The sequence below is a fragment of the Haemaphysalis longicornis genome, unplaced genomic scaffold (genome assembly GCF_048455015.1).
Source record: "Haemaphysalis longicornis isolate Haplotype H1 unplaced genomic scaffold, Haemaphysalis longicornis Haplotype H1 scaffold_1, whole genome shotgun sequence".
In the NCBI taxonomy this organism is placed as follows: Eukaryota; Metazoa; Arthropoda; class Arachnida; order Ixodida; family Ixodidae; genus Haemaphysalis; species Haemaphysalis longicornis.
In genome coordinates, this window is record NW_027526203.1 from 313,944,763 (window position 1) to 314,006,306 (window position 61,544).

General features: G+C 49.6%; 2 protein-coding genes across 4 annotated transcripts; one reads left to right on the forward strand and one right to left on the reverse strand.

The window, feature by feature from the left end:
- Window positions 1-35,106: 35,106 nt before the first annotated feature.
- Window positions 35,107-42,898, reverse strand: LOC144150315 (sterol carrier protein 2-like). The gene is made up of 2 exons (XM_077682143.1): window positions 42,678-42,898; window positions 35,107-36,401 (listed from the first exon to the last, which is right to left on the reverse strand). Exon 2 carries the CDS (start codon window positions 36,388-36,390, stop codon window positions 35,173-35,175), a length of 1,218 nt encoding a protein of 405 aa, XP_077538269.1. The 5' UTR covers window positions 36,391-36,401; window positions 42,678-42,898; the 3' UTR covers window positions 35,107-35,172.
- A 589-nt stretch (window positions 42,899-43,487) lies between these two features.
- On the forward strand, window positions 43,488-59,440 carry LOC144150347 (pseudouridylate synthase TRUB2, mitochondrial). Of its 3 annotated transcripts, none has more exons than XM_077682146.1 (7): window positions 43,488-43,636; window positions 45,429-45,545; window positions 45,625-45,705; window positions 49,016-49,159; window positions 50,848-50,920; window positions 53,216-53,352; window positions 58,715-59,440. In XM_077682146.1, the coding sequence occupies exons 2-7, from the start codon at window positions 45,440-45,442 to the stop codon at window positions 58,999-59,001; spliced, it is 828 nt and encodes a 275-aa protein (XP_077538272.1). In that variant the 5' UTR covers window positions 43,488-43,636; window positions 45,429-45,439; the 3' UTR covers window positions 59,002-59,440. The 3 variants fall into 3 exon arrangements, with proteins under 3 accessions (XP_077538272.1, XP_077538273.1, XP_077538271.1); XM_077682147.1 differs by lacking the exon at window positions 58,715-59,440 and adding an exon at window positions 56,730-56,912 and having other exon boundaries at window positions 43,491-43,786; XM_077682145.1 differs by having other exon boundaries at window positions 43,492-43,786.
- Window positions 59,441-61,544: the final 2,104 nt, after the last annotated feature.

The following is a 61,544-nucleotide window of genomic DNA, read 5'->3' on the forward strand; positions in this document are numbered from 1 at the left end:
TTGGGAGACGTTACGAACGAATGTTAGGTCTGGGGTGGTATCCCGGTGTTACAACCGGGCGGGGGCACCCGATCCGTTCTCCGTGGCCTCCGACATACGAGTGGTAGCGTGTATGATGCGAGCGGCCAGCCGCTGTTGCAGCCGTGAAGAAGTCCAGAAGCAGTAGGCTAACGTAACTGTTTACTTCATAGCGAGAGGTGAGCCGAAGCCAAAAAAAACATACAATGCCCCGACGGGCGAGGTTACAATACAGGACTCGAGCAGAGCGACCGCATGGATTCGCTGCTCAGACAGGAATGAATTTCAGCGTTTGAGCTGCTTTTATTTATACCCAAAAGCAGCAACCGTCAAAACGCCAAGTAGCAACACGCCACGAACGTCACAGACACACACAACGCTCTTTCCACAGTTCGTGAGTCATCGATGGCCTCGTTGCACGTGGAGTCTGAGAGAGGGGAGAGAGTGTCCTTCAAACATGCTGAGACATGGCTCGCCGGGCATGTCGAGGCGTGACTCACCGACGTGCTGGCACCTGACGGCTGGGCGCACGTCCGAGAAGAATCCCTGGGCGCGCCGCCGAATGTTGATCGCGCCGATAGCGAGGCGTCCGAGCCGGGCATGTAGAGACACGAAAGTATGATTCACCGACACGCGGGCGCCTGACGGCCGTGGTGGCTGACGTGGTGGCTGACGGCTGTGGCACGTGGTGGCTGACGGCTGTGGCGCACGTGGTGGCTTCGCACGTGGTGGCTGATGCGGGAAAATACGGCGGCGTTGGCCGATTCGTAACAGCTTCTCCGCCGGGGGTCCGAGATCCCGATGGATAAGGGTCTTGAACCGTTGTCCGGAGGGATGCTTTCGAAGTGAAGTGCTCAGCAGACGCTCGACTCCAGGCCTGGGCTGTACGACACCGTGCTGGAGCTTCACAGGGCCGATCCCTGGACGAGTAGTGGCTCCCCAAGAACGTCTCTGGTTTGGTCAGGCAAGCAACAGAACAACACAGGAAGACACAACCGCATCGCCGGCAAGTGCGAAGACAAATCCATACTGAAGATCTACCAGGCTTTTAGTTGCGATAAAATACGCTCATAACTATCTACTCTAGTTATATTTTAGCCCAGCAGTACTTTAGACAAGTGCACAAACTTGAAAGGTGACATTTCGCGTGATTGGAAATGTCCCACACAAAAAAAAACGTAATCGTAAAGGGCGAAACCTGCTTCAGGAAAAACAAAGAAATTGAGAAAGTCAGGCGTCTACAGGCCACTTCTCGCGCCGAGAGCTGCGATTTGAGCTCTCGTCAATGCCCTCAGCTTTTCCCCTTCTGTACCGCACTTTAGATGCAGCCGTTCTCTCAACGCTGCTGTGACCGCGTGAAATGACACCGGTCGCCTTGTTCGACACAGGTCGAGCGAGCGGGATTTTCCCCCGTTCATACGTTAGGCGCGCACTCCTTGGAGGCGGCGTTACCTCGGCGCGATGCGAGCTCACGGCTTTGCCCCTCGGCGTGCCCGCACTGAAACACGCGCCGCAAATACCCGCGGAAGTTTTTGCTATCTCCTCGTTGCTCACCTTTTCGCGAACGCGTTTACGTTCACTTCGCTAGGCTGGTCGGCTCCCGACTTCGGCTCAGCCACAGGCGACACCGGAACCTCAACTAGCTCAGCCGATGGTGGCCTATCGTCGGGAGCATCAGCTGGGAGTGAAACGGGCACGACGAGCTCTTTAGACACCTGAATCTCTACGAGCTCGGCTGGCCGTTGCTCGAGGTCAGCTACCTGAGCTGGTGGCAGGACGGAATCGGCTTGCCCAGTGGCGAGATCGTCATGACTCCCAACTGAACCCTGCAAATCGTTTGCTGCCTCCACTGCAGGATTTCCCGCCACGTCGCTCGTTTCTGCACTACCGTCCGAAGGAACAACCTCCGTTTCAGCGGACTCGTATTGCCTTTCGGTAGCCTCATGGTTTACGCATTCCTGCGAAACGTCGCTATGTCGCGAAATGTTCACGTTAAAGTCGGTAGCCGTTCCCAAGGCCTCCCGCGAATTTGAACCGTCCGAACACTCCGCCGAGATCTCCAAAACAAACGCCGACACATTATCGCACTCAGTGGACACGCACTGCCCTCTGCTGCCTCTGCCGACAGTCTGAGCTAATGCGCCGTCGTTATCTCTCTCAGCAACCTTGCCGCGCTGCTGGGCCGCAACCATCGCCTCCGACTCGCGCTCCCGAGCGTCTGCTACTGGCAGCGCTGGCACGGTGCTTTCCTCGACAACGAGGTCTTTTTCTAGAGAGAGAGAGAACAGACTTTATTGTCATCCCTTTTAAGGCGAATGTACCGTGCGGAAAAGTCCGGTATCTTCGTCCCATTAGACGGCGGTCAGGAACCCGTGGTCCCTGGCGGCGTCCTCTGCCAGTTGGATGACAGCAGCTTGTATCCCGGGAAGAGAGCTGAGCAGTGCGGCCTCCCACTGCTCACTACTTCTTATATGTATTACTTGTTCAAAGGCCCGTGGTTTATTGGGACACTGCCAGACCATATGTTGTAGTGTGGCTGCTGCAATGTTGCACCACTTGCATCTGTCCGTGTACCTATCCGGATAGCTGCGGTGACACAGGGCGGGGTGAGGGAACGTATTTGATTGTAACCTGCGCCAAGCAACTGTCTGCCATTTGTTTAGAGCAGTGTGGGCAGCCGGAAATTTCAGTCGGCTCAGCCTATAGTGTTGAGTAATCTCTCGGTAAGTTGCCAGTCTCCCCCCGTCACAGACGGCACGTTGTCGGATTCGAAGTCAGCCTGGTTCGTGTATCCTCGGGCTGCTTCATGTGCCATCTCGTTCCCCGGAAGAGACGAGTGAGCTGGCGTCCATACCAGGCGGATGTGCCTTGAAACTGGGGTCGCGCTGTTCGTAAGGATTTTGGCGGCTGTGGTGGAGATCCTACCGCGCGCATAGTTGCGCAGGGCGGCCTTCGAGTCCGAGATGATGGTAGTAGCCTGCGTGCCCGTAATTGCAAGAGCTATGGCCACCTCTTCACCCGTTTCTGGGTTGGACGTAGGGATTGAACAAGATGAGGTTGCATTTCCCTGCTGATCTACCACCACGGCCACTACCGCACGTTGGCCAGGGTAGCCCGCCGTGTCGACATAGCATACCGCTGGGTTGGCACTGCACTGCTTGTGGAGCGCCTTCGCACGGGCAAGCCGTCGGTCTTGATGGTACTCCGGATGCATATTTCTAGGCAGTGGGGCCACACTTATTTTTTCTCGTAGGTCCGCTTCAATGACGCCTTTGGTTCCATTCTGGTCCGCGAAAGGTATATGCAGCGACTCCAGAATGGCCCGCCCAGTTGGGGTCCCCGCCAGCCAGTTGTATTGGGCAATGCGTTGTGCTTCTATAAGTTCATCCAACGTGTTGTGAATGCCCATCTCCAGTAATTTTTCTGTGGAGGCAGCCATTGGAATGCCTACAGCCGCCTTGGTGGCTTTGCGAATTATTCGGTCTATTTTCTCTTTTTCTGCTTTCTTGAGTTTCAGGTACGGAGTAACGTAAGTTATTTTGCTGATGATAAAGGCTTGAACTAACCGAAGGAGATTATGTTCCTTGAGGCCATGGTGTTTATTGGCTATCCGGGCGATGAGTCTGCCAATTTGTACGGCTGCATTGTGCAGGGCCTGTATGGTAACCGTGTTGGTTCCTTTCTCATGTATTCTAAGCCCTAGAATTCGTATGCATTCAGTTCTGGGTATTGGGCTGCCCTGCAGCAGGATTTCTATGTTGGGGTCATGTCTTTGTCTCCGGCCGGGCCTAGCTGGGTTGTAGAAGAGGACTTCCGATTTTTGTGGTGAACATTCGAAGCCTCTTTGGGTTACGTATTCTTGAACCGTGTCAGCGGCTGCTTGCAGGCGTTCTTGTATGTCCCAATCGCTTCCTCCTACGGTCCAAATCGTGATGTCATCAGCATAAATGCTGTGACTTACATCCGGAATTTGTCGTAGTAAAACAGGTGGCTTAATCATTGCCACATTGAAAAGAAAGGGCGATAAGACCGAGCCCTGTGGTGTTCCGCGGCTGCCCAAGCGTATGGGGTCCGACTGGAGGCCTGGTACGGTTAGTTGTGCGGTTCGTTGCGCTAAGAAATCCGCGATATAGTTATAAGCTTGCCCACGTGGAGGTCGCTCAGGTTGTGGAGAATAGCACTATGTTGCACGGAGTCAAAAGCTTTGGTCAGATCTAAGGCCAAGATTGCTCGAATGTCTAGTGGGGATACAGCGGAGTTATCGATGATTTGATGCTGTAACTGGAGCATGACGTCTTGCGTTGATAGTGATGGCCGGAAGCCCACCATGGTATGGGGGAAGAGTTGGTGTTCTTCCATGTACCGATGCAGGCGGTTCAACACTACGTGTTCGAGCAGTTTTCCCAAACACGAGGTCAAAGAAATGGGCCTAAGGTTCTCAAGCTTCAGTTGCTTTCCGGGTTTGGGAATAAACGTAATGAGGGCACTTTTCCACGTAGGAGGAAGACGGCCGTTGTCCCATACTTTGTTCATGTAAGCTGTGAGGTCTTCTATGGATGAGTCGTCCAGATTGGTAAGTACCTTGTTAGTGATGCCATCAGGCCCTGGCGCAGAGCGAGTGTTCAGTTTAGTAATGGCTTCACAGATTTCAGCTTTGGTAATAGGCCTGTCCATTTCGGGATTGGGGTTACCAGCATATGGGTCTGCTGACTCCTGAGGGGCTTCTTGTATGTAAAGCTCCTGCAGTTTCTTCAGTAAAGTAGATCCGTGTCCTTGATGTGCATGTAGGATGGTCAGAAGGTTGCTACGCTGGGTTACCCGCCTTCCGTCCGGGTTCAGAAGGCTGCGGATGGTGTGCCATGTTTTAGGCATATTCATTTGTACGTCCATTCTTTCGCACAGTGCATTCCAGTGTTGGTTAGTAAGATATGCCGCGTGCTTCTCGATCTCCTTGTTTAGGCGCGCTATCCGGCGGCGTAAGGACCGGTTGTGCCGCTGCCCATGCAGCCGTTTCTGAAGGCTGCTCTTCGCTTCCCACATGTGAAGGAGGCGAGAGTCGACCTTGTCTAGGTTCGCTTCCTCTGGTACGATCCGAGTAGCCATCGTGGCGTGTTCCTGTAAGCATTCGACCCATTTTTCCAGATCTTCAATGCCGGAGTTTTCTACTTTTGAAATCTCGGCCCTCCGTATATTACGGAAAACATCCCAGTCGATAATTTTTTGTTCCCGGCCGCTGTACTTTGGCGGCCCCGCAATGAGTGAGGTAACAATTCTAACTCGGGCTTCACTTCTTCCTGCTCGAGTTGAATTTCATGCTCTAGGTGCCTGTACTCCCGTTGGAGTCTCTCTCTTTCGAGCTTCTTTTTTTCCCTTCGGATTCGCTCGATATCGAGGGCGTACCACCGCATCTTTTCCTCGTGTTCTCGTTCTCTTTCTTCGCGTTCCTGCTGTCGTTTCTGCCTCTCGAGCTCCTGTACTCGCCTTCTTTCCTCGCGTTCCTGCTCTAGTTTCCGCCTCTCGAACTCCTCACGCTGGCGCTCAGCCTCAGCCTCTGCCTCGGCGGCCTGACGTTTCGCGGTCTCCCTGCCATTGATCAGCTCAATGCATTCCGACAGCTCCTCATCGTCAGCCCCGACAGCGAGTATAGCCTGTATCAGCTCTGGCTTTCTCAGCGCGTCCGTAACATCCAAGCGCAACTCTTTTGCAAGCTCCAACAACTGCGGTTTTTTCAACGCCTTCAAATTCATGGCCGGTCTAGAGTATTGCTTTCCCACTGCTCCAAAAATGTTTTGCGCGAATAACCCACGCGACAAAAACACACGCCCTACCAGCTATCCTCAGAAGCCTGGTAAAACTCAGTGAAGAAAAGTCCCGCACTCGCCCTTGACCGCCGTGAATTCTGCGAAGTCCGAAGCCGCCTTGACGTCCGTGGTGTTGGGTCTCGCACCGCTGGCTCCAGGTGTTACGAAGTTGTCATCCGACCGCTGCCAACCAGTGTTGCAACCGGGAAGGACGACTGCAGCCGGGAAGACGTCCAGAGCTGACAGGCCAACGTAACTGTTTACTTCATAGCGAGAGGTGAGCCGAAGCCAAAAAAACATACAATGCCCCGACGGGCGAGGTTACAATACAGGACTCGAGCAGAGCGACCGCATGGATTCGCTGCTCAGACAGGAATGAATTTCAGTGTTTGGGCTGCTTCTATTTATACCCAAAAGCAGCAACCGCCAAAAAGCCAAGTAGCAACACGCCACGAACGTCACAGACACACACAACGCTCTTTCCACAGTTCGTGAGTCATCGATGACCTCGTTGCACGTGGAGTCCGAGAGAGGGGAGAGAGTGTCCTTCAAACATGCTGAGACATGGCTCGCCGGGCATGTCGAGGCGTGACTCACCGACGTGCTGGCACCTGACGGCTGGGCGCACGTCCGAGAAGAATCCCTGGGCGCGCCGCCGAATGTTGATCGCGCCGATAGCGAGGCGTCCGAGCCGGGCATGTAGAGACACGAAAGTATGATTCACCGACACGCGGGCGCCTGACGGCCGTGGCACACGTGGTGGCTGACGGCTGTGGCGCACGTGGTGGCTTCGCACGTGGTGGCTGATGCGGGAAAATACGGCGGCGTTGGCAGATTCGTAACACGGGTGACGCTGGAACCGAGGCGGGTCGGGATGAGGGGCATGTTGCAAAGAGTAAAGCCGTGACGTTGTGCTGCATCCCAGAGGGTAGTTCCTGATTTCGCATTGCGCGCATAACCCCATGCAGTGTGCGGTGCATTAAAGTCGCCGAGGACTACTAATCGCTGGTGCTTAGCTATTTTAATGACATTCCGGAGGAGTAGAGGAAGTTCCTGGAGGTTGCCAGCGGGAGGGGAATAGACGTTGAGGATAAAAACACTTGGTTCCTTCTTGCTGGTAGGTAAGAGTTCTACTAGTATGCAGTCAATTGCAGTGCTCAGCGGATGATGTTGCGCTGGGTAGGTATTGTGCACGAACGTGGCGGTCCGCAGCGAGTTGGGATTTTGAAATGTGGTGTAGTCCCGGAGAGAAGGATTGGTGAATTCTACTTCTTGTAAGGCGAGTACTGCTGGGGGGTTAGGGGCGATGAGCTGGTGGAGGGACGATTTTTTCCTGCGAAAGGAGCGACAGTTCCAATGCCAAATTTGAAGGGACGGGGAGGTGGTACATTTAGGCATTATAAACAGTCCGAGTCTTCCTCGATCGCTTCGTCAAGTGGAGCGGTTGTAGGGGGTGGAGGGGTAGAACTAGGCGGGCGGTGCTTTTTGCGTTTTACTTTTTCAGCGTTGCGGTCTTCTATAACCTTGATGCGGCCCGAGAGTGAGGTGACTTCTTCCTGCAGGGCCGTGAAATTGGTTTGAAAAAGTAGTTTGAGGTCATCCAGGGCAGAGAAAATGGGTGCCAGTGCGGAATTGTCGGGCATTGGTGGATTTGCTGGTGGTGAGGGTGGGACGAAGGGAGTGGGTGATTGTGGCAGAAGTGTCTTAAGCTCCGAGAGCTGTTGCTGGAGGGTAGCAATTTGCTTGGCGTTTTCGGCTAATTGTGCTTTTAGTTGTGCATTTTCTTGTGCAAGAGTCGCTAGGTCGGAAGATTCAGCCGTTAACATGGTGGTTTGAGGGGTGGGCAAGGAGGGGAAAGGGTAATCGTGGGGGTGTGGGCGGCTACAGCTGACCAGCTCACCTGAGAGGGCGTGGAGGGTGGAACGGACGATCTTCGGAGTGTGGAGAGGGCTGGTTGCCGGGTTTCTTGTGCTTGGCATTGCAAGCGGGTGCGCGCGGGTGGTGGTGGGGGCTTGAGCTTGCGGCGACATTCTCGACTGGCCGTCAGGTGGGGGAGTCCGCACAGCTGGCACTGAGGTTGGCAGGGGTGGTCAGAAGCTGGGTTGGGGGTATGGCACCGGGAGCACAGGTTGGGCTGAGGGTTGGGACAGACATCGGGTCGGTGTCCGAGGCCGCCGCACTTCGCACAGCATTGATAGGTATTCCGGTAGGGGCGACAGCGTACCAGGGTGCCGTACGCTTTCACGTAAAATGGCACGTGAGGACCGTCAAACGTGAGTGCTGCTGTGTCCGAGGTGCCGAGCATGCGGGCTTCAATGATGGGCAGTCCGGTGGACGTAATTATGGCGAGGAGTTGCTCAGGAGGTGTTCCAGGGTCGATGCCTTGGATTACTCCGCGAGAAGTTCCCGGGGGGTTCTTGAGGTACGCTGTGACATCATATGTCGTGTCACCAAGGTGGAGGGTGGTGATCTTGCGCAGAGCGTCGGCGCATACTTCGCTAGGGGGGCTTGTCGTGATAAGATTCTGCTGCGGTTGCGGGAAGGTGATAACTTACCCGTAGAACGTAGAGGGTGGGATGCCGGTGGCTTGTTGAAGGTGTGTGCAAGCTGTCGCGCCGGTCAGGCTTCAACGCGTAGGCCGGACCTCGGGCGGATTATCACCTTGTAGTCGTTCATGGGGAGTTTCGGTTGGATTGCCCTGCGTGAAGCAGAGACGGAAGCTGGCACGTGGGTAGTGGAAGGAGTGATGCGCTGGTTGTGGCGCGATCGTAAGATATGACGCCAGGGTGTCATAGGTTGGGAGCGTGCGGCCGCTGTCCGGGTCGTATGTCGGTGGGGCTTGGGGCGATTCTTGCATGTCGCCTTCCAGACTCCGCCCGGGTAGTGAGGCAGCCCGGGCGCCCGAAGGCGTCCACGATTGCAGCTGAGCCGTGTTCTTTGGAACGTTAGGGTTAGCAGAGACGCTCACCGCTTGAAACTTCGGGTGGGTCCGGCGAGGTGAGAAATGGTCCAAGGCTTTTGTGGCGGGTATCAGGGGGAAGCTGATGACTTAGCGAACAGGCTCAAAATAATTATGAATCAATCTAAAGTAATGTTGGAATAAGCATTCCAAGAACGTCTTTTTCAGCTTAGGAAATGAAACGCTAGATGAAGTAACAGAATATAATTACCTCGGACAGATGCTTAGTGCTGACCCAAGCCATGAGAGATAAATCCGGCGCAGAATAGGTATGGGCTGGGGAGCACTCGGCAAGCACTCCCAAATAATGAAAAGTAAGATGCCTCTGTCACTCAAAAGAAAAATCTACAACCACTGCATACAACAACAACAACAACAACAACAACAACAACAACAACAATAATAATAATAATAATAATAATAATAATAATAATAATAATAATAATAATAATAATAATAATAATAATAGTAATAATCAATCAATCAATCATGTTTATTTACGTGCTCAGGAACAGCCAGAGGCCTGAGTGCTGGCGCACGGATAGTTACGTATAAACAAAATACAAGAAACATATAGCAAGAAACAAACAAGCTACAAGACACACACAAATTGAAGTAGTGAAAATGACAGAAATAAAGCACAGGCGGGGCCTGGGTACAGGTAAAAAAAAAAGATGCCTATGTTGCTCTGCCTGTCGTAAAGGCCACACGACAGGCAGAGCAACAAAGTTTGACAGTAATACAACAAAAACAACGGCAAGAGTGTAGAGACAAATGATAAGACGTACAAATGACAGTAAACAGTTTCAAAAATAGGCAACTATCAGTTGGATAGACACAACCGCAGAGAAACCAAATTCCAGAAAAAAAAAGAACGACAGACATATCATAGATGTTTAACATGGTAAATTGTAAAGGATTTCTGAAAGATGTCAAGGCGTTCAAAGAAGCGGTTGTAACAATTCTGTATTCTGCGCACAGGAGAATGATTGGAGTTGCGCGCAGCGGTCAAGAACGGGCGATGCGACCTGGTGGGCCTTTGTGGTACACTAAACTCTAAATAATAATAATAATAATAATAATAATAATAATAATAATAATAATAATAACAATAACAACAATCAACCTTTATTAAAGTGCCCAGGAACAGCCGAAGCCTTCGTGCTGGCGCACTGAGAGGGGGGAAAGAAAGGCCGCATTGAAATACACCAGCGGCTGTCACGTAAACAGCTAGTAAAAAGGTGGGTGAGTGTCGAACAATAAAAAACTCGAAATACTACAGAGAATAAAATTAAAAGTGGTATCCAACCTACATTACACGACTAACAGAGACTGTAAATTATGATACATTGCAAAAAACGCATCGTACAGTGCGCAACACCCTTGTCTATAACACTGAGTTCAATTTCAACTGGTTATCTCTCAAAACTGTGAACTCAAATTTATCACAAAAAACATTGAGGTCAAAATATATGGTCAAGACTTCAGAATGACACAATAGGTTTCTTCAAATGCTTTTCAGCCGAGGCAAGATAAGGCTATAAGCACGAAACCTGTGTTATAGACAAGGGTGTTGCCCTCTGTACAAGAACCATAGCAATAGGATGAAGCATCAATTTTACAAAAATGTATGAAACAAAACAAAGGAAATATTGTAACGGCTTATTTTGGTAAATACCTGCCGCTACTGTAGCATGCCGATCGTAATGAAGAAGTCGAGGCGTCGAAGAGGTTTTTAAGTTAACTTGTTTACTTTACTGATGACATTGATGACATTTAGCACATACAAAGTTGAAACAATTACACTTATTACGTAGATGAGAAGACAGTCAAAAGATTAAGAGTACTTAGCGGGACATGGCTGACGGGATCGCGGTCTCCCGGCGGGAGGGCACGACGACGGGCGGCAGAGTTTCTGAATGAGTCCTGGTGCAGGTCGCCCTCCGCGCCGCTCGCCCTTCATAGCCGGAGGCGCCGCGTTATATTTACTTCAAGTGGTCCGGTGGGGGACGTATTGGGGGAAAAAGCGCATCCTGGCGTGTGCGGACGCCCGGGAGCAAGTCTACCCCCGTATTCACAAACCTAACTTAAGTAGAACTTTTCCCTTCGGACACTTTTCGGCTCCTCAACGCGTTTCAAGAACCAAACTTATGCGCAAAGGGCGCCTTTTCGCGAACTTATCGGGCAGAAAGTAAGTGCTACTTAAGTTAGCTCCCGACCTAACTTAAGTGAGCTTTTTCCCGACCAACATTGCAGGCTACTGCGAGAGCTTGGCTGGGGCGTTCGATTTCACGCGCCGTACGCGAGAAATTGATAAAGCTGTAAACAATAAAGCGCTTTCCGCGAGCAACAACGATCCGCGCACACGCCTGCCGCCCTGACGCGGCCGTGCGCACACCGCGCACCTCACAGCGGCCCACCGGCCCGGCCGGCGCGCGATGCGGCCAGCGCCGGCAGCATGGCGCTGCCTCCGCTCGTAGAACGGCGCCGGCAGGTGCAGCTACAGTTTGCTGCCGCTTGCCCGAATGGAACTAATCGCGCAAACCAAGTTACGCATGCGAGAAAGGGGATGATGCTGTGGTGAAAATTCACGCAATATATAATCATGCGCGGTAGTAGCGCAAGCCGCGATCAGTATTCTGCCGCGATGCTACGCCTCACGTTCCCTGCGGGTACCGGCTGCGGACGGAGCAGGCTGATCCGAGCGCTTCGAAGCTGGCGCCACGGAAGCGTTCTCCGCTATTGGCGCACATGTCAAGTCCCGCCCACACGCCGTGTACGGATTGGCGCATCGCGCGCTAGCCTCGTTCGCAGGAGCCTAGCGTGCCTCGAAAAGAGCGCCTTTGATAAGTGCGCCTTAAGGAAGGTTTGTGAAACGCAAAGCGGGCTTTTCTCATCCTTGTCCTTTGCCGACACTTACGAAAGGCTTCCTTATGGCATAAGTTAAGTATGCTTTCTGAATACGGGGGTAAGGCACACCCGCAGCCAATCAGGGAGACGCTTCTTAGCTCCAATCAGACATGTCCCCGCCAAAGCGAAAAGGAAAAAATCACACACAGAAGACACAAAGTTCAAACTCGAAGGCGGCCGTTTCTGGCAAAAGAATTACTGGTGAGAATAAAGACGAGAAAAGACAGGCGGCCGTTTGAACGAGACCGAGGGTAGGAGAACATAGCGGCCCACGTAGGCGCGCAACGGGGGGGGGGGGCCGTGGTAACAGAAGCCGAGACGGCGGCTCGCTCTCCTCAACAGCCGTCGTCTCCTGGTCGGCCGACGGGCAGACACACGCGCCGGAGCCGTTTCTCAGAAAAAAGGTCCAGGGCCCAGCCGCGTCCGAAGCGCTTTTACACACAACACTTTGGAGGAAGAGCCCTGGCTGCGGGCACAGAACGCAAAAAACGAACGAACAACATCAAGAGACCTCGGCTTCGCGACAATAACTATTCACAGAAAATGACAAGTTATAGAAACATTTGTTACTGTGGCCGGCCTGGGCTCCTTAAAAATATGTATGAAGATTTTACTACAGAAGTGTGTCATAGTAAATACAACAATTACGCCTGGAGCATCAAAATCATACACGAATAAATAAGAACAAACTGTGAAAACAACGCACACATGAGGAAAAGAACTGAAGAACACGAGTACTGTCGAAATAATAATAATAATAATAATAATAATAATAATAATAATAATAATAATAATAATATAATAATAATCTTTATTTGCGGAAAACTTGGCCCTGAGTGGCACGCAATGGCACTGCCGGTAATGACATACGGAGCTGAAACTTGGCGCCTTACTAAACAACTAGAGTGCAAACTTAGGTCGGCTCAACGGGCCTTAGAACGAATAATGTTAGGAATCAGAGTTACTCAATCTATATCCAGTAACTCTGGTTAGGAATAACACTCAGGGACAAGGAACGAGCTACCTGGATCAGAGAACAAACTAGAGTTTGCGATATCATAGTTCAAATTAAAAAAAAAAGAAATGGACTTGGGCTGGCAATGTAGTAGGACGAACCGAAAACCGGTTGACAATTAGGGTAACAGAGTGGATACCAAGAGATAAGTCTAGAAGAAGGGGAAGGCCGATAACACGATGGAGGGATGAAATACGGAACTTCGGGGGTAAAGAGTGGACTCGATTAGCGCAGGACAGGAGCGGTTGGAGGTCAACGGGAGAGGCCTTCGTCCTGCAGTGGGCCTTAGCAGGCTGATGATGATGATGATGCTTAATTGCTTCTAGGAGGAGAGGGTTCATATTTCACACGAGAGGTTGGACAGGTCTATAGAGGACCGCGGGCACCGCATTACCCTGGTGACTCGTACGTTAACGGCTCAAGAACATGTCACCTCTTCATCGGTAGGCACCGGTCACTGCTCAGAGGGCGCGACGAATAAAGTACACCCAGCGCCGCCCCGCGGAAGCTTGAGCTAACTCCGGGTCGGTGAGAGCCAGACGGCCGGCGCGCGTTCATAGATTCGGCACCTCTGGGTTGTTTGTTTGTGCGATTCTGCGATTGTTTTTGAAAGGTGTCTCGTGCTTGAAAACTGTTCTGGCAAATAGTTTCCCCATGTCTCAAGTGCTTCTGTGCGATTTCCGGACAATTACGGGGATGAGCTACTACTGTCGGCCTCGCGTGCGCGAGAAGTTAGAGATTGTACGTTCCCGCGCGCGTGTGCGCCGTGAAAGAAATTGATGGAACAGACATCGTTGCGAAGTCCCATTCTCAGCAAGTGACAGCCGTCTACGAAGCATCGGATAATTATCGCGCCGCGAATGTTTGCGCCGAGAGGCGAAAACGAAAGCAGACACCGGCGGCCTGCCGAGGGGACCGGGCTCGGATCACGAAGCACTCGAAACCACCACCGCCGCAGCGACCGCGGCCGGATGTTTACACCACCGAGCGTGTATGGTGCGAGCTTTGGACTCTCGCGTGGTGCGTGTGTGTGCTGTTCGCCCAAGGGACTCGAGTCGTCCCACGCCCGAGCAGCGCGTCAGACGTCTTTGAGTGCTCCTCCGTCTATCGCAGTTTTTTCAGTTAATTAAACATCTTTTTATTCTCAAACCGCAGTGTTTTCCCACTAAATATGAGCCACGATCAAGCTGACACAAGGGAAGGTTATTTACAGCGCCAATTCAGGTCAGTAGCCAGTGTATACCACGGCGCTCCACGACAGAAGCGTGTCTGTGTTATTGTTTCCTCTGTTCGCCCAACCACACTACAGTTACTTTTTCGGTTGCCCTTCTTCAGCTCGGTTGGTGTTGTCACTGATTAAAAACGGATTCCAAACGTTATTAGCTTATGACAAAGTAAGCGCAGTTCACACAGTTGGAAATCTGCTGTGGAGCTGCGGTTGTCTTTACGAAGATTTCGTTTAGTTTCGGCTTGTATCTTGTGTGTAATGTTAGAGTCGTATAACGGCTAATTGTGATACAGTTTGTTCAGGCCGTTCAGAATTCTCCAAAAAAAAGTATTTCTTCCTCCTCCCCATCTTCTGCTTAAACAATAGCAACCTCAACTTTCAGAGTACGCAAAACGCATTAAAGAAGTCAGCGCGAGTGAATGCAACCTTGCCTTTGATAGCTTTCCACGCTCTCGCTTGGAATGCGTGGTCGAACTCTGTACACTTCGGGAAACAAAGTAGGGCAGTAAGTGGGAATTGTCTGAGCGCATTTCTCACACGATGTTACGAGCTGCTGAATTTCGCTGTTAAGGGTAGGCCACCAAACTGCGTCCCTTGCCCTTGCCTTGCACCGTCCAATGCCCTGGTGGCCTTCGTGGATTTGCTGAAGTACCTCACGGCGCATCAGGCTTGGAATAATGATGCGGCGATCTTTGAGCAAGAAGCCATCGCACACTGCGATGTTGCTTCGTTCCTTCCAGTACTCCCTTAGATTAACTGGAACCTTTGATACGTTTTCTGACCATCCTTTCTCACAGAAGCGGAGTAGCCCAGAACAGATGCCGTCTTCCGCTTGGTGCTTGCGTAAGACATCCATGCGGGAGGACATGAGTTTGGCAGCTGCTGTAACGACTTCACCAACGAATAACTCGATGGAGTCTGTCTGCCGTTGACTTCGCTGAGGATCGTGTCCTTGAATAGGAGCCCTTGGCAGCGTGTCTGCCGTGGCAATCAGCTTGCCAGGGACGTAGAGAACAGTGAACTGATAGCGCATGAGACGGATTCGCAAGCGCTGGATTCTGGGCGGAATCATGTCGAGTTCTGCTGATCCCAGGAGCGTGACTAAGGACGATGATCCGTTTCGACTTGAAATGCGATGCCCCCGCACGGGGCACCTTGAGCAATCTTGGTGACGGTACTGGCGATACCGCGGACCCCGAGCCCCCAAACATAAGCTGGATCCAACCGTGGCGATGTGTTTATAGGTGGAGGGTTAGAAACCACGAACGGTGGCCGTCGGAGCCCAGGTCAAGCTCCGGCGGATGGGCTCCCTGTCTGTTCACCAGGCAGGGAGCTCCGGGACCTCTTTGGCTACCAAGGTACGGTCAAAGAAGAAAGTACCCCCGTCTCCCTGCTTTTATACTATGCTCTATGGCATTTTCAACCCCCCCCCCCCCCCCCCCAAACGTGATCGGTCCCTGAAAAGGGGCCGCACCGAAGTATCTTTTCCTTCATTGCCATCTTTGACATTTCCTGAACCAGATCATTACTCTCGATTTCTTGTCATGGAGTCCCTCAATCCAACCCACCCTCTTGCATCTCAGTCAGTCTTCTTGATCGCAAAATATCTTGAAGCCATAATAGGAAAATCATATAAGTGCAAAAAACAAAGGTCTGGTGAACTACTAATCGAGGTAAATGACAAGCAGCAGTCCACGAAGCTTCTAGCTCAGACTAGACTGGCTGATCTAGACATCAGGGTCACACCCCATCGGAGCCTCAACAGCTCGCAAGGTGTGATATCCGAGACTGATCTCTTGAACGAAACGGATGCGGATCTCCTTGCCGGCTTGAAGGATCAGGGCGTCACTGCCGTGAGACGCATCACTATCCGCAGAGACGACAAGGAGATTCCCACCAAACACATTATCTTGACTTTCGACCGCGCAGTTCTGCCACAACACATCAATGCAGGTTTTATCCGTTGCTCCATCCGTCCCTACATCCCGAACTCGCGGCGCAGTTTTAAGTGCCAGCGGGTCGGGCACGGTACAAACTCCTGCCGTGGCCGAACAACGTGTGCAAAATGCGCGTCGCATGACCATCCGAGTGACAACTGTACATCCGACACCCTCTCTTGTGTGAACTGCGGGGGGGCGCATGCAGCCTACTCCCGCAAGTGTGAAAAATTTCAAATGGAAAAGAAGATAATTAACATCAAGGTCACGGAGAACATCACCTTCCCAGAGGCGCGAAAGAGGTTCGCCTCTTTCCCCCTGGGGAGGTACGCCGACGCGGCTCGCCGGGGGGCGGAGCGGCGTCTCGTTTCCACAGGGACCCAGTTCAGCGAGTCTGACCTGGTCCCTCGCCCGCCCCCCCCCCCCCTGGGTTGCCTCTGGCAGCCCAACCCGCCACCACGCCGCTTGCTGAGGCAGCAGCGGTTGTGGTGGCAACCTCTTCCGTCGGGACCGGTGCCGCTCCCGCCTCTGTCTCCCCGCCCTCCAGTGCGTTGGAGGGTACAGAGGTGATGGACACCACGGGCCCCGCACCGGTTCCCACCGCCACCGCACCGCCTGTGCCACCTCTGGTGCCCCGGACGCCCTCGGCGGTGGCGGCTCAAACGAAGGGCTCCCGAGGGGGGGCCGAGTCCGGGGGGCCCGGTCTGTCGGGCACCCCTCGGACATCCGACGACGAGATGGATGTCGGGCCGTTCCTGCCTGCAACGCAGCGCAAGGAGCGGCCACCGACTTCCAAGCCTACAGACAGGCCTAAAAAGCCTAATCCCAGAGTAACAGCCCCGAAAGACGACACATGAACATATACACACACTCCATTCATTCTTAAACGTAAATAATGGGAACAGAAAACATCATTCAATGGAACTGCAGAGGCCTCCTTAAAAATCTTGATGATGTGTATGATATCCTGCATGCCAATCAGCCAAGTCTCATGTGTCTCCAAGAGACTCACCTCAATTCCAAACAGACAAATTTCTTAAATAGGTACATGGTATTCAGAAAGGACAGGGTTGGCTGCACACACTCTTCAGGAGGTGTGGCAATTGTCGCCCGGAAATCCTTAGCCTGCCACCTTGTCACTCTGAACACTGTCCTCGAGGCTGTAGCAATTCGTACGATAATATTTAATAGGTTGGTAACGGTGTGCTCCATTTACATTCCTCCTGATCATGCACTTTCGAGCTCTGATTTCGAGGCGCTGGTCGACCAGCTGCCCGAACCATACATACTAACAGGCGACTTTAATGCGCATAACTCTCTTTGGGGCTCCTCCAGAACGGATGTCCGAGGTCGTCTGATAGAGAAGTTTCTTACATCCTCCGGAGCATGCCTCTTCAACAAAAAACAGCCTACATATCATAACTTAGGACACAATACATACTCTCATCTTGACTTGGCGATTGGTTCCGCAGTTCTCTTTCCTTGTCTTGAGTGGGGTGTGGGCACAGACCCATATGGTAGTGACCATTTCCCCACTTCATTAACGTATATAGGTATAGGCCCGAGCAGTCCATCTTCCCATAAAAGGTTTAATGAATCACAAGCAAACTGGAGCACATTCACACAAACATCTCAACTACACCACACATCCATAAAACACCTACACGTGGAGGAAGCCGCCCAACTCGTCACGGCGCACATCCTCGACGCCGCCGAAAAGTCTATTCCCCAGGCCTCCAGTGGGTCCCGCAGCCCAAGGAGGCCCTGGTGGAACGAGGACTGCAGGCGGGCGCGAGAGGCCCAGAACAAGGCATGGGGTGTCCTTCGCCGGTACCCCACGTCAGATAACCTCATTTCTTTTAAACGGGCCAAGGCTTTTGGGAGGCGAGTGCGCCGTGAGGCGAAAAGGGAGAGTTGGCGCACCTTCCTCACTTCCATCAATTCGTACACAGACACACACAAAGTCTGGACACGTATACGAAAACTAAAAGGACAACAGACACACAGCCTGCCCCTGGTTAGTACAACAGGGGACACACTGGAAGACCAGGCTAACACACTTGCACAACACTTCCAACACGTGTCCAGCTCAGCACACTACACTAATACTTTCATGCAACACAAAACATCTTCAGAAAAGAAGCCCTTACGAGACAAGTAACAAGTCGAATTCTGCTTACAACTCTGAATTCACACTTCATGAGCTGAAGGTTGCTCTTGCCACTTGTAAGCCTTCAGCTCCAGGGGCAGACAGCATTACATACACCATGATACAACACCTACACCCAGACACTCTTGAGACACTCCTACACCTCTACAACAGAATATGGCTTTCGGGGCAGCTTCCAAGGTCTTGGAAGGAGGCCATAGTTGTGGCCTTTCTGAAGGAGGGGAAGGACCCTTCCTCTCCCGCAAGTTATAGTCCCATCGCCCTGACAAGCTGCCTGTGTAAGCTCCTCGAGAAGATGATAAACCGTAGGCTCGTGTACTTTCTGGAGTACAACGGTCTTCTCGAGGGCTGCCAGGCAGGCTTCAGGGTGGGGCGATGTACCAATGATCAACTTGTTGCACTGGAATCCTACATAAAAGATGCATTTGTCCATAACCAGTTCTGCCTTACAGTATTTTTCGATATTGAAAAAGCTTATGATACAGCCTGGCGCTATGGCATCATCAGGGACCTTAAGTCATTTGGTGTCTCCGGCAACATGTTGAACACTCTTTGTAGTTATTTGGCTGAACGAACCTTTCGAGTGAGGGTTGGCAGTGCACTTTCCAATGTATATTTGCAGGAAAATGGTGTGCCGCAAGGTGGAGTTCTAAGCTGCACGTTGTTTATAGTTAAGATGAACTCCCTCCGAAAGGCATTGCCGCCGACCATTTCCTGTTCCATCTATGTGGACGATGTGCAAATATCTTTTAAATCCTGTAACCTGTCAATATGCGAACGTCAAGTACAGCTCGGTGTTAAGAAACTTGCTGGCTGGGCGGACCTTAACGGGTTTAAACTAAACCCGGCCAAAAGTACTTGTGTTGTGTTTTCCCGCAAGCGCGGGATTAACGCGGACCCTGAGATTACACTTAACCGCGCAGCAATTCCTGTTAAAAGGGAGCACAAGTTTTTAGGTGTCATATTTGATAACAAGCTCACGTTCATACCTCACGTCAAAGCACTTAAACATAAATGCCTCAAAACACTAAACATTCTCAAGGTCCTCTCCCACCAATCTTATGGGGCAGACAAAGAACTACTTCTCCGGGTCTTTACCGCCTTAGTCGGGTCTCGATTAGACTACGGCAGTGTCGTGTATGGGTCGGCATCGAAAACAACCCTAAAAAGTCTTGATCCAGTACTCCACTTGGGTCTGCGCCTTGCGTCGGGTGCCTTCCGCACTAGCCCGACCCAGAGTCTATATGTTGAATGTAATAAGTGGTGCATACCAACGAACGTATGTTGACTTTCTCTACGCTTTTAAAATTTCATCTTTGAATAACCATCCCTTTAAACCTGTTTTTAATGATACATCCACATCGCCATTGTTTGTAAATCGCCCGTCTGTTCCTTTGCCGTTCTCACTTAGAGTGAGACAGGAAGCTCCAAATTTCGACATCTCCTTTTTAGACATTCACACATCTTCTTTTACTGACGTGTTACCACCCTGGCAGCTTCAACCTGTGTGTTGTGACTTGTCCTTCGTGAAAATTGATAAAAGCAGGGTACCACAAACTGCTATTTTGCAGCACTTCTTGTCCCTGCAGTCTAAGTATGAATGTGCAGAGTTTTACAGTGACGCATCAAAAACTGCCCTTACTGTGTCGTGTGCGGCGCACGGACCCGATTTTAGAGTCTCTAAGACCCTGAACGCGAAGACCAGCATTTTTACGGCGGAAGCCCACGGAGTTTTGCTTATTTTAAATCACATAGTGCAACATGAAATACCCAAGTCTATCATTTTCACAGATTCACTGAGTGTTGTACATGCATTGTCATCCAACAAGTCTTCTAAAAACAATGTTCTTAATGTAGTGTATAAAACCATTATGTCAGCATATGCATTAAATCTCGACGTGATCATGTGTTGGGTTCCAGGCCACTCTGGGATTGCGGGAAATGAGACCGCTGATCAGATGGCCGCTGCTGCTGCACATACAAATACACCGGACATAGCAGCAGTACCCTACACTGACCTCAAGCCACACATCAGACAACACCTTCGCGAAACATGGCAAGCACTCTGGAATCAACAGACAGACAACAAACTACACATAATAAAGCCACTCTTGGGACCATACACGACTGACGCACACAACAGACACACTGAAGTTGCCCTTGCTAGGTTACGGATAGGCCACACTCATATAACACACTCCCACCTGCTCACAGGATCTCCAAGACCTCTGTGCAGCAGGTGTGGAGAGGCCCTAACCGTGATCCACATCCTTATACAATGTAAGGCACTCGACATTACACGACGCAAACACTTCCCACAACTACACACGCGACATATTCCACCACACCCGTCATACTTCTTAGGAGATGAAGCCATGTTTTCAATCAAACGCGTTTTCGAGTTTCTTACCGACGTAAAATTTTTACATCTCATTTCTTATCATGCATGTTGACAACCTGGCCCTTAAGAGTTCAGCGTTCTGAGCCACTAATCACAACGCCGACTCCAAATCGGCCATGGCAGCATGTAGGCGCCGACTTGTTTGAACTTGATGGAACTCACTACATAATCGTGGTGGACTACTATTCTCGTTTTCCGGAAGGAATCAGCTTGTCGTCGATCACCTCCACAGCTGTCATTGCGGCTGTCAAGAGCACGTTCGCCCGACATGGAATGCCTGATGTGTTCGTGTCCGACAACGGCCCGCAATTTTCGTCACGGGTGTTCGCCGAGTTCGCGCAGACCTACGGATTTCATCACATCATGAGCAGCCCGGGCTACCCACAGCCAAACGGTGCGGACCATGAAGGATCTTTTAACAAAATCCAAGGACCCACACGTGGCGCTTCTGGTATACCGCGACACGCCAGGAGAGAGCGGATACAGCCCGTCGCAGCTCCTAATAGGCCAACGCCTACAAACGACACTGCCGAAGATGCCAGACACCCTGCAACCGGAGTGGCCGCCACCCGACGAAGTCACAGCTAAGGATAAAGCTAACCGAACAAAACAAAGCCAAGACTTCAATCGTCGTCACGCCGCCCATCAACTCCGCCCACTCGCTGACGGGGAGGATGTGTGGGTGCAGGATATGTCATGCGCAGCAAAGGTGCTTAGCCCAGCAAGAAGACCGCGCTCGTATGTGGTTGAAACACCGACAGGCATCATTCAGCGCAACCGTCGGCATTTGGTGCCATTCAACGGTGCAGGCATGCCTGATGGCCTTGCGTCTGACAGGTATTCAAGCACAGACGAAACACCAGCAGTGACGGTCGAAAGCTCCGCGGATCAAAGTAGAGAGCTGACTTCAAATCAGCGCACCGAACAGCCAGAAGCAACGGCTGCAACAAGAGCGATTTCTCCATCAACCAAGTGCGGCAGTGACCACCCACGAGTGATAAGGTCCGGCCGACTGGTCAAGCGCCTGAAAAGGCTGGAAAAACACAGTTCTCTCAGAAGGGGGAGTAAAGATCGTTCCCCCGAAGTCCGGTGTCGATCAGGAACCCAATCGCCCGGGCTCCGGTTGATTTGGCAGGAGGCTGGCTGGGCGATGGTGTTGAAGTTCTCGAAGACGGCGGTCGAATTGACGAACTCGAGGCATTGAGGTTGATTAAATGAAACGAGGAGTTTATATACAGCTATTTACAGCAGGACAACTGGGTACATGAGAAACGAAAAGGAAAACTGCAAACTTCAGCTAGACGCTAGCTCCGAGTGCGCACAAATCACTCGAGCTCCTCAGCTTCGTCTAACTCTCCTATTCTCGGAGCGTACACAAACCGCTGGAGAAACCGCGGCCGAGACTCTGTCTCGCCGCAAGATCCGTCTAGTTGCCCGGTGCGGCGCTGCACCCTAAACCTCCGACGCGATCTTAACCTCGACTAGGGGGCTCACAAATCCCAACCTAGTTTTAACGGTCGAGACTCCTTGTCCCGCCGGGAACTGCCAGCTCAGCGCTCAGACAAGAACAATTTCCAACGGCCAAGTTCGGTCTTATAAAACCTCGAGATCACCCTCTCTCGGGAACGCCCCTGTAGCGTTCGTACACGCGCAAGGGAGTGCCTAAATTCACGTAGACAGCTGTCACTCAGCACGCCACGGAATATTCATTGAGTCGCCGCCATCTCTGGGTCAGCGGACCGCCCGCGGGCGCCAGGGGTGAGAGCGAACGACGCGCCTGTGCGTCATGCTGACCGGGCGTGTACACAATAGACATTCGTGCGGTGCTCGTCCTGACGCCGGTAATCCCACCGCCTCCGCGCGTCGGGCAGACGTTCCTGGAATCCGGCGGTGGTGTCTGCTTTCTCAATGGGGGATTATCCTTGAGGAATGCGGTAGGCCAGACAATCCGTCTCCCGTGCGCGCCGCGACGAATTAGCGACGCCTGCAGTGCAGTGCTATGTCGCTAGACAGAGCGGCGGGTTCTCACGCGCAGCCCGGACGCCTGGCAGCTAATCTCATAAGTGGACCTTACAACTCCCCCCTTTAAGAGGGTTACTGGACCTCTTGGTTCAGTCAATCCGAAAAGAATTTAAAAGGGCCACTCGTTTCATCTCTCCTTCAGCAATAACAGCGGAACAAACAAACAAACAAACAAAAAACACGTGGACGGAGCTAGGTATAACCACAAATGAGCCCCCTTCTATTTCTGCAGCTGATCCGAACTCCCTCTCGCCTAAACTACAAACACAACCTATTCACTAGCCGTTCAACAGGGACGGAATACTCTAGCAAACCGGAAGCACACACAAAAAAAAAGTTGCTAAAAACACTAAGTGCGAGTAAACGGAAATTGGGTCGTGTCTCCGGGGCGCGTAAACGCCACGAACAACGAGACAACTCAACCCAAAACACTGATGCGCGCTATAACTGCAAACGCACACAATCATTCCGGCACTCGACAACAAGAACAAAAGGAATAAGGACTGGCAAAGAACACGGGCAATTTTGCAGTCAACAAAAATAAAACGTTAAGAAAGTTTGCATTGCCAATATATGCGCACGCGCGCAAATGTCCTCCTCGACGGCGTAGCCTGATAACGTTCCTTCAAGAATGTTCGGCTCTGCTGTCGCTCACTTGCGGTGCACAGAAAGTTCAGTTCGGTGCGCGGATCGATCAATTCGGTGCACGGATCGAGCACTCAAGGCCTCTTGTCGCGCACAACCACGGCACACACACACACACACACACCACCAACGAAAAAGGACGGGTGAACGGGAACGTTCACGTCCGTCGTGGCGGTGTTAAGGCTGGGAGGCAATTCAATGGTGGCCCCCCCAAGCAACATTGTGAAAACAGGGGAGTGCATTCGCGTACTTCCAGCCCCCTCTGCAGATGATCCAGACCGCGTAGCGTTGCAATGTCAACGCAAGTCTCGACAATTTAGCCCCATGAGGCGAACACAACTTCGGGGAAGACGGAGTGGTATCACAAAATGCGACCCCGCTTCCTGTCCCATAGGCCAAGTGGCCATGCCTCTCCAATGCCCCAACGTAAGGCAATGCTGCGTGCTGGCAGCGTGAGCGCAGGGTTGATGCTGGAGCGGAATGTCGGCCCGCGAACGCGACGACCTTCACGGGGTCATTCTTTCCCTTACGTATAGAGTGCCCCACATCAACAACCTCACAAACATGTGTTATTACCAAAAACCGCTCGTGCACGCTAAGTGCATTCTGAGCAGCGGTCTGACAAAGACAGTTTTTCGGCTGTCCCAGCACGCACTCATCCTGGCACGACTCAGAACTAGAGCCTGTGACGCACTGCCAGGTCGCAGAACTTAGTGCGTCAACCCCTCCAGCGCGGCTCCCGACTAAATCTCGGTAATGGCCGCAACCAACACTAAAGCTACGAAGCTCTATCTCAGACACCGGTTTCGCGAGATCGCCGATTGCGTCTCGTTCCTCTGTTTCAACTGTAGCTGCCTCCTCACGAGGTTTTTCCCTCTCCTTCGCAACCTCCTCGGGAGCTCTCATTCTTGCTTTCGCAGTCTCCACGCATAAGTTTTGGTGTTCTCCATCAACCTCCTCGGTTACACTCTCACTATCAAGACTACCAAACTCACGCGACATCTCCGTATCGTTAACTCCGTCTCTTTTTCGCTCCGTCTCGTCACATGCTTTCTCGTCTTCTATTTCCTTTCTCTTTTGGGCGGGCTCCTGAACGCCCGACACGGAGTTCGCTTTCTCGTGCAACTTTCGAGCGTAATTGGGAGCGCGGCGGGCCCCAAGACTTTCCTGCGCGACTCCAGTCTCCTCCGGTCCACCGATTAGAAATTGGGTACTGCCCGTGCCAGCAAGTTCAGCATGCATTAGCGCAGTGTCCGGTGCAAAAGCAGCTGGCGGCTCTACACTCGCAACAACGGGGCTTCCCTTTGACTCTGCTCCTATACCGGACGTGCTCGCTGGAACACTCCTCGCGCTCGCCTCCCTTTCCATGCAGCTGTTCCCGGCTGAGCCGCTCGCTTCCCGTGCGCATGCAGCCACGGCCGCTTATCTCGTTCTCGTACGGCTTCGAATTGAAAAACGGGCTGCCCCCATTCAACTTTGCTGCCAGTGCATAACTGGGCCTGCTCGACGGGTTCTGCCCTATGCGCTGCAGCTCCATCCCCAAACTTTGCCTGCGAGGCTGCTCGTCATGTTCGAGCATCACTTCATTACACCGCTCTACGGTATCCCCAGACGCGCTTACTTCGTCGCTCCTCATCCCAATGTCCATCTCCACGCGTTCGACACCGGCGGAAACGCTAGCCTCGTGTAAGGAGTCACGACTGCTTACTTTCTCATCGCAATGTTCAACTTCCGAACACTGGCCGGAACCATTCAACTTCGCGGTCGCTATACGACTTGCTGGGTCTGTGCCCCATTGTTTCTGCTCGCGGGTGTCCGAGCGCAAGGGCGTCTGCCTTCTCCGCTCCAGCTCCAACTCATACCTTCGCAAACGCTCTTCGGATTCGCGCTTCAGCTTTTGCATGCGCTCCTTAAATTCTCGCGCCTCTCTTCTCTCTCGCTCCTCCGCTTCGCGCGCTGCCTTTCTGTCCCGTTCTTCGGCTTCGCGAGCTGCTTTTCTCCTCCGCTCCTCGAATTCGCGCGCTGCTTTTCTCTCCCGTTCTTCGAATTCGCGCGCTGCTTTCCTTTCCCGTTCTTGAAACTCCAACTCCATTCGCCTAATAATCATTGCTTCGGACTCCACTTGGGGAGATCCTCCTGCTGCCGAGCCTCCTTGAGGTGGCACCTCGTCTGTCTGACCATTTCCGACTCCTTCCGCCATGTTCGTCCGCATGCTCCGCGTGACCACCATGCGACCCCAGACTCAGCCTACACCGCCACAACGAAGCGCAAGAAATCCCACTCACCCGCACCTCCGGTGGTCGGCCGCCGCGTCGTTGGCCCCGTGCGCTGGTTGGCTCTGCCGATCCACTCCGCGCGGAGCTCGGCTGCCGCCGATGAAGGCGGGCTTGCGTCTGCTTGCTGCCCCTGGTTGCGGCCTGGTGATTTCTTCTGCCAAATCCTGTCGACTGGGCCAGTAAAGATCGTTCCCCCGAAGTCCGGTGTCGATCAGGAACCCAATCGCCCGGGCTCCGGTTGATTTGGCAGGAGGCTGGCTGGGCGATGGTGTTGAAGTTCTCGAAGACAGCGGTCGAACTGACGAACTCGAGGCGTTGAGGTTGATTAAATGAAACGGGGAGTTTATATACAGCTATTTACAGCAGGACAACTGGGTACATGAGAAACGAAAAGGAAAACTGCAAACGTCAGCTAGACGCTAGCTCCGAGTGCGCACAAATCACTCGAGCTCCTCAGCTTCGTCTAACTCTCCTATTCTCGGAGCGTACACAAACCGCTGGAGAAACCGCGGCCGAGACTCTGTCTCGCCGCAAGATCCGTCTAGTTGCCCGGTGCGGCGCTGCACCCTAAACCTCCTACGCGATCTTAACCTCGACTAGGGGGCTCACAAATCCCAACCTAGTTTTAACGGTCGAGACTCCTTGTCCCGCCGGGAACTGCCAGCTCAGCGCTCAGACAAGAACAATTTCCAACGGCCAAATTCGGTCTTATAAAACCTCGAGATCACCCTCTCTCGGGAACGCCCCTGTAGCGTTCGTACACGCGCAAGGGAGTGCCTAAATTCACGTAGACAGCTGTCACTCAGCACGCCACGGAATATTCATTGAGTCGCCGCCATCTCTGGGTCAGCGGACCGCCCGCGGGCGCCAGGGGTGAGAGCGAACGACGCGCCTGTGCGTCATGCTGACCGGGCGTGTACACAATAGACATTCGTGCGGTGCTCGTCCTGACGCCGGTAATCCCACCGCCTCCGCGCGTCGGGCAGACGTTCCTGGAATCCAGCGGTGGTGTCTGCTTTCTCAATGGGGGATTATCCTTGAGGAATGCGGTGGGCCAGACAATCCGTCTCCCGTGCGCGCCGCGACGAATTAGCGACGCCTGCAGTGCAGTGTCGGCAGTGCTACGTCGCTAGACAGAGCGGCGGGTTCTCACGCGCAGCCCGGGCGCCTGGCCGCTAATCTCATAAGTGGACCTTACAGGGGGATGTAGTGGACGCGCACTTCACGGCTCTCTGAAGGTGCCTTTCTCAGGCTTGCTCGGGCGGTTCGCGTTACCTGACCCGCCGGATGTATTGACGCGTGACCTATCGTGTTCCACGCCTGCGCCGCCGCGCCATCGGGGACCGCGGGGGTGTTTCACCATTTCTCTTCGCTTAATTAGGCACTTGAGTTCCAGCAACCGATCGGTGTGTACGCCTTTATCGTCGCTCGTCATCCGACGAGACAGGGACAATATGTTAACGTGTGAATAAACCAAACTCCCGACTTTCCTTTCGTTTTTTTTCTATAAAAGTCTATTCGATAGCGAAGACGCGTATTCATGTTACACCCCTCCCCCCACTCTCATGTGCACCAGACAGTCACACCCCCTTTTTTTACACCTCTTTTTGCAAGCCTGAAAAAAACCTGGTGTATGTTGGAAGCTTTTGAAAACTGTCATGCCATTGATTGAAAAACTTCCTTTTCAGCTGCACCTTCAGAGTTTTATCACCGGCGTTTTGCCTGAAACCTTACGTACACCTCCGGCGTCCCTATTTGGCGCTTGAAATTTTAAAGATTGAGAGCAAGGGCCGATAAAGAGGATGCAGCCTTATACAGCGATCGAGGAAAATCAGACAAGGCAGAGTATGTGGACGCAGCACCACACTTCTCCCCCTTCCAGGCTTCGCAATACCCCACTCTTCCCGTCGAACAGTACTCATGAATGCGGTTAGAACAGCTTCTGGATTGCCAAAGCCTGTTTACGGCATTTTTAGTAAGCTAGCACCACTCTTGCGCGGCACGGCTGTTGGATATATAATACTGCAGGCGGATCCGACGTCCAGGTTTTCCTTGTCTGCCAGAAGGAAACCGCGAGCTGCTCCGAGCAACAAAGTTTGGGATACTTCCTCAAAGCTCCGGCTTCTGCGATTTCAACAAATATATTGAATTAAGCGGCCTGGATGCGTGCGCGCGCGCTTGCAGGCCGGTGGAGTGATGTTGAGCGCATGCGCTGCGGGCCCACGCTCATAAAATCAAGGAAGGATTTAGTTATTTCGAAGCAGCACCCGCACAGTTTGTGTCGGAGCAAGTGCGGCTTCAGCGCCGCTGGTGGCCTACAGCGGTGCCGGCGTTTTGCTGCTACGCGTGATAACCAAGACGCGCTCATCATTCTTTTTTTTTAACATAATTGCGCGACGCTTGAGGAAACTTAATTTGCAAAGCGACCGCGCTAGAGTAGTCTGGGGCGTGACACGTGCAGCAGTTCGCAACCGCTGCCCGCGCCAGGAAATGAGCGAAAGCTTTGGCACGAGCAAAGGGGAAAGCCACAGAGCAGCCGCCAACGGACGGAGTCTGGCGCGACGCCATCGTATTCGTAGTGGTGATAGCAACATATTACGATTACGATAGCGGGGTGTGAGAAATGAGCGGTCTTTTCACCCTCAATGCGCGAAGAAGTTGCAGCGAGAGCTCCACCATCTTCGCAAGATGCAGGTGAAAGGATTCGGGGTGCCGCCATATGCGCTAATTAATGGCGACCGTTTTCAAATTGCGACTCAACGTACTTCAGAGTTAATTTCCATCGAATAAACTTGGTAAGGTTATTTTATCCTAACGAATGCGCTTTATTTCATGTTCAACTCTAATATACAGGCGTCCTGCGTATTAAATGCTGCTGGCGCTTAAAACTATAGGGTTACCTGTTTTCCTAATAAGTAATTATCAACAGATTCGTTCCGTCACATCTGACAAACATTAACAACACAAGGTTTTCAGAAAAAAACAACTTGTTGCAACCACGGGTAGAACAAACTACAGGAAGCACATGACTCTTTGCAGGCCCGTAGAATTCGTTGACCTCCACCATCAAATGAACCCATTCTGAGCGGTGATTTTAAAACAGCCCGTAGTCTATCGTGTTTACAATCGTTACAATTTTAATTACCCACGGAGCTCTCTTTACGCTCGCTGTTCAACTCAATTTTTGTCAAACGTTTCTTTTTATTTATATATATATATATATATATATATATATATATATATATATATATATATATATATATATATATATATATATATATATATATATTTATATATATATATATATAACACAGAAATAAGGGTTGGCAGTCGAGAAAACCTCGGAAAGCAAAGGGGAGGATGTGGTAGATCATTGAAACAGATTAAGAATTTGGAAAGAAAGAAAGAAAGTGAAGAAAAATCGCACCAGATCGCACCAGACCGGTATTCTGGAGGTCGTGGGTTCGGATCCCACCTGGCGGGCATTTTTTCTTCACTTTCTTTCTTTCTTTCCAAATTCTTAATCTGTTTCAATGATCTACCACATCCTCCCCTTTGCTTTCCGAGGTTTTCTCGACTGCCAACCCTTATTTCTGGGTTATTTTCAACGAGCCCCTCATTTCCTATATATATATATATATATATATATATATATATATATATATATATATATATATATATATATATATATATATATAGATATATATATATATATATACAGTCTAGTCCACTTATAACAATATCGAAGTGCCAAGAAAATCCCATCGTTATAACCGATAATCGTTATAAGCGGGTCGAGAAAAAAAAAGCCACAAGAGAGATGAAAACATTTTATTAGCATGCAAGTGAGGTAGTGCAACTACTCGTTTGCAGAAAAGCCATAGTCAGCCAGCTTTGACTGCTTCACGCGAAGCTGACGCACATCTTTTTCGAGAGCATCTAATTGCTCCACATAGCTGAGCGGGAGGTCCTTCGCGAAAATGAAGTCCCGTAGGGACTGTATCATTCGTTGGGCCTCGTGCGATGACGGTACCTGGGTAGGCTGCTCAGCCGCGTCGTCGTCGTCGCTCTCACCGCTGTCCGCTGCACCACGCACACTCGCAACGATCGCCTCGTCACTGAGGCACTCGGACGTTTCCACACCATCGTCGGCATGGAGAAAATCGTCGAGACCAGACGCGTCTTCGTGAAGCGCCGACCATAACTGTGGCACCCCTTCATCGTCGGGTGCTTCCGTGGCCTCCCCTGGGATCGCTTCCTCCTCGCCTGGTTCCTCCTCGTGACGTCGCCGAACGAAGCCAGCCTGCCGAAAGCAGTTTCGCACCGTGGAGGCGCGAACTCCACACCACGCTCCGAAGATAAACTGCGTGGCCATGAGCAGTGTTATCTTCAGGTCAGGTACCTGGCTTCCCCGTGCGGCGTTGTCCACGTTCAGCAAAAGCCTGTCGAGGACGCGCCGGCGATATAGCACCTTGAAGTTGGCGATCACGCCGGATTCAATCGCTATATCCGATATATTGTTATAAGCGGTATCGTTATAAGTGAATTCGACTGTATATATATATATATATATATATATATATATATATATATATATATATATATATATATATATATATATACAGAAAAAAATGCCGGCAGTCTACAACGCCAAAGAAGGCAAAGGGGAATGGTTAGACGATTTTTTTACTGTTAGTGACGTTACATTATTATTTTTTAATTAATTACGTGAGAAAGAAAAAGAAAAACACGCGCCCAGAGTGGGGACCGAACCCACGCCTTTCGACTGCCGGCATTTCTTTCTGTATTTCCTAACGAGCCCCTCATTTCCAAACCCTATATAAACATATATATATATATATACGCATATATATATATATATATATATATATATATATAAGGATTGGCTGTCAAGAATGTCTCGGAGAGTAAAAGGGAGAATTTCAACGCAATTTCCCCATTCTCCCCTTTACTCTCCGAGACGTTTTTGACCTCCAACCCTTATTTCTGTCTTTATTCAACGAGCCCCTCATTTCCCATTTCTGATTATATATATATATATATATATATATATATATATATATATATATATATATATATATATATATATAGAAATAAGGGTTGGCAGTCAAGAAAACCTCGGAAAGCAAAGGGGAGGATTTGGTAGGTCATTGAGCAGATAAAGAATTTGGAAATAAAGTGGAGAAAAAATGCCCGCCAGGTGGGATCCGAACCCACGACCTCCACGACTCGACGGCGATGGTCGAGTGGTAAAACACTCGTATCGTAAGCGGGAGAAGCGACTCCCCGGCCTGGCGTTCGGCCCTTGTGTGGGACTACAACGCTTGGGAAGTTCACCCGGCTTGCACGGGAAATCGCCCCTGTGGAAAGGGGCGGCTGCAAAAACGCAGGAACTTTTTTTTTTGAACCCACGGCCTCTGGAGGTCGTGGGTTCGGATCCCACCTGGCGGGCATTTTTTCTCCACTTCCTTTCTTTCCAAATTCTTTATCTGTTTCAATGACCTATATATCCTCCCCTTTGCTTTCCGAGGTTTTCTTGACTGCCAACCCTTATTTCTGTCTTATTTTCAACGAGCCCCTCATTTCCTATTCTGATTCGCTATATATATATATATATATATATATATATATATATATATATATATATATATATATATATATATATACATATCAAGGTTGCAGTCGTCATTGCCAGTGCTATTCGGCTTTTTTCGAAATATATAATAGGGCCGAATGACGTGTGCTTGTCACGTTTCTTTGATTCATTGAAAAATAAGCGAAAATATAAGTCGAGAAAAAATCCGCCGTTTTCCGGGAGCGGGACTCGAACCCACATCTCCGCATAACCGGTGCGGTGCGTTAACCAATTACGCTATCCCCACAGCGGCTTCTCTCTCGACTTTAAAGCGGGGGTTTATATTTACAAGAGCTCTGAGGCCGGTCAACTAGCGCCGCCCCTCGACTACCGCGGGAGACGTAGAATATATATATATATACTTGAACCAGGACGTTTATTTGGCGATGAAAGCGGTTCCGAACACCGAAACCAGAAAGCAATGATAATGATGCATGATCGAAGAGGATGGGAGATAATGTAATGAGAATGATCATATTACGTCGATGATGAAATGCGGGAGATTGACCACAATGTATAAGCAAGTCCCTGAAAGTGGTCGTCAATGCCCAGGGCGTGGTGCCGCGACGTATACGCGCTCACAATAATTTCCCCCTCCGAGTGGAGGCAGGTGCCTGACCGCCAATGTTAAAGTGCGGTGCACAAAAGGCTTCAGGGCCGGCACGTGCATGATATCCGTGCCGCCGTAGCGACGGTACAAAGGAGCTTGATTAGGCGTGACACGATAGTTGACGGGGGACGTTTCCTAGCTCAAGGACTCGTCACCAGGGCTGAACCTAAAAGTACGGTGGGTGGCGTCAGAGCGGTCCTTGCGATCGTGCTTGCTGGCTTCAGTCGGCAGACGAGCAACTCGATCGAATGCAGTATTTGACGCAGGAGACGAACTGTTCTGAGAATGGGCTTGACTGAGGTCGATACGGGAGCCGATGAAAATGTGCGTTCCAGCATGAACGATGGGTCGCGGCCGAATACGAGGAAATATGGAGAATAGCCGGTTGTCCGTTGAACTGCAGTATTATAGGCAAACGTAACGAATGAAAGAATTGTGTCCCGGTTGGTGTGATCAGGCAGAATATACATAAAAATCATATGAGAGAGAGTCCGGTGAAATCTTTCAGTGAGGCTGTTCGTCTCCGGTTGGTAGGAGGAAGTGGTTTTATGGACTGTGTTCGAAGCGCGAAGAACTTCAACAATAATATACAGAAAATCTATTCCACGATCACTCAAAAGAACACCAGTGGCCCCACGGCACAAGAGTATTGCGCGCAGGAACAAGCCTGCGACCTCTGTTGCGCAGCCAGAGCGAGTGGGCGCTCTTTCTGCACAACGTGCACGTTCTGTCACACTCCACAGATATCCTGCAGCCGTGCAAGGCACAGGCCCGTATAAATCTACGCCAACAGTTTGGGAAGGAATAGAAGGACAAAGGAGCGGCTGCAACAGCCCGGCAGGCGAGGATGTGGATCTCTTGCGCTGCTGACAAGATGGACACGAAGCGATGTAGCGGGCAACGCAGGTTGACAGGCCCAACCAAAAGAAACGAGCGCGGACGCGTTCATGGGTTTTGCTGAACCCTAGATGGTCCACTGTGGCACCGTCGTGAAGAGCTTCCAATATCTGCGCGCGGATGGGGCGCGGCGCAATGGGAACCCATCGGTGGCCAAATGAGAGACGAGTGGAATGGTACGTACAAGATGCCATGAAGTGCTGAAGTTGCCGACGGGACCTGCTGTTTGGAGGACGCGTTGAGTTAGCAGGTCGATTATTCCACGGCATGTGTCGGTCCTTTACCCGGACCTGTACAGGTGGCAGCAAAGTCATACTCCTGCATTCGAATAACCCATTGTCCGAGCCGTCCTGATTAACTTTTAAGCGTCTTCAACCAGCACACAGCGCGGTGGTCAGTCACTACTGTAGAGGTAGGGTAAGGAAGCTAAGGTAACGCGCGCGCGCGTGCGTGCGTGCGTGTGTGTGTGCGTGTGTGTTAGAGAGAGAGAGAGAGAGAGAGAGAGAGAGAGAGAGAGAGAGAGAGAGAGAGAGAGAGAGAGAGAGAGAGAGAGAGGTGCGGGCACTGTAAAATGCGCGGGTGCAGACCATGTCTTAATCACACAGTGTGAACCACCGCGGACAGGTATATTGAACTTGTCACCTGACTTGTCCAGACTGTGCACCTCGCCTGGGATTTTAAAACAGCTAAGTTGTTTTTGTCTTGTGCACGTTAAAGAACCCCAGGTAGTCGAACTTTCCTAAGCCCTCCACTACGCCGTCCCTCCCCTTTAATTCCCGCTTCCCTCCTTACCCTACGACGCTGCGCCGTGCTCCCTTACGGGTTGCAGAAATAAGCGTCGTTTCCATCTAAATCACTACCCCCCCCCCCCCGCCCCTCGCCCCTCTGCTCAGCGACAGCCTCCTCTGCAATCGCCCAGGCGGCTCGCTCCGCAGAGAACATACCGCGCGTCGTGGTAAGGCAAGAAGGAAAATCTTCGTGGCCGAAGCGGGGGTCGCGAAATTGAAATCCATTAATTACGTGACTGCTATGCTGAAAGAAATCTTGGCGCCTGTTCTTGGATTTTTTTGTGTGGTAGATGGTACTCGGTACTCCTCCCGATCGCAAGCGGGAAAACATTTCATACCTCGATCCCCATCCCCGTGAACCTTGCGTTAGGCACACATTGAAGCAGTCCAGCAGTCCTTTGTAAAGCGCATCGAACATTGCACAGGTGCAGTTTTTAGACCCGAAATGCCATGCATCTGAGAGCGGCGATCAAACTTCATAGCATCGCCTGGCCTGGCATACGTGCACGCGTGAATGTACGACGATGGATCCGAACTGTTGCCTATGGCTGGATTTTTAAAGCACGTATTGCTCCGCTGTCGGTGTCCGCGCTCAGAGTCCAGTGACCTACATGTGTTGCGTGACATGTAAGGCATCCGAGCGCACATGCCAACAAGGCTGCAAGCGGCTGTTGGTCCACGCTGTTCGTTGGGCCCCGCGCGCGCAGCCAGCCGGCGGGCTGGCTACAAGGCGGCGGCGATCAGTACCAGGAAGCGATAGGTTTCTTTCTCTTCGTTTTCCGTCTTCCAACTCCCAACCGAAGGCCGTGCGCTAGACGAGGAAAATTTGCGGCCAATGATTCCCGGCTGGTTTCAAGGCTTACGCCCGCTTAGCGGTGAGTGGCCCTGAAGCTTGCCCGGAGGCCCTGCCGCTTGCCGACAGTCAGTGGATGCGGCGGTGGCTGCCGCGCGAACTGCACAGCCTCAGTACTAGCAGTGGCAACCGCGGCACCAGAGTGAACTATAATACATGTTCTAGTTCACTCTAGGCACCACCTCCCGATAGAGGAGCCTCTTTTTGGCCCGCAACAACGCAATGCCCTTGCAAGGCCTTGCGTCGTCGCTTCCCTGTACGCGCCATGCAGGCTGTTTGACATGCGAGTTCAGTTGGCGGTAGCGATAAGTCGACTCGCCAGTATGTGGCTGCGTACGAAACAGGCCCCTGACATCATCGTGTTCCGTGCGAAAAGCGCTAAAGGGCTTCTCCGATATAGTCAATATGTTCCGCGTCAATTGTTACGGCCAAACTCATGGTCAAGATATTACAGTCCGAGGAACTTCTTTAGGCCAATACGCGCAATAACGAGAGCAGGATTGTGACCCGCGGGTAGTATGCCCCGAGCCCGGAAATGGAAATCAGAGGCTCAATGTATACACTACTGGTAGAAATACAACACAAAAAGCTTATGCGTATGGCCTTCAAGGAGGTCGATTACTATAATTCTCTCTCGGGCCTCTAACGTTATACGAATTTAGTGCACATAAGCTGAACGCTTCTGATGTCGGTATTGTTATGCAGCCTCACTCTTTATTACTCTTAACCCTTAACTTTACCAGTTAGTCGTGTACGCGTTTGAAGTGACGGATTGCGACGATCTTACGGCACGGTCTCGCTAACTGTTAAGATGCCTGCAGAGATTTAACTTTCTTTTTCATTACGAACCAAGTGACACGCCGACTAAAGCAGGCCAAGCCCCGTTCCCGCGGCCGTCGGGCCTCCGAAGAAGGCACGCGTTTGGTAACAGAGTTAAAGCATCTTTTATTGGGCAGAGGAGCGCCGTAACAGTAGCGCGTGTGGATTCAGAGGGCGGCCCTGGGGAAGCCAAGCCGGTAGAGTGCCACCACAACGGCGCCGCCGAGGCCGATGTTGTGCTGCAGCGCCACGCGGGCGCCGGGAACCTGCCGCGGGCCCGCCACGCCGCGCAGCTGCCAGCAGAGCTCGGCGCACTGGGCCAGCCCCGTGGCGCCCAGCGGGTGTCCCTTGGAGATGAGGCCGCCGCTCGGGTTCACCACGTACTTTCCGCCGTATGTGTTGTCGCCGCGGTCCACCAGGTCGGCCGCCTTGCCCACGGGGCAGAGGCCCAGCGCCTCGTACGCGATCAGCTCGTTGGCCGAGAAGCAGTCGTGCAGCTCCACCACCTGCACGTCGTCGGGCGTGAGGCCCGCGCGGCCGAAGGCCTGCTGCGCCGCCTTGCGCGTCATGCCGAAGCCCACCATCTCGATGCACGAGTTGTCGGCGAAGGCGGAGGGCAGGTCGGTGGCCATCTCCATGCTCAGGATCTCCACGGCTTGCGGCTCGAGCTTGAGCCGGCGCACCACATCCTCGCTCACCAGCACGGCGGCCGCGGCGCCGTCCGACGTCGGGCAGCACTGGAGCTTGGTGAGCGGCCCGAACACGACGGGCGACTCCAGGATCTCCTCGAGGCTGTGCTCGTCGCGGAACTGCGAGTTTGGGTTGTTGACCGAGTGCCGGTGGTTCTTCTGCGCGATCTTGGCCAGGTGCTCGCGCGTGCTGCCGTACTTGGCCATGTGCTCGAGCCCCGCGGCGCCGAACATCTGGGCGGCCATGGGCGCCGGCGCCAGGCCATGCGTGGCGGCCAGCACCTTGGCGTGCTTCTCCACCGGGTTGGCGCGGTCGCGGTACTTGGAGGTGAGCGAGCCGCGGTCCATCTTCTCGAAGCCCAGCGCAAGCACCACGTCGGCCAGGCCGCCCTCGACCAGCTGCTTGGCCAGCAGCAGCGCCGTGGAGCCCGTGGAGCAGTTGTTGTTCACGTTGTACACCGGGATGCCCGTCATGCCAATGTCGTAGAGGCAGCGCTGTCCGCACGTCGAGTCCCCGTACACGTAACCGCAGCAGGCCTGCTCCACGTCGCTGTACGCCAGCCGGGAGTCCTCCAGCGCCGCGCTCACCGCCTCCTTGGCAAGCACGGGGTAGTCGCGCTTCTTGTCGCCCGGCTTCGCGAACTTGGTCATGCCCACCCCCACCACGAACACGCGGCGGCCGCCACGCTCAGCCATGATCCTCCTGCCTGCGCAATACACATAGGTTAACGTACTCACTTGTGAGTACTCATTTGTACTCAAATTCACTCGTGAGTACGATCATAAGTGAGTACAGACCCAGATAAAAATAGTACGATGATGAGTGAGTGAGTACTGACCCAGAAAAAAAGTATGATGACGAGTACAGATGTGAGTACATGTACTCGTGAGTACACTTCTCGCGAGTACTGCACTCACGAGTACATGCATCCGCGAGTAGCGCTCATGAGTGCTGTTCACGCGAGTACAAACTTGAGTTTGTTCACGCAGTGCAGTCGCGACGTGCGGCTCTCTCCATTCCCTCTTCTGCGGTGTTGCCGCACTTTCTTCATTCAAACTGTTCGAAGGGAGGGGCGCGGAAGGCTGCTTGCATGTACAACGCACGCTGAAGCTACTCCTTTTTGGTCTTCAGAATCGGTAACCAGAAAAGCTTTCGCCTGTTGCAGTTAGGCAAAAAAAGATGAAAATGGAACCGGGAGAACTAGTAGTACGAGCTGGAAGAGTTCTCGTCGGGTCCATATACCTAGTGCAGCGCGTAAATGCAAGTGATTGATTGTGAGAACAAATTAGTAAAAACACTTTTCAATACGAGTAAATGTGAGTACAGATTGAGTACAAGTGAGTACAGATTGAATACGAGTACTCGTGAGGACTAAGTTTGAGTACACGACAGTACGATTTCAAATGAGTATGTGACGAGTGAGAACGAATGATTCAAGTACAGACGAGCTTTCTGAGTGAGTACAGTACGAAGAAAAAAAATTATGATTTAGTTTGAGTGAAATCTTTCTGTTTTGCCGACCTATGCACCTACATGGGGCACCGGGTACGCTTTCCTCCCTCTGCGATCTGGCTGGAGTCATATCCCTTTATGTCCGCGCAAAATCACTAGCGCTCGCCCCCTCCCCCCTTTTTTATACTCAACCGCACGGGAGAGAACAGCGTGCACCGCGAGGTTAATAGTCCCCTGAAATTTCCAAACCTGCTGCAGCCTCACTAAATGAATTTGGAGAAAGTTATCCAGGTTCAGCAGACCCAAAAGGAGCCGTCAAGATAGTGAACATGCATACGTGCAAGACCACCAACAAAATCTCGCTTTTCTTGCACAACGCAATTACCTAGTACTAGGGGGCAATCGTGTCTTCAGCAAACGCTTATTATTACCGTCATTAGCGCGCCCTCGGACTAGACATGATTATAGAAACCAGTGAGACTGGCTCGAATTTGGTAGCAATGAACGAATATTGCAAAAGTGATGAAGGCAACTTGATCGCTCAGGACAGGACATTGCACACCAAGCCACAAAAGAAAACGAAAGCGTTACGTACGTAAGAAGCGGCTCTGCCCTGAGCGTCTGCTCCACTGGTTGAGTGGCTAACGCATTGCTCCGCTGTCAACGAGGTCGCGGGTGAGGTTCCTGACAGCAGCGGCTTTTTTTAACGGAAGCGGAAAGCAAAAACGTCCACGTGTCGAGATAGGTCCCCTCCACTACGGCGGCCACCATAGCCCAGGTGCAGCTTTGAATTCGGGAGTAAGAAGCGTGGAGTGGCAATCAGTTACCTGCTCATTCCCCACAAAAGGACGGAGTAGGTGGAGAATCCCCGTGGATCCGCAAATACACGCAATGCTTTTTCACGAAGCAAGTCATTTTTGGCCACAGACCGCTAGGCGATACTGGTAGGCATATTGCTAGCTACAGCTGAGTCAACGGATCAGGCGGTTGCAAAAATGCTGCGGTTTAGCGTGCAGACAATTCTATTCGATCGGGTCCTCATGTCGGGTCCTCGGGGCCGAGTGCGCTTTTTCTAACGGCACCCTCTTTTACACGTTACAAAGAACGGGTGCGCCAGTGCACCCCCTCCCCTGCCACTGCAGACCCAATTACACTGCGGCGAAAACGCTGTTTGCTTCCTACCATCAACTACAGCTGCGCATAGCTGAGCCTTTTTAACTTAGAAGTCAAAAGGCGAAAGAATCGCGCTGTGGGGGGGGGGGGGGAAGAGAGAGAGAGAGAGAGAGAGAGAGAGAGAGAGAGAGAGAGAGAGAGAGAGAGAGAGAGAGAGAGAGAGAGAGAGAGAGAGAGAGAGAGAGAGAGAGAGAGAGAGAGAGCTTTATTGAGGGTCGCAACGACTTCAGCCGCTCGAGTCACGAGCTCCTTCTGGAGTTGGGGATCTGAGTGGTCCAGCGCCTCCATCCACTGGTCAGGGGATTAATGGGAGGGAATGGATACGCTGCACAAGCTCACACTTGGTGTAGGACCGTGGCCCTTTCACCACGGCGGCGGCAGAATGGGAATGGGTAGTGGGAGGGCAGGACACGATGCAGGACGGCTCTGCAGGGTAGGGATTCGGTATGGAGTTGACGCCAGAGGCGTTTCTCCTCCAGAGTGAGGGATGAGTGGGCTGGGAGAAGCGGTAATGCTGTGTGAGCTCTCTGAGAGTGAGAAGGCTGTCCCTGGTCGATCTCGCTCCATGGAGGAAAGTCCACATCGTACGCCCGGGTGACAATTAAGTGCTCGGGCTGCCGTGTGGGCCGCCTCTATCCCTGCAATTCCCGTGTTTCCCGGCGAATTTCGACAGAGAATTTTGCGTGCTGGTGCCGAAATGAGACCTTCGGCAAAGTTTTGGACGGCTGTTTTTGAATCCGAGAATATAATTTCAGCGGCGGGCCTTTGGGTTAGCGATTGCCGCCTCTACTGCGACATGCGGGTGACGGGTGGGAAGGGTGAGGGTTGGATTTGTCGGAACCCTAAAAGGCTCAGCATAAAATGAACATTCAATTGTTGCCAACCGTTTGTCTCTGCTTATGGTTGGTACGCGTGTATTTTACAGGTACAGATCAATATAACGAGCCAGAATGCATGCATGCATATGACTGTCGTCTACAACACATTAACTGATAGGCTTTCGAATGCCCAGCAACTCTAAAGCTAAATTACACTTCACTTCAATAAAAAAAGTGCGTTCCGCAACACTATTTCGCAATGTATCATTTATAGCAAACTGAACCTTTAGTTTTGAGCTCATCAGAGAAGCACGTACTGCTGAAGCACTGACGCATCCAAGCGGCCCATGGCACCCCCCCCCCCCCACAAGCAGCTCTCTCTAATCCGTCCCCTGTGCTATGGTACACTCTGGTGGCATTGTTTGAGTGCTTTAAGTGCATAAAAAATGTAGGTCCACGGCGGGGAAGCATTTAACGCAATATAATTAAGCTGCTGCAGACGCTGACTCGCGTTAACCCAAGGGCACCGAATCTTATGGGAGATGTAGATCAGACCCGCCGTATACGCCTGAATCTACCAAGGACTAATGTACGGAGATGAATCAGTGATCTTATGCGCCTCATTCATACATTGACGAAGCACGTACATTTCACGATGCCCCCCCCCCCCCCCTTTTTTTTTTAGTGACCCCATAGCTCGTTACAGCCACTGTCTCTGCTGCGGTTGCAACGGACGGTTTTTTTTTTTTTTTTTTTTGCTAGACTGCGAGCCCACTGCATGCAATCAGCTAATGGCGGCCACGTCTTTTGGCTTCGACTGCGTCTTCTCTTGAGAGCGTATGTATGTTAATGTTCCACCGCGGCAGCGCAGCGCGTGGTCAATTGACACGCTTCACGTGAGGCCCGCCGCTGGATGCCTGCGAGAAAGAGAAAAGCCGGCGCCGCGGCCCTTAAACCAGGCCAAAGCATGCCGACCTAGATGCAGACAGGCCGACCGCTCCAGCACCGACTGGCTCATATCGGCTTCCTAGTTCCTCGGTTGCCGCGGAAGCGTGCGTTACACTCCTTCGCCGCTTTCGATTTCTTCGCCGAAAGGCGCACACGTAGCTAGAGGCACTGCCTGCTTCCGTTTTTCAGTCTACATACCCGTCGAATATTCGCGCATCGGCGTGAAGTACGCATACACAGTATGCCGAGGGCTTTTGTTCATCTAACAGGCAAAGTTCGTAAGTTCCGAAACTACGCCCGGGTTAGGCGCGCCGTAGTGGAGGTCTGAGGATTAATGTTGACCACCGCGGGATTCCTAGCGTCCGCCGTCGGGTGCTTTTGTTTTTCGCCTCATACGGATCGAACCTGCGATCGTGCTCAACAGCCCGACGGCCGCCCCAAGTGCACTGAGCTGCTGCAGCGGGTGCCCAACAGAATAAGCGAGGAGCGGTGAACAGTGGCGTAAATCACGGGGGCCAGGGGGTCCTGACCCTGCCCATTACCTATACTTATAAAAACAAAATGGCCGCCACTTACAAAGTATGTGTGTCCCCCCTTGTGATTTTTCTGGATTTACGCCACTGGCGGTGAACGAGCCTCGATCACACCACGGAAAGGAAAGATCACGCCCTCTCGGGCAGGGCAACAGCGAGCACACCAGAACATTTGTTTCGGGCGTCTTCACCCGCGCCGAGACAAGGTGGCCTACGCACTTGCGTCCGCGCCTACGGTCTCAGTTCTACATGCACAAGGCAGAAAAGAAACCGTTCATCAACCTTGTGAACGTTCATCATCTCAACCTTACTTTCGAAGGAGGTGCGAAGTGAGTCAGCATGGGCGTCCGGAGGGGCACCGCTCAACATTGGAATTGCCGACTTTTATTTAGTTTGACCATGCTGCTAAAAATTTGCCCACCCGAGGCCCCGTGGACGCGTGCCCCCCCTTGGAAAAAGTTCTGCGGACGCCCATGTGTCAGTACTGCAACCGAGACCGGGCTATCGTGCCTGGGCTCAGAACGAACGCAGCAGTGCGCCCTCCAGTGAATCATCAGAAATTTGGCTGCACACCGACGCGATACCTTGCAGCAGGGCCTTTCATGTTTATTCATTTTCCATGGCCTTCTGCTTAGGCCCGACGAAAATCAACTGACGCACGGCGGTGATGACGACACGTATACGGTTCGATGGGTTTCATGCTTTGTCCTAAGTGATTATTGTTAATGGTCTCGCGCGATCATAAGCCACATGCGTTTTGCAACAACGAACGGTTGTTGCAAAACGGCTCTTGGGGACCCAATTCCAAGTGTTTTGAAGGCACCTAACCCACTTGCGTACGCCCTACTCAAACTTTTTTTTTTCTATGAATTTAGCGAAAAAGATATTAAAACGGGTACGTCGAAACGCAATTGCGCATGGAAGAACAGTTACAGCAATTTAAACCGGAATTTCGCTTTACACCAGGGCCGGGGCACGCCGGAATATCGACGCCCAGAAAAACGGCCGCCATGTCCGGGTTCGAACCCGCGTCCTTGGGCTCAAGAGCACAAAGCCACCGCCGTAGGTATGTCACTGCCACGACAGGGAGACAGTTTTTGCTACATGAGATATATAGCACGCTCCTAGCAAAAACGGATAAGGGGTCCAGTATATATTGAATTTAAACTGCACAATGCGCACGCCACAATTCAATTAAGGCATTTTCAATAAACACATTATTAATATTATTGCTCATACTATTAGTATTATTAACGATGACGATGATGAGGGTGAGAAAAAAAAAAAGCGCAGAGGGCACAAAACGCGAGAGCGGCACGCCGCCCGCTAGCAGAGCAGCCTCGCTCTGTTTTCAACGACAGGCGAAAGGGCCCCCACCGATAACGTAAATTATTCTTTCCTTTCGAGGACATAGCAACATCGCAGTTCTTTCTTTCTTTTTCTCGCCGTGAGCAGGCGACAAAAACAAAGAAACGAATGTCAAACGCGCAAAGGAAGCGTGGCGAAATTATTGCGCGCGTTTTCCTTGACAGACGCACATTCACGTGCATTTGTCGGCGGTCAACAGCTGGCGCACGAAAGACTCGAATTTCACCCTTCGGTGGTCACTCCGCAAGCGGAGTTCCTGAAAATTCGACGCTAGTTCATGTGAAGGCTGCAAGCTTCCTAGATCTTCTCAATTCAAGGCATCAAATAAAGTTCGAAATAGCGTGATCAGGGGCGCCGTGAACGAGAACGCAGTTACAGCAGTTACGCACGTCGAGCTACGAAGCAAGCGCTGAGTTCGGAACTTACGGCGTGTCATACACACTTGGGCCACTTTCTTCCAGGTCGATGGCCTCAGAACTAAAAAAACAAAATGCAACCATAATATCATACAATGCCCCCGACAAACGAAACCACCTGAGAGCAGAAATTTTATAGAGCAAGCGCCACTCGACCACAAACCCCCGATCGAGCTGTTCGCGCAGAAACCACCATTTCGATCACGGGTTCCTAACTCGTCAAAACAAATCGTTACACAATCCCAACGTGGACTTAGCGACTTTTCGCACCTACCTTGCACAGCTGCTCGGCCGCAGGCTTTTTGTTCCGCTGTCTTTGACACTGAGCAGGTTCGGTGCAAGTGTAACGCGTTCAAGAGGACGACTGCGTCGCCAGTCCCAGCAAGTAATGAAACGGGGTTATAGATAGAGACCGCTGTCTGCCCCGTGACAGAGACAAGCGAAGAACGAGTGCGACCGAGGCCGTACAGCGAAGCGAGATAGAATACCGAAGGGGAAGCGGAGGGAAGAAGCGAGGACCACAGAGTGCGCAAGAGCGCTGGGAAAGGAGGACCGGATGAATCAACACTGACGAACACATATAAAAAGTTAGAAATGCTAAAAAGAACGTTTTAAAGGATAAATTAAAGAAATTAGCAAAGCAACAAAAATTTTTTTTTCTAGAATTGCCTGAGATTTTATACGGCACTAACGCTGAAACAAATTAACAACATGAATACTGATTAAACTTATGAAAAGGCTAGTGGGTACATAGAAAACATTTCATGTACATCTATGGAGAACATACAGGCAAAGTTACTTGATATCAAAGAGTTATGCATACAGGGGCTTATTTGTACAGGGGCTTATGTGCACAGAGGTGCATATTTTACCCCCTCCGCCCCCCACCCCCCCATCACCACAGATCTAAGGGCTAAAAGCCACGGCGTTGAGCGGTACTGCCATGTGTGGCGTCGCTTGCGGGTAAATTTGTAAGCTTAAAGTCAAGGGCGTTAGTAACATCATTGTCTTGCTACTAGGCGGCGCCAGCGTAGTGATATGAACTTGTTTACAGCCGATCATACCGGTTTGTCGTTCGCACCATAGGTTCACACCACTAAAGGTTTTTACTTTATTGTAAGATGGCGGCCTTCACAAATGCTTAGCCCCGCGTAATGCACGAAGTGCGGGTACAGTTTTCCATGTCGTTGAGCAGTGTCCATGAGCGACGACGTCTCGTTTAACTGGTTGAACGTGAGTGAGGCTAAACCAAGATGTCACTACAAACGGTGACGTACGCTCCGAAAGCTTTCGATCTGTTGAGAGGCATTTTCTGCGTCTACAAACCAGCGAACATATCATGTGCTGCAGTGCGGCGTACTATCATAGGGAATCTATGCCGTGGTACAGATTTCTTTTTTTTTTGTCTTTTCAAGCTTTTGTGGTTTGGTTGTCTTAATATCGCACGTGTGTTTGTTTGCAAAATCACGAAGAGAGATCAAGTGAAATACTTGTTGGCTGGTTGGGTTACTTTTACTTTGATCTTGCGAACTTCTTACCAAAATCAGCTAGTTTTTCTCCCTCTGCAACGCCTAGAAGCTGTCGCTTCACACTACCTCACTAAAGTTACAACAGTGAGCGATCATTTGGCCTCTTCAATTTACACGACTCGTGTAACCTGCGAGCAGTCCGGGTTTTTTTTTTTTTTTTTTCCCGTACAAAGACTAACATTGCTGCGCACACAAGACAAAATTAATTCAATAAACGCCAGATTTGGCGTACGTGATGCGTTCAAGGGGCCCTATATAAACGTGTACCCCCCCCCCCCCCTCCCTTCGCCGCGCGCGCCTGAAGTAAAAACGGCAGATAACTTGTGGATACAGTACTGGTAAACTGTTAAGTGATACAGCCTGCCTAGCGTTGTCGTTGCCACATTTTTCTCGTGTATGCTACTTTGTGTTTCCTTCAATACGCTGTTTCTCATTTAGCTTTTGGTATTTTGAAGGTGCAAGCAGTGAGGAAATGCCCGTAAGCATTGCTGTGGCAAACATGCAAAATTTTCTCCCCCACCAGAGCCGTCTGAGTCTGTGGATGATTATTTACAGTGTACTTTTCTAAGGATTCATTTCTTTGTCGTCATACATAGACCTCACAAAGCCTGCCCAATACTTGAGACAGGACAGCATCACTGTGCTGTAAAGATACATTCAAATATGAACAGTGGAGCAAGTGGCTTTCAGTACATGCTGCGCATCCTGGAAACAGGCTGTGTATGCACAGTAGAAATGAATACATAGCTTGCACTGACGTCACTGTAGAGGCCATCTTGGAGCACCGCTTGCGCGGTGGAAGGCCGTGAACTTATCTCCCCCTCCGATCCCGAGTAGCACTGGGAAAGCGGAGAGCCGTACTCCAGAAAGGGCTGTGGGGATTTCACATGCAAGCTATGTATTTTGACTCGCCGCAGTGGCTCAGTGGCCAGAGCGGTGTGCGCTGAGCACAAGGACGCGGGTTCAATTCCCGGCTGCGGCGACCGCTTCTCTGATGGAGGCGAAAAGCAAAAACACCCCTGTGTTTGAGATTTCGGCACACGTTAAAGATCCCCAGGTGGTCAAAATTAATCCGGAGCCCTCCACTAGGCGCGCCTCATCGCCTGCAAAGCGTGTGCATGTTAAACGTCATAATCAATCATTCAAAATCTAGGAATGAATTTGAGAGTCCGTGTCCAACTTTGGTATGGAATGAGCACCGTTCGGCATGTGCACGTTTTCATTTGGCCCACAGCCACATTTTGGTGTGGAAAACGCTACCGGTATCTCAATTCGACGCTGGATAGGATGAAAACACCGCACAATGAAGTTGGATAACAATAGCATGAACGGGTGCCAAATGCGGCGGTGGGCCAAGTTGCATGTGAACCGAATTGAATTCCAGCATGTGGCTGGAAGGTCTGACATGCAGAGTTTTGGATGAGGTGGAAGTGCGAAGCCCAGTGCGAGATGCCGCAGTGTTGACGCCTGTGAAATGCGTGGTTGTTTATTTTTAGACCTCAATGAGATGGATGTGCGGCCCCCTACAGACTTCATAACCATCGAAGGGTCTGTGTCAAGTGGGAACGAACTGGCAGTCAAAGCTTCCCCGAGCTTAGCAGATCATCCACTTGGTAAGTGGTGTAGGGTTTGTGTTGGCCGTCAGGTTTTGCACACTGTTTATGCATTCATGTCCAACTCTTATTTGCGTAGTTGTGGGTTCAAGATACCAGCCTGAGGACTTTAGAATGGACCCTGGTTTTCACCTTGGAAAGTACACCTCTGGAGTGTTGTGTAAGTAAATCAATTGTGGTGTTTTTTTTTTGTTTGTTTTTTTGTACATTGTAGTCTGCTGTAGTGGTGCACTCAATTAGAAGTGAAAGCTGGGGTGTGTATAATTTGTTTTTTTGTTTTTTTTTGCATGTTTCTTGTGCCCTGTCTTTTCATGCCTTTTCTGTCATGAATTTGTTCAAGCGGCTGGTGGGGAGAAGCTGAATTCACAAAAAAAAGGGGAGGGTGAACTATGGTGCCGGCTCATGTCATGTGATGATGTGAAAGGTAACGTCAGTAAAATGTTATGTTTCACATCAAATAATGCAGTTTGATTATTTGCCACCTTGTGTGAAAGGCCAAGATGACAGAACAGTGGCAAGGCTGTACTTTTGTCTAATTCATAATTGAAAGGGCCATGCAGACAAAATGCAAGTTTGTTTTATTCAAGAGATTTGGTGTCTTGAAAAGCCCCAGCGCTTGTCCAGCAGCAAATGATGCTTTATTCACTTCGTAATTAATGAATTTTTATTCTCCCACCAAATTGTGTGCTTTGTGAAGTCTGCGATGGTGTAACAAGGACATGTCTTCAAGGGAACGTTAGTGTGCTGTTTACTCTGTAGCTGAACGCGGAACGCCTTTTTTTTTGCCGTTAGCCGTTAGTCCTCCTAGATGGCACCACCATACTGCACAGGATCGCTGTCTGTCTTTGCTTTGTTTTTGCCCGTATTTGCACCTAGCTTGTTTTTTGTTACGGTAGGTTGTAATCATTTCGTGAAACATGGGGTGTGCTCGACAAACAGGGTCACGTAATAAAGTGTCACTTATGCCAGATGGCCTGTGTTGTGTGAGACAACCCCAAAGTGCCAAAGCATAGTGCCCACAGTACCAACAACAGTATGCACTGGTACTTATATGTTTACGTGTATTTTCGTAGCTTACATTGTTTCACCCTACCATTCTTACTGCTATAAAATTAGTACACCTTACATTTAAGCAAAAATAGCTTGTCTGCAAGCTTATAAGCCCTGCCTAGCCTTAGTTAGCTTTTGCTAGCCTCAGCCAATTGCACGGCTGTGCATATTACGTCATAGGTTCTAGTATGCAAAATGAGCTAGTGAGTCGCATGGCCATTCCCTTTTTACTTAATTATGTAGCTTATTTGAATGAAGTTTATACGTTAAAAGTGGTGTCAGTATGATTCTAACGAGGCAGGCTTTCAAATGAACCAAACTTGTGTCTTGTCTGCATGGCCCCCTTTTTAAGGTGATGGGGAAGCAATGCAGAAACCTTGCTGCATAATGATGACTACAAAAACACTTGGTAGCCTACCTGTTGTCCAGTATTTTCTGAGGTATTATTTATTAAACAAATCTACTTTTTCTTGTACTTGGCTACTGATGAAGGCTAGTATCATGCTGCCTCTCGTTGATAACACGTCTTCAAAATAATTACATTGCAAAATGAAATACATTACAAAATTAAATACATGTAATGAGCCTGGTGATTTGTCTTGTGTAGGTTGTTGTTATTATTATTATTTTTATTTTTATTTTTCATTTTAACAGACTTGCATCATTAGCAGTCCTTCGTATGCACTGTCGCAAACAAGGGGCTGTAAAAAATGTGCAGGCGTAAAAAAAATCACTAATTTTTACGCACTGTTGCGGAACATGTGGTAGGATGTTTCATGCGTAGTCTGGTGGTAGGATGGCTGTGGCCAAGCGAGTTGATTTCCAGCCTTCTTTCATCATGTGCAAAATGCACCTGCTTTAGATCGCTTTGTTGGCACCGTAACTAAAAATGCCAGCGGGCATAACTCTGCAAAAACGCATTTTTTGACTAGGTACCAGCACACAGTGAAGGTGTTTTCAGTCACGGCTGTGCTTGGAAGCTGGTGACTAGCTCTGTTTCTGGACAGGCAGTGCCTTGTCTTTGCTCATGAAGGAGCTAACCAACTGGCCCTAAGGCAGCCAGTTTGCCAGTTTGCAGCCAGTTTGCACACTTTGAGAATGGAAATTACGTACTCCATTGCACAGTTCTCTCATTTTCCCCGCTAAGAAGCTCTGAAGTTATGAACAGCATTTTAAATTACTGATGATGATGATGATGATTGCTATTGGTTTCCCCTTTGTAGCGGGGTGATGACATGTCATCTTACCAAAAAGGACTAATATAATCATGTTTTACACTCTTGGTTTAATACTAGCACTGCTTAGGGCAGGCACTAAAGCTTATTAGGCCCGTAATACTTTTTTTTCCCTGTTACAGGTGGTAACTGTCCTAGGCAATATTCCCCTCTCTGCTTTTCGTCCACCAGCATTCTAATCTTCTTTTCGTCCCCTCGACAGCCCTGAAGTTAACTTCCTCTGTGATACCCTTAAATCCTAGGGCTTCTGGAAGCCCAATATTCCCTTCATGTAGATCTGGATGGATACTATGTGCCGCATAGTTTCTGTTTCTTTTCCGCAGACCACGCATACCCCATCATTTTGTGAATACTTCCCCACAAAACTCTTAGTTCGGAGGCAACCTGCTCTAGCCTGCGTCGCTTATTATGCTCTTTTTTTTTATACGAGATAAGCACTGTGTGCGAACCCTAATATAAATCTTTTATTGTAACCAACTACTTAAAGTTTGAATTTTTGTAATATAGCTCTTGCCAGCAGCGCTCGCAGCCAAACTGTATAGAGCAAAGTATTTCACCACTTCTGTTGCATCATCAAATCTAAAACCAGCCTTGCCAGGAAAACACGTGTTGGAAAACCGTGCCTTGGCATGTAGTGGCGTCCGAGGAAAAAGACGCAAAACCAGGCATCCATGAAAGCAAGCGTCTTGTTCTTTAAAGTTCACAAAAAGCACAGAAGCCCAGCACATGCTACGTGCTGCACGAGCATCGGTCCTTCGTCGCCCTCTTCGTTGCCTGGCTCATCCGAGCCACGTGGCGTTTGCTCAGGAGGCTCAAACACGACTTACAACAACATGCTCGTTGGCGGCGACGCGCTGTGAGATAACACCAGAGTAGCGCACACTGCAGTGCGTTTGCTGATAACTTCCATAGACGCAGCACCTATGCGCCGTGACCGAGAACACTGCAGTTCATGCTGCACTCAAATTTCGCATTAGGGAGTATCATAATCGTCAGACGATTTTTTTAATGCTCCTCAGTGAAAGAGCACGTGAACAAACACCATATCGTAGGAGTTCCTTTTTTCTTGTTTTTTCAGAATTCCGTTCAGTGGCTGCACAAATTAAGCTGCTGACTGCATAAATTAAGCAATTGAATGCTTTTTATTTATTTTATTTAATTCCCCCCTCCCCTTTTTTTTTTCAGTGATGAGAGTGAATGGAGGTTACAACAAGATGAAAAAGCTTTGCGACTCCAACCAACTTCGAACCTATGAACTGCGGGGAGAGTTTGGAAAGGCAACAGACACGCACACTCCACTTTCCAAAATTGTTGAAAAAGCAACATACAGTAAGTTTTAAGATGCTGGTAGTGGAGCTATGTAGCACAACCAGTCATCCAGATAATAGATGCAATAATACTTTGGTTATAGTCCCGAATGCTTTTGCATTTGAAAAAAGACCAGCCACTCTTTGCAGCAAATTTAAAACTTGGGCCTGTTTATTATAGGCATAGCAACATACAACACAACAATGAGTCGGCTTGGTACAGCTCAAGCTAGTTGAAAATGTGTCTACGACTGCATGCAAATAAGAGTAGTGTGTCGGCATCCGTTATAAAAAAAAGTGCTATTTTAAACTCCTTGTAATTTTTGTAATGTAGCAGTGCTCTGTCCACAGTTTGGTGACACAAGCATTGCCCTACTTTGCTTGCTAATCTATACGTTAGCTTTCCCTACCAAAAAAGCTTTCACCTGCTCAAAGACTTCCTGAGCAGTGTCAAGCAAAAGTGAATAAGATATTTGGAAAGTATTGAGCTTGCAAATGAAACATTATTTACAGTATGTGCAGTGTGTCATTGAAACTTAATCTCGTTTTTACACTTGTGAGATTTTATTGCAGTGTGCAAATATTGGAAACCTCAAATACTTTGCGAAGAGTGTGTGCTATTTGATTTGCAGTGCAATATTACAATTTGAAGTATTGGACATTTTCAAATATACAAAATTTACAAAAATAGTGCAATAAAAGTTGACTCTGCCGCATGACATGCAAACTTCTAAGCTTCACCGCATGACTTTCCCTTTTGGGTTTATTTTTACGCATGACGCCGAAGCTGTCCAAAAAAGCCGGACATGTGTAAGCCTGGCATGAAATAAGTATGTGCTAACTGTGGTGTATGTGTAAAATTGTGTAAAATGCATAACATTTATAGCCGAAAAGACGCTCCCTGTCAGTAATGGTGGAATGTGCGAGGAATCTAGAGTTATTACCTGTTGGTTTGCAGTAAAGTTGTATTAGCCACTAGCATGCTGAGCTTCTTGTCCATGACTGGAGGGACCAGTCAAAGGTACTTCCTGTATTCGCAGCATATTCATTATTGAGGAACCCACATTTCTTGATTGCACTTAACGCCAAGTTTTTGTTCCACTGCTTTGTCATGTTTTCTTAATTTTCTATCTTAATTTTTTGTACCATTTTGTTATCAAGCACTAGTACATGAACGCTCAGATGAATCCTCAGATAAATGTGTGTGGCTGCGTTTTAGAAACTCTATATACGCACTAAAGCAAGGACATTCATTCTAGAAAATATTCTATACAGTTTTCAGTCAGTTTTTACTACTAATATTTGCTTCGCAGTCCTGAATATGATGTTCTCACACCCCAAGATTTTATGCTTAAATTTTAGTTTTCAGATTCCTGTTTCTTTTCTGTTTATTTTTTCTTTAACAGAAGGGGCACGAACTGAAAGCCATAGCTACAGCTTGACTAAGGTTCCTGTTGGTCCCCTACACCACTATTTTATTATTCACCGTGTTTTACTGGGATACACAGCACACTTCTAGGTGCTCTCTGGCCGAGCAGCCCTTGTGCCATCAATATACATTGTCAGTTATATTACTCCAACAGAAACTGCCGGTACTTATGCAGAGGCGGGTTAGTAGAACACATACTACTGTCATTTTGGATTTGTGTTACATACTCTAAAGAAACTTTGAAGACATGAGCTTAACTTATTCCGCATCCTTTTTTCCAGACCACATTACAGTATCAAGATTAGAGCGCTTATTGGGCTCGATTCAGTCTGCGTATCAGGTTCAGGCATTCAAGTGAGTTTATCTTTTATTAATGTATCCTGTCAAGGGACGGTGGGTGGAACTGTATGCTGTTGACGTTGTTATACAACTGTAAAGAATCTACGAGGCGTTGATTTCTGTTGTATTGAAAAGCGTGTGCAACAAAAATATCAGTGCCAGAGAATCTGGCTTGCTGAGTAAACTTGGGAAATGACTCCACCCTCCTTGCTGCACGGGACACCTTGAGCGATCTTGTTGACAGTGCGTGGTGTCACTGCATACCCAGAGCACCCACACATAAGGTGTGCCCAACCGTGGATACGGGCTTAAAGGTGGAGAGTTAGAAACCACGAACGGTGGCCATTGGTCAAGCTCCAGCTGATTGGCTTCTTGTTTGTCTACGAGCCAAGGAGCTCGGGGACCTTGCTGGGCATCATGGGCATCATACCTACCCTGCTTTGTACCATGCCTTACGGTGTTTTTAAACACCGCTCCATATAATCAGGCCCTGAGGGGGGCCCGCATTGACGCTTCTTTGAAACCCCTGCCGACCGTTAGCTTAAACAGCTGAAACAACTATCAATCCCCACTTTGTAATTACACAGTCTGGGAACGAGGAAGCACCAGTAACCAGCAAATCAGTTTTCATCATAGCAAGGTTCATCAAGATCGTTGTTTTCCAAAGCAGCAAGTCCAAAATACTAACATCATCAGTCCCTAACAAAGCTCAGTCTCTTAAACGAATTACGGTTCTGACATCATGGTTACACCACACCAAACACCTCATCTCACATTTGAGCGAGCTCCCTACCATAATCTGTCACCATAGGCTTCCTCCAGTGTGCAGTGTGCAGTGTGCCCCCACATTCTGAAGCCACACTTCTGCTTCAGTAAAGCTAATATAATTCAGCGGTTGAATGCATTTTAAGTAGCAGCAATTTTTTTATTAAAATGTTAATTGCCCAAAAATATTGGAAGTACCAAATTTTCTGCAGAAATTTGTTCAACAGGGGAGAATGTATGAGGGTCGAATGAAAGGTAGAAGAACAGAGGTGTGGCACAACATTGTGGCTGCACGTGCCTGCTGATAACACTGGTAGCTACGTGTGCGTGATGCAGCTCGACAGTGTCCAGTGCAAGGGTGTAGTCATGCAAAATGGTTGGCTCCACCAGCCTGTCATTTAAATTTGGCGTGCCTTATTTGAAGTGTGGGAAAACGTTCAACGCTAATAAAATGTTCACACAGACTGCCGAATTGGGTGTTCCATTTGACGTCCTACAACATTGTAGCTGAAAATTATTTCCAGCTGGACTCACCTGTTTGAAAAATTCCTTTATTTACCTGAACCGATTTCTTTGTTGGAAAATTTTACCTTGGTAGTTTTAATCCTTGGTCCAAGTTATGTGAAACACCCCGTCTTGAATGTAGCATAGCTATCAGCTTAGTTTTCCCTACCATTAAATGGGGGTGCAGCATTGACTTATATGACATGGTGGGCTGATTTTGTATGAGTACTACCTCGTGGTCTTCAATGCCAACGAGCTATGCTGAATGAAAAAATGTTCGCCCTCGTGTCCACTGATGCTGCTTTGGCGGCCAGAAAATGCACTTCAGACAATAGGAAATTCAGTCTACCGTGGTGATAGTGCTAAAACAAGGATGTCATGAACACAGCGTTGATTTTATTTTGTGCAGACCCCATGTGCCACTCTCTTTTCAGCTCTATTTCTGATAATCTCTGCTTGCTTTGAAGCACCAGATTTACACTAAAACATATTCTTGCGTGCTTAGACAAATTATAGTCTGATATGCACATGCAAACGGAGCAGCACCTCAGTGTGAGTGGAATATAATGCAAAAATAAAAAGGAAACGATTGAGCAGAAGCAAAGGTGGGATTCCCACTAGCAAAAACATTTCAAAGCAGTATCTTTGCACGCCATTTTATAAGAAACAAAACATGCACATGTGGACCCTGATGGGAATGCAGTGACCAGTTTTGAGCATGTCACCGCTTTTGGTGTTTCTACTCTGCACGTAAAATTAATGCGTATGTTTGTGGCTCCAACGTGTTCAGCTTTGCTAAAACCTTTCATGCCAATTGTGACTGCACAGGATTGAGCAAGGTATTGCCCAAGAGCAGAACAAAAGTTGTTCATATCAGTGCTGCTTTGGCTCTACTCAAGTTATACCGTAAACTTGACACTCCTGACGCCATCAATTTGGCCCTGGCGTACTTGTCCTGCCTGTTATTGTATAGCCACAGCAGCTGGAGAAGAAAGGCTGTCTCATCTTGCTTTTTTTTTCTCTGTCTCTCTCTCTCTCCAGGTATGCAGGAGTGCCCTTGAACAGTCAGGCAGCTTATCAAATGGCGGCCACAGGCACCGTGCGACCCGCTGAAAAGTCTCCTACCATTGTATACAACATTCGCTGCTTGGAGCTGGACCTGCCATACTTTACCCTAGGTAAGGGGTAACCACTGTAGTTCCTGCATTATGTCTCATCTGTGATAACTCTGCAAGTTTCACCCTGTTTTAATTGTGTTCACAGAAAGGTAAAGATGTTGGGAGCATGAGGCCTCCAGCAGCATAATTTGTAATAATCACTAAAAATGTTAGATAGTAACATTAGATACTAACTAAGATTTGAGATATCACTAAACATGTGGCATACAGGCACTTGTTCCTCGTACACAGCCAAGAAGAAATTTAGGTTATTTTATGCTCGCAAAAGCACTCATTTTTTCCAAAAGCTGTATTCAGCTGTTCAGCAGTATTGCTTCGTTTAATTTTATCAGTAGATTTAGGACTAGGGAGTGAACTTCTGTACCACTTCTGACTAGTAAATATTTGAATTATAATCTTGTGCTGAAAGGGGCCATTTTATCACAGGGACTTATTTGCGCAATTGGCAGGTGCTGACCAGAGCCATCGCCAAGAAACCTGACTGCGAGTGTAGTGGTGCCTCTAGTTTTGTTTGATCATACCACTGGAACGCTAACAGGCTGTTGACACACCGATAGCTCCGTTTCGGTGTGAAGGCATTACTCGGCTAGGTTGGTGGAAGCAGCGGGCATCTATCTAGCATCTGTGATTATGTTCTGCCTTCATTAGCTATATTTAAATGACAATAAGTGCAAAAAAATGTACACTCTTCAACTGAAATTTCAACATTTCTAACTAGATGATTGATTTCTCTTGTTAGACTGCCTGCAAACATAGCACTTTGTCACTTAGGGCAACTGCTTAAAAAAACTGGAGTGACATAGAAACATTGTCTAATTAACTTACCAGATTAAAGTCTAGAATGTGTAGGCCATGATGTGAGTGTTTTCAGCCAACTTAGGCTTTTTTTTTTTTGCAAGAAAAATGTGTCCAAAGGTGTCGTTTCTCTTGTACCATCCTCCTCATTGATTTGCTATGAAGATACACTTGCTAGTCTGCAGGGCCAAATTTAACTGATTGCAAGCATGTTTAGCCAGCACGTTTATCCAGCATAATTTCGGCATAAACAAACAAAAGGGCAATGCATACCATGAAATAAGTGAAAATTTGGATTTCTGAGATAGCAAAAAAGCCCGTCATAAACCACCAGTGTGACATATGTGACTGTGGCAGTGTGTCTGTCCTTTACAACATTACAGATACACTAAGGTTGGACTTCTGCTAAACAGTTGAATAAGGCATTACGCATGTTAGACTACATAATGCAGCCACAAATAGAGTTCAACAAATTCACTCGAGCATGTCTTTAACAGGGTGGTGTTCATTCATGTAATATCCAAGTGCCTTGACTTGTAATGGTTGCCATGGTGGATGACAAGAGTTGTTCTTTATTTGTAAGTGACCAGAAATAGAGACGCCCCTTTCCGAATGGCGTTCAAAGGTTCCACACTTGGAAGAAAAGCTGTTTTAGCAAATGCACACTCAAGCTATCACCACCGTCGAATACTTTTCAAGACAGCAACCTTTTCCCCCCTTAGGAGCCCGGTCATGGGCCACACAAAATCATCGGCGGGCCGCATGTTCTGTACCCCATTCGCTGAACTTTTATAATTGGTGGCTAATAAGGAGTCAGTTGCCCTAAATTGATTGTTTTAGTGGCTCGTTAGGTGCTTAAATGCCGTGGGCAATCTGGGCTGATTTGCGTCCTTGAGTCCAGCTTGTGCTGGTTTGGTCTGTATTACAGTGTAAGAATATGTTTAGGTGTTGACACTGACCGGCTGCTGCGGCAGAGAACTCGACCAGATCGTGTTCACCTTCTAGTACATGCGCCGGCCGCTGTGGTGCAAGGGGCCTATCGCTTGCGAAGCGGCAAGTGTGGCTACGCTGCGGGCCCCGCTTTTGGTGTTATTTTAGGCTGTATTTACGTGTTTTTTGCTGCCAGAGTGCATTACAAGGTGCAGAAGTTAAGTTTTAGCTTCCACGTTGTGGTAGGCACAGTGCACAAACAAATTCTGCTAGAACTAGCTTTTTGTGTCGTGATTTCTCCGGTGTTCTCCAGTTCATTAGTCGAGTTCTCCAGCCACTAGGTATTATTGAGATTAAATGTCTGGAGGTCACAAGGTACTCAAATTAAAATCTGTGTGGATGAGACCATTTTCTCAAGAAGCATCTACACAGACACCACATGTGATATACCATGGCACCGGATCAATTTACTTCACTCGGCGATCCGATGGCCAGTTTACACCTGCTGTGCATTTTGATGTCACAAAACATGTTAGTATGAAAGGCAGAAAGCATGCCGGCAGCTTTTATTATGAATACAATGCTGTATAATTTGGCCAACCCTAGAATGCTCGGCGGAGAATTTTGTGGCCCAAAATTGTTGAGGTTACTAGATCAACTGCAATTATTTACAACTGACATATGCCACTCGCCATTTTACTGTCGTGCAAATATTTATTTCGGCTCGTGCACGCCGGTTTCTCATGAGGTAGACAGTGAGTGACACGAAGGTAGACGACCGCTCATCTTTGGTGTCGGCATAAAAGACGATCTTGGCAGGAGCAACTCCAGGGAAATTTCCACTAACCATTTTCACGTCGCGTAGCTACCAATGCATGTCATGTCCTGTCAAGACGCCTGTCCTCTTCTCTCTCTTTTATTTATTTATTTATTTTTTTAACGTTTACCTTTGCGCTTCAACCTTTCCAAAACATTGCACTAGCCATTAAAACGCCGCGGATGCAGTTTGCTTTTGATCCCAGCGCTCATGCGTACAGTGGCGTGGGCTTTAAAAGAGGGCAGGTTATATTCCTGGCTGTGGAGGCAGCGCTCCCAATGCAGGCAAAATGCGGAAATGGCTTACAGGCTTCTGTGCACATTAAAGAACTCAGGTAGGCAAAGTTAACAATGTTCTTTACTAGGCGGGCATGACCTTCTCACAGTGTTGAGGCATTAAAGTGCTTACGCAATGTTTTTATGTATGTGCAGGCTTTTTCTCTCGAAAATGTGGGGGCATGCAGGTTGAGGTTGACTTTTTGTATTTAAGAGGCGCAGCAATGCTCTCACGAGCCATGGAGATGAACAAAACATTGGCTGTATATCTGCTCGCTCCGCTGCAATATCAGCGAAATGCGATAGTCCTCTGCACACCCTGCCATAAAGCTGCCTCTCCCCTCACCCCGCCCACCTCTCGCTCAGTCCTCTGCCAGAGCAACCCCTGGGTTAGGTGCACCCAAGGAGGTTAAAAAAAATTTCTTTAACCTCCTTGGGTGCACCAACCATGTCGTAGCAATCAGCATAAATAATAAAATGATTTCTCTCCCTCCCTCCCTCCCTCTCTGTCTTTATCCCATGATAAATGCAATTGAGGTTTGCTGAATTCAATTTTCCAGCATTTGCACTACTGGCACGCCATCTGTTCGGAACTTTTATTGCTGTTTGGATTGGCGCTCAAGCCACAAGCTCCAAGGTGGAGCACGAACCCTTTTTGTAATTTGTGGGTAAATTATCGTTTCGAACGCAAAAAAAAAGTACACCAGTGTCTATTTTCAAATAAAGAATATGTAGTGCTAGTATCAGTTATGTATTGATGTTTTATTTCAAATATGCCTGATGTTTTCTTTTTGCTGAACAGTGTTGACAAATATGAAGTATGCGACCATATATCTAGTAGTTTGGAAATGTTCTGCGTAGATAAACGTCTCGTTAAAGAATTCATTTATCTTCTGGCCAGGCGGCTGATTCGATGGATAGACAGAAAGACAGGCAGAAAAAAACGTTAGCGTTTAAGAAGCCCAAGAATGCCTATCGTCTTCTAAAACACATTCCAATAAGAAGCTCGAAACGATCTCTGCAGAACGTCCTTGCTGCCATTTCGCCCATTCATGCAGTTCCAGCAAGTAAAACCCGAAGTACATTAAAATGATCAATACCAACACCAGTTCGAACCTTCCTGCACCTTACTTGGACTTAACAAAGCACAGGTACACACGGCGGCACTGAACGATCTCGCAACACCTGCACTACTATCACCGCAACTCGGCGACTGGACAGGCCCCTGTGGCGCGGCGCCATCTGTGCACGCTCAAGAGAAGCACAGCGGGGCGGCGAACAAGATCTGGTCGTGCTGCCAGACGCAGCGTCAACACCTAAATATTCTTACACCATGGTTTGTATTCAGGGGCTCGTGGGACCTATCTGCTGCCATTTTGGCGCCCATGATGAACTCATGCGACGTGTCCATTGTACGGCAGATACCCAGGTGGCAGAACTGGCTCTAATTTTGGCAACAAATTGACTCGGAATTCACTATGGGCAGTGACCAGATTGGACCTGTGTTTGGCAAGTGCTCTGGTCCATGTGTGTCAATCTGTTTGTCAATGCAAAATAAGCAAAGTTTGCTGCATTACAGAGTGTGAAAGATGTATGCGAATACACATGCTAAGGCATGCACATTACTGCTGTACAGAGAAGGCTTCCTGGCAGCACATGTACCCCCAGCACATGCTGAAACAGGCCTAGCAATTGCTGGGGTGAAGGACTGCTGACAAAACGTGCTGTTGGGTTTTACCTCCGATTCAGGAAATGTGCTATTGAAAAGGCCACAGTGGTGCCATTTCATGCTTTTAAGTGATTGCCAGCAGCAGGGATTTATATGCACACCCCCAAAAAGATTCCACAACCACGAGCACCTCGCCCAGGGATTTATACACACACCCCCCCCCCCCCCCCACACCCCCCCAAAAAATCGAATTCTGGGTAAACCCCTGGCCAGCAGGCTTGCAATTCATTTTGTATTTCACCCCTTTTGTAAAACGTATTGCAGACTGCAGTGTGTGTTCCATGGTTTTAAAACAGCAGGCAAAAAGAAATTCAAGCTCCCATTTGAACCGAAAAGTGGGGCCCTCTGGTGGGGCAGTGGGGCCTGGCACTTTTTTGGCAGATAGAAGGGATGGTTTCTTTGCCTTGCAATTTCTCGGTATCTAGTACTATCCCCATCAATCTTCTTGGGCATCAGTATAACTCAAAGCAAAGTTAGAAAAACATGCAGCTAGCAAACTTGGCAAAATATGCAAGCACCTAAGGTGAGAAGGACATGGGCAGCAACATTGAAGAGTGCTGTTTCCTCATGATTTCTATTTCAAACAAATGCTGAATGCTGCCATAGACGAAAATTTGTGGGAAGTAGTGTGGTTGCATGTGCTTACCATACTAGTGCATGGACTACCAACTGGCCCAAATAGTCACCTTTTTTCTTGCAAAGAACACGAGTTAAGGGTAGTATGACAGACTGCAAGCTGTAGACCTAAAAGATTTTGTGAGTTGTCATGTTTTGACTGGCGCACCGTCTCATTTTAAAATTTCTTTGCGCTTTCAGAAGTGAGCTGTGTTCGTGAGACTGAAGCGTATCTTCTGCAGTTGGTTCACGAAATTGGGTTGAGGCTGCGCTCATGTGCAATCTGCCACCGTGTGCGGCTCAAACGCTATGGATTGTTCAACACAGACTTGGCATTGCTGCGAAAGCACTGGACTTTGGAGTATGTCTTAAGGAATATTCAAGACTGCTGGCCACTTGTGACCGAAGAGCTGCTTGAGCCTCATTCTCCACATTTGATTGATGCCAACAGTCTCAGCCAGGCAGGTTGTGGTCAGACAGTTTCTTAGACCAGCCATTACGCTATGTCATCACTGAAAAAAAAAAAAAAAAAAAAAAAAAAAAAAAAACTTGTCATTGAGGTAGTGCAGAACTGTTTTTGGGTAGTTCTGCATTCACCTGCAAGCCTGTGTGCTATCACCAAAATAGCCTTCATGGTAGCAAGTGCAGCGAGACATCATTCTGCAAAAGTGCTGTTCACTGGCTCCTAATGTTTCATACAAAAAATGTTTGTGTAAAAGCATTGTCTGCATTTCACTCTTTCCTCCCAACTTCTTTCTTTTCTTTGTTCTGTCCGTGCCCCTTTTCAAAAACATTTCACCAAGGCTATGAAAGCTGTTACAATAAGATTTTTACAAGCGAAATCTCTAAGCATAGATGTTTGTGACGCCTTCCAGCATTTTGTACACTACCTAGAAAGAGAGAAAATAAACTTTATTCAGCGACTGATCTGGTTTTGGCATATACATTTTATTCAACTTCAAAGCAATCCAGAGATGTGTTGCAAACAAACACGATGTCACTGCATGCACCGAGAGAGTGAAGCACAAGATTACACAGTCGATCGAATGCCTCCTGCGTGATGTAAATGTAGTGTACCCACTTTCTGCGATACGGGGGTCAAACAAGCCACTTAATCCTGGCTTGAGCTGAGAATGCGTTTAGTTTTGCTAACTGTACAGACGAGTGCATGGCCACCATGCTCCTCCTTGAAGCGCTGATGCCCAGAAGTGGCACAGGTTCATTCAATTCAGACGCAGCTCATGGAAACGTCTGCACCAGTTCGTGATGTGATGCACCAGAGCGCTCCATTCACCGCTGCAAGGGTGCTGCCATGCGCTGCGCCCCTCGACTTCTCATGGTGCAGCCACGGGGCTGCTGCGGTGCAGAGAATCGTGGAGGTGGTGCAGCAAGTTGTGCCGTGCATGCACAGTAATTAGGACGTTGCGAGTTGGCAGAGTGCCACCAGCAGTTATGGTGACCGTGCAAAAATATTAGTCAAACTTGATGGTACACTGACCGAACTACATCTTGCTGTTGACGAGTTTGGCATAACAGAGGTGCTCGTCAGCTTCAAGCCGTACAAGACAAGAGGCGAGGATGATTAGTAGAAAACAATGCCTGCGCGACTTGCACCTCAGTCAATGTAAACATGTGCAGGGCACTGCAGGGTTGTGGGGAAGGCAAACAGGCAGATAACTTTGAGGGTAGGGTGCCCGGAAGGGCAGGGGAGAAAAGAGCTAGCAGAGAGGAGGAAGGAGGGAAAATGCTGTTGGAGGAGCGGGAGGAAATGGCTGGGCCAATAAGGGAAGAGGGACGCATGGGGGGCAGGTCCAAAGGAATTTGGGCCACAGTACAAAGGTGATGCCCAAATAGGGGAACTTGGTCAGGGGTTATACGGGAGTGTTGAGCGTTCACGCAGCAGGGGAAAGTGGCTGCGTTAGTGGACAGTCAAGAGAGGGGAAAGGGGGTGTGTGGTGATCGTGGCAGATTCAAACATGCACACCTCCAAAGTGGAAAATAAGAGGGCGGGTGAGAGGGGACAAGACCCTGACCGTCCGGCCAGGGAAAAAACCTGGCCGGACAGTCAGGGTAGTTATGGAGAGGACACGAGACAAGATATGGGAGAACGAGCTAGGGCGGAAGCTAGTGGTTATAATGGGAGGGGGTGGGGGGGCTAATGGCATACTGCAGGAACGGGGCACGGGAGTGCAGAAGCAGTTAGAGGAGGGAATAAGGGGGCTTAGGACACCGTGCCCAAAGGTACACGATAGTTGTCAGCTCGGTACTCGAAATCATTGGGCCAAGGGTACAAGTGGAGAGGGAGGTGCTGGCTGCAAAGCAGAGAAATACGGGAGCTAGGCGAGGCAATAAATTTTGCAGTCATCGACATCAGCAGTGGTGTCACACATTCGGGCGAAGGGGTCTTCCAGCGCGACACGGTCCATTACAGCGGACAGGTCGGACAAGCCATCGGGCAATGACACTGCGCATGCAGTGGCTTTTTTATGGGGGGCCACAAGCCTTCATGAAAATGGAGTAGGCAGGCGCAGCGAGCGAGGGGGGGGGAGGCAGACGGAAGGGCTGGGTGCAAAATGAAAAGGAGAGGGATTGATTGAGGTCACTTGCATGAGCATGCAGGGAGGCAGGAAATCAGAAAAGTGGATACAGCTAGAAGAAGATAGCCACGTCTACGTCATGAGCGAGTCACACCTATGGGATCTGGAAGAACCCCCAGTAATTGGAGAGTGGAGAAAGGATGGAGGAGTGGCTATGCTTATACAGCAGGGGGAAGAAAAGAAGGAAAGGCAGCAGCAAGGAACATTTGTGGGTGCGAGGGATGGCAGGGGGCAGGGTGGTGTCATAAGGAATGTCATATCTGTGGACAGGCAAGGAATGTGAAGAAGAAAATGGAAAATTGGTGGCTTGTCTAAAAAAGGGCACAGATGAATAGAAACGATCCAGAGGGGTACTACTGGTAAGAGACATGTACCACACAGGTTCTCAGTGTACCACAATGAGGACCTGTATGGGTACACAGAGTATGTACATC

Bases quoted from the DNA above. Each gene is read 5' to 3' on its own strand.
- LOC144150315 (XM_077682143.1), bottom strand. From the start codon at position 36,390: ATGGCTGAGCGTGGCGGCCGCCGCGTGTTCGTGGTGGGGGTGGGCATG.
- LOC144150347 (XM_077682145.1), top strand. From the start codon at position 43,657: ATGTCACTACAAACGGTGACGTACGCTCCGAAAGCTTTCGATCTGTTG. The intron at 45,706-49,015 runs GTAAGTAAATCA...TTTTTTTTTCAG, and splicing joins GTACACCTCTGGAGTGTTGT to TGATGAGAGTGAATGGAGGT. The intron at 49,160-50,847 runs GTAAGTTTTAAG...CCTTTTTTCCAG, and splicing joins TGTTGAAAAAGCAACATACA to ACCACATTACAGTATCAAGA.